The sequence below is a fragment of the Heterocephalus glaber genome, unplaced genomic scaffold (genome assembly GCF_053883595.1).
Source record: "Heterocephalus glaber isolate CG9 unplaced genomic scaffold, H.glaber_assembly_v1.0 deba00000071, whole genome shotgun sequence".
Taxonomy (NCBI): Eukaryota; Metazoa; Chordata; class Mammalia; order Rodentia; family Bathyergidae; genus Heterocephalus; species Heterocephalus glaber.
In genome coordinates, this window is record NW_028258137.1 from 33,779,858 (window position 1) to 33,851,946 (window position 72,089).

The 72,089-nt window shown below is 39.4% G+C and overlaps 2 long non-coding RNA genes across 4 annotated transcripts; one reads left to right on the forward strand and one right to left on the reverse strand.

Moving 5' to 3' along the window:
- Positions 1-10,078: 10,078 nt before the first annotated feature.
- On the reverse strand, positions 10,079-20,338 carry LOC106009680 (uncharacterized). 2 transcript variants are annotated; one of them, XR_002396109.2, is made up of 4 exons: positions 20,089-20,338; positions 13,354-13,438; positions 12,959-13,086; positions 10,079-12,365 (listed from the first exon to the last, which is right to left on the reverse strand). It is a non-coding gene; the product is annotated as an uncharacterized LOC106009680 (long non-coding RNA). The 2 variants fall into 2 exon arrangements; XR_001183705.3 differs by having other exon boundaries at positions 10,079-13,086.
- A 61-nt stretch (positions 20,339-20,399) lies between these two features.
- LOC110349914 (uncharacterized) lies at positions 20,400-35,868 on the forward strand. 2 transcript variants are annotated; one of them, XR_002396111.2, is made up of 3 exons: positions 20,400-20,524; positions 21,144-21,274; positions 34,912-35,868. It is a non-coding gene; the product is annotated as an uncharacterized LOC110349914 (long non-coding RNA). The 2 variants fall into 2 exon arrangements; XR_002396112.2 differs by lacking the exon at positions 34,912-35,868 and adding an exon at positions 26,436-28,017.
- Positions 35,869-72,089: the final 36,221 nt, after the last annotated feature.

Here is a 72,089-nt window from a genome sequence, read left to right on the forward strand (position 1 = left end):
GTCACAGTAGGCAAAGTAGGAATCCCTGTGCATATACAAGTCAATGAGTCTCAGCAAACCAGCAGCAGACCAAGTACAGTGGTCTGATGTGCCTTTATTGTAGAGATTCTCTTTACTTTTCTGCTGAGTTTCAGTTTTCATCAAGGAGCCTGAGAGGTCCTTTTTCTGTTACTAACTTCTGCTCTATCTTGTGGTGCTCAGGACAAGGGTCTTTATAATCTCCTGTGCCTCTGTAGTGTGGGACCAGGTAGCAGAAAAGCCAGAAGGTAGGCGGCGCAAGGCGGAGGGGGGGGAGGGGGAGAATGGGCGTTGGAGGAGCCCTTGTGGCTAAGCCTTGCCGTGGGAGTGGCCCTGGACTGCCCCGGAGCTTCAAGGTGCTTGTCTCTCCTGGCCGGTTGCAGCTTAGAGAGCTCCGTTGCTTGATCTTTGATGGAACTGCTCTGTCCTGTTGTTTCATGTGGGTTAAGGAAGTCACACAAGTGACAGTCATTTTGCCAGTGGTCAATTTTTGCACGTTGGGTAATGGTAGAATTTCCTTTTTTCCTCCCAGTGTCATGAGTACTACAGAAGGCTGTTTGCTCAACCTTTGAAAATAATTTCTTGATCTTCTACAGAAGGATTAGTGCCTTATTGGCTCTGTATCTGCACTGCTTTCTCAGCATATCTGTCTTTGTATGGAATGGATGAAGAAAACAGTTGAAAAACTTCTCCAAAGCCATATACATTCTCCTGAGGAACCAGATATAATGAGCCCAGAATCTTTATTAGGACTGATGGTGGGTGGGGGTTTGGTAGTACCTGCTGGGGCAACTGGGACATCAGGAGTACTTAGGAGGAAACATGGAACACAGCAAGTTTGAAGTAGAGACAGGGGCCCAGAAATAGTCTCAGGGTCTCAGGACTGTCAGCCTATGGGACACTTGGCTCCGAGTGAAAGTAGGAAAACATCAGAAACACAGTGTGTGTGTGTGTGTGTGTGTGTGTGTCTGTGTGTGTCTGTGTGTGTTACTGGACACTAAATCTAAGGTTTTGCATGAAACTACATCCTCAGCCCTTTTCTGTTGTTTTTTTTTTTTATTTTAAGGCAGGATCTTGCTAAATCATTAATTTGCCCAGGTTGGGCATGAACTGTGATTCTCTTACTTCAGCCTCCCAGAATGCTGGAATTAGAGGCATAAGCCATCCATCATTCCTGGGTCAGAAACATTTTTTAAAATTAATTTTATTGGTACATTTTAGGTATACAGTATAATGACATTCATCATTGGAAATTTGTACCTTTACGTAATCTATCTTGATTCTTATTTTTTCCCCATTCCCCTGCCCACCCTTCAACACCTCCACCCCTCCCTATTTGCAAAGACTTTGTTTCCATTTTTTCATTTTCTCATATTAAGTCCATTCCCTTCTTTCCTTTCCCCAATCCTTCCCACTTCCCCTTGCCCTTTCGACCTTTTCTTCCTATTTCACATTATCTATTATACCTTTTAGTCTTTATTTACACTTTCAGTTTCTCACACCAGAGAAACTATTCAGTATTTACATGTGTGTCCTATTTATTTTACTTCAGAGTATCACCTCAATGTGCATCCATTTAGCCATAAATATCTCTAATTTCTCATTCTTTATGGCTGAGCAGTGCTCCATTTTATTAAAAAAAAATTTCTTTATCCAGTCTCCAGTTGGTGGGCAATTGGGCTGTTTCCAAGTTTTAGCTATTACAAATTGTGCTGCTATGAACATGGGTGCACATATATCACTGTGGTATGATTCTTTTAATTCTTTTGGGAAGATACCCAGTAGGGAAATAGCTAGGTCAAATGGGACCTCTAATCCTAGTTCTTTGAGGTATCTCTGTACTGATTTCCACAATCCCCAACTTGAAACTATACTACAAAGCTACTGTGATAAAAACAGAATGGTACTGGTAAAGGAAGAGACCTGAGGATCAGTGGAACAGATTAGAAGATGCAGAAACAACTCCACACACACTCAGCCACCTCATCTTTGACAAAGGAGCCAAACACCCTCATTGGAGGAAAGATAGCCTCTTTAATAAATGGTGTGGGAAAAATTGGGTTTCAACTTGCCAAAGATTAAAACTAGACCTATATCTCTCAACATACACTAAACTAAAATTGAAATGGATTAAAAATCTAAATATTAAAACAGACACACTAAACCGGGTGGAAGAGAGGTTGGGTAGAACTCTTGAAGACATTGACATAGGAAAAGATTTTATGAACAATACCTAAGTTGCACATGAACTAGCACAAAGAATTGACAAGTGGGATCCCTTTTTATTAAAAAGCTTTTGCACAGTAAGAGAAATTACCAACAGTATGAAGAGACAACCTACAATGTAGGAAAAATTTTTACCAGCTGTTCCTAAGACAAAGGTCTCTATCTAGAATCTATAAAGAACTTAAAAAGATTAGACCTCCCAAATTTAAAGACCCAATCCAAAAATGGGCATCTGAAATGAACAGACATTTCTCAGACAAAGAAGAAAAAATAGCTAATAAACATATGAAAAAGTGTTCAACATCACTGGTCATTCGAGAGATGCAAATGAAAACAATGCTGAGATTCTACCTCACTCCAGAAAGAATGGCTGCTATCATGAAATCAACCAATAACAAATGCTGGCAGGGCTGTGGGGAAAGATGAACCCTGCTCCACTGCTGGTGGGAGTGTAGACTGATGGAACCACTGTGGAAATCAGTATGCAGAAACACTCTTGATGGAATACTTAAACTGAATTATCTCTTAAGGAAGACTGTCACTAGCAGATTATCCACTGCCATGGTCTGAATGTCTCCCCAAATTCATGTGTTGAAACCTAATTCTCATTGTGCCAGTGTTAATAGGTGGGGCCTTTAGGGGACATGATTAAGACTTGAGGACTCTGCACTTATGAGTGAATAAGTGCTTATAAAAGGGCTTGAGGGGGCCAGGGATTTGGCTCAGCGGCACCACGCCTGACTTGTAAGTACAAGGTCCTGAGTTCTAACCCCAATACCAAAAAAAGGGCTTGAGGGAAATACCTTAGGCCTTCTTGGTTCTTCTGCTCTTCCATCAGGTGAGGACACAGACATTGTCTCCCCAGAGCAAGACACTATTCTAGAAACAGAGACCAGGGCTTTACCAGACACCAATCCTGCCAAGACTTTTTGATCTTGGACTTCTCACGCTATAGAATCATGAGAAATTAGTTGGTATTGTTTATAAAGTACACAATCTGTGGAGTTTTCACATAGCAGCACCAAAAGACTAAGATATCCACCACCTCCAATCCATGGTTTTCTGGCTTTGTATATCTGAGTGCACTAGAAAGCTCAGGAAGCTTTACTTTCTACCTAAAGGGAACTGTTATAGAAAAGCTCTATAGCACCTTATGTGATCTATGCAGGCCTGCCTCTCCCTCATCTCATCCTAGGCATATAGGTCTTCTTTTATATTCTACCACAGGCAGTGGTAAAGCCCACTAGTACCTTTGCACACACACAGGCTGTTATCTTGGGAAAGATCTATCTAGATACTAGTGGTGTACCTCCTCTCACTTTGCCTTTGTGTTCTAACTCATATCTGACCCTCAGAACTACATTTGACATAAACTTCCTATGGAAACCCTTTTACCTATTCCCCATGTTACCATTAGGTCCCTGTGATATGCTAATTGCACAGTGATTTTCGTCAACATCAACTTTGTAGCTATTTGGACACTCAATTATATATTTGATTCATGCTTCCATTGGTTTCATATCTATATGGCCCATCCAACTGTAAGAACAACTCAAGGTCCTTCCTCATTGCTGTATGGTCAGCACCTGGCCCAGCATAGCTGTTCATTGTTATAGGCTTATAGTCAATTAAAGGAGCATCTCTTTCTTTGGGAAGAAGTAGCACAGAATAGTGGAAGAATTTTGATCAGGGAATCAAGATTCCAAGATTCTTGCCCAACCCATTAAGGTCATTTGAAGATGTTAGAAGAAGAAAAAGTATCTCAAATCCTTAATAATACCACAAAGGAAGATAGGAGAGAAGAGTCATATGGTTCAACCAGAGGACACTGCTGACATTCGACCTTATTTCCCCCTGCCCTTAGACCTACTAATACAGCAATTTCACATGGTTTAGCTAATTGAATGGAAGTTCCTTACAGCTTTGTTCTGGGTTCACTGAGTTTCATCTACAAAGCCTCGAAATCTGCACAAATTTCCTTCCAAGGGGCCTGAGTCAGGTCCCAGAGAGGGAAATCCATTCTGTGTGAATAACATAGAGAACTGGCTCTCACCGGTCCTGCTGGTCACAGAAGGTGGAATGTGGTCACCACTGTCCCCAAATCACATTTTCCTCACTCCCAATCATAAACTCTAAACCTTCACTTTTAACATGCTTTGAAAAGATTATCTTTTTCCATGTTCTCATGCCTGCCCCTCGGCCTTTGTGAAGCAATTTCCACTGAAACTATGGTCTGCCACCAAATAAGAGTTTACTAAGAATAAAAATTGAATTTCGTCTGCCTGTTGACAAGCTGATTGATCTGGGGGCTCTCATGACCGAATCCTCTCCTAAGCACATTCTCATTTATCATCGGCAAGATTGTTTCAAAATCAATAACAGCTCTGCACTGACAAGTGTCTACTGGGGTCCTGTCAGGGCCCACAGCCTTCTCTGTAACACTGCTAATTTTTTTGACAGAATTATTTCACCAGTTAAATCATTCTCTGTCTGTTGTCCCCATACTTTCTCTAGAATTATTTACTGAGGTCATAATTTTTAATATCCCTCTTGTAAGAGTTGGGCATAGAAGAGTTTATCTTTTTTATCATGAGGTTTATATTTTGTTTTTGTTTTCCTTTCACAAAAATCTGTATCTGTGAGTTAGGTTGTACTTTAGGATCTCTTTTGTGTGTACCAGGACAAAACTCCATAGACCACTTGCATCAAAGTTATACCCTAGAGGTGCAGGAGAAATGAAACCTGACTTCCCTCCATAGACTAGTTGTGTGGGTTTAGCAAATTTCTTTCCCTCCCTGAACCTTGTACTGAGAAATGGGTTAAATGAAGTCTTAAGTACAGTCTGTTTTAAACAGATGATTTGTCCATGTTAAAAGCTGCTAACTAAAAGCTGGTTGATAAGATTCAGGCTGGTCATATATGTTTTATAAAAAATTTTTCCTAATGTACAACTTGTCTTTTTATCCTCTTAATTGTATACTTCATAGGGCAAAGGTGTTTAATTTTGATGAAGTATACAATTTTCTTTTAACATTTTTTTTCTTTTTGTATACTGTGCTTTTGATGCTGTATCTAAGGAGTTTTGCCTCTACCGTAGTCATAAAGATTCAGTTCTTAGTTTCCTTCTAAGAGTTTTACAGTACAGATTGAGCATCTCAAAAGTTTTAAATGTTCCATAATCCCAAATCTCTGAACATTAACATAATGCCACAGGTGGATAATTCCAGAACTGGACTCATGCCAGAACAAAGGTACACTAAAAATACTCTAAAAAAAATTACCTCCACCCTATGTGTATAAACATAAATGCATTTTAAATTTTTTACTAGCATATGGTTTTGACACATAATAATTACATTCATCTTGGGGAATTGCTACATAGATATATTGCATTTTAATCATCATTACTTCGCCTTCTCTTCCTCACCCTATCTCCCACTCATCCTCAGGTGCCCTTCCCATATCTACAAAGTCTACCTTCCTATTTCCTATCATCTATCTTTTATTTTGCTCTTTAAATTATAGTATTTATATTTTGGATTTCTTATATAAGAGAAGCTATATGATATTTAACCTTTGTGTCTGATTTATTTCACTTAACAGTATGGTCTTAGGATGCATCCATGTTCCTACAAATGACTCAAATTTATCCTTCTTTACGGCTAAGATATATTTTCTTTATTAATTCATCTGTTGATGGGCCCATAAACTGCTTCCAATATTTAGCTCTTATAAGTTGTACTGCTATAAGCATGAGTATGCAAATATAACTGTAATATTATATCTTTAACTTTTTACAGGAAGATAACTAGAAGAAGTATAGCTAGGTCAAGTGGAATTTCTAGTTTTAATTTTTTTGAGGAATCTCCATACTGATTTACATAGTGATTGCACTAGTTTACATTCCTACCAACAATGTAGATCAGTTTTTGTGTTCAAATTTGAGTGTCATCCTCAAGAAATCTTATATGTGCAAATATTTTAAAATCTGTAAACATGTCAAATCTGAAGTACTTTTAGCCTCAAGCATTCCAGATAAACAATCACTTCAGTTTTTTAATATTTTCATATATATTCTAGGATCAGCTTGGGTGTCTATACAAGAAATTATGCTGGAGTTTTTATTGAGATTCCTTTAAAAATCTATGAATCAATTCATGGAGAATTAAAGTCTTAACTACATCTTAATTGTGTAAGATACACTCCATGCACACAGTATATGTGTTGATTTAGATCTTCTTGATCTCATTTAGCATTATGCAGTTTTTAGCATAAAGATTCTGTTTTATCCATAACTTCATTTTGGGAATCTGTCGTGAATGATACTGTTTGTTAAAATATTTCATTTAGAATTGTTTGTTCACTACTAGTAATAGGAATACAATTTATTTCTGTATATTGATCTTTTATTCTGCAACCTTGCTAAACTCACTTTTTTTTTAGTTCTAGTAGCTTTCTCACAGATTCCTAGTGATTTTCTGGGTAGAGAATTGCATTGTCTACGAATAGGGATAGTTTTATTTTTCTTTTCAACTTGAATGTCTTTTTTTCTTTTTCTAAACTTCCTGGATTTGTTGGTGCATCCAGTACAAAATTGGGTAGGAGTGATGAAGGTTGACGTCCTTGATTAGTTCTTGGACTTATGGAGAAAACATTCAATATCCTGTAGGCTGTAGGGTTTTTTGTAGATACCTTTTATTAAGTTCCCTTCTATTGCTAGTTTTCTGAGAGTTTTTACCATGAACGAGTGCTGAACTTTGTCAAATGCTTTTCCTGCATCTATTGATATGATCATATAACATGATGAATTACATGACTGATTTTTGAGGACTGAACCAGGCTCTCACTCCAGTAATAAATCTCATTTGGTTGTCAATATATTTCTTCAATATAGCAGTTGTTCAATGCTACTTTGAGTTTTAGTTTCTCTTAAAAGTTCAGAAGAGTTTGTAAAACTGAGTCAGAAATTCTGCCTAGTCACAATCTAGAGTTTACTAGAGGTTACCTGCTACTATTTGCCTTCTAAAAATCACAGTACAGACCAGAGTCATGATTGTTTTTTCATTATGGAAATGTATCCATAGCCTTTTTAAAGTAAATAAATGTTTCTCTATGACAATGTCTCCAAAATTTGGAAAGTAAAAGATAGACAAAGGGAAAAATGAAAGAAAGCATATACTTTGGGGGAACTGATCAATATTTCCAGGTACTTTTCCTATCCCTGCCCACCATGCCAGTTGCCCCCTGTGACCATTTGAATTTGAAACTCTACTCTAAATGAATATTCCCAGTGTCATTCTTTATATCTGTTCAATACATAACTTCATCTCACCTCTAAAGGGATTCAGAGAGATTGCAAAGGAAAAATGAACCATGGAATTCTTTTCAGGATTTGGGCAAACATGGAACAATGAAAGTACTTTTCAAATCCTCTGTCCAAAGCCCTGAGCAATATGCCCAGTTCTTTTGTTTACTCTGCTTTATTTATTTTTAATCCCATTACCTATTTATTTACCCCATATTTTATTCCAGAGCAACAACTTTTGGAGAAGGGAAAAGGTCAACACATTGCTCCTGTTGGGAGTTTTCTATGAAGGTTTTCTTAAGTCTATAATGGAAATGAATCCCCCCAAAATTTCTTTGTATTTCTTTGTACCTCTGCCTCACCCAAAGTTCATTCTAGCTGGAGTATGTTTCTATTTCTTATTTTATACCTGATTGCATCTACAAGTCCCCTGTCCTCACCATCACTTGACTCTCAAAGGAAGACTTCATCTTGCTCCCTGTAAGGTCTTTCTGCTGTGTTCTTCCTTTTTTTGAAGTTTCTCAAACTGGTAGCTTTAATTGTGCTTTCTAAAATTAAAAGGTAAAATGTTCCACATAATAAATTTTTTAAAAAACAGAGTTCCCTGAGGGATAGGCAGTGGCACCTAAGTCTTCCCCTACTCTTAACCCTATATGTCTTGGTACTTCTCCCCTGAGAACATATTTTCCATCTCTTGTATTTTCTTCTAGAGGCCCTCTATGAAGTATATCCACCTACAACACTATACATAAATTAAGATAACTAATACACACTTCCTCACTTTACTAGTTTTGTCATTTGAAGTATATCTGGAAAGATTATATCATAAAGATTATTCTACATCATTACAATTATCCATTCATTCAAACAGTATTTATTTACACTGACTACATACCAGCCTCTCTTTTAGATCCTAAGGATGTAGCATTAAACAGACACAATCACTGCTCTCTTTGATTTATTCTACTTGTTTTGACTGACAAATTGATAATTTTGATCGATAAATTTTGATTGAAAAATCAAAACATGACAAAATCATTTATGTATTGTGTATTATAATAACAATATGTATTATGTTAGGTGGTACTAAGTGCTAAGGAAGAAAATAAATGAGGATCAAAAGACAGGAAGTGTTGGGAGATAAAGCCAAATTTTAAATTGAATAGTAACTGGGGAGGGAGACCTGTACCTGGTGTATATATAAATAGGTTCCTGCCTTTTAAGTACAGCATGATATTCTAAGTGTATAACACATGTTATAAGGGAATATTTGGTTGTCTCCATTTTATCACCAATAAACAATGCCACAGAGATTATCTTTGTAAACATTTTCTGTATTTGTGTGTAATTTAAGCTGGGTGGAAAATTTTCTTGAAAATGCCATTGTAACAGAAGAAAGAATTACTTGAGTGTCTATCCATGTTACCTACCAGGCTGACCTTCTCAAAGATAAAGACTGCATCTTAGATATCTTTGAGTATCCTGAGGCCAGGGGATATTATTTATTTGAACATGCAGCATCAAGGAGCAGGATGCACCCCAGCCTCATAGCTCCTCAGATCACTATTCTAAAGCTTCAATATACAGTGGCTTCCTTGGACTGCACTGACAAAAAGTGAAAAGTCTTTTTTATTAAATGATAAATGTTAATTTTTTCTCCTCTTCATAGAATAAACAGTGTGCCCTCAGAATGTTCAGGCTTATGAAGGCTCACTTCAAACCAAAAGAAAAGAATTCACATCACACACTTAGGAACTTTTAAATACGTACATCTCTTTTTCCCAAAATCCTTTCTTTGAAGCATCCAAAGGAGTCTACACACCCTCAAGGTTAAGTAAAGTAAGAAAACTGGTATATCGCAAGGACTACTTAGTGTTGAAAGTTAAAATCAGTCCAGTTTAGAGGGGGAAAAACTCTCCTGGAAAGACATGATGGATATGTAGCAACTCAAAGCTCTGATAATATTTTCAGAGGATGTCAGAACATTTACAATTATTCATGCTTAGAACTCATTCACTCCCTGGCATTATCTTTGTTGGTCATAAAGGCAAGTATCCTTGAAGTGAGTAAGGAAAGGTCATCTCACAAATATAATAAGCAAGCTCTTTGCTCTTAGTTTGGCTAGAGGAGGTAAGAGGAAAATATATAAATAAGGAAGTCAACTATAAACAGCTAGACTGTGTGCCTGAATTTGTAGGGCAGGTGATTCTTGCTGATGCCAGAGCCTGCTGTTCTGAAGTAGAGCAACAAGAAGTGATTTCTATTAAACTCTCATATCTTATTATTTTATAACATAAATTGCCGTTAGGCTTTCCTGCAGAATAGACGATGATGATAATTTACACATGCTGGACAGATAAATGATTCAATTCTTAGTTACAAGAGACCGTTGACAGTGATTACTGACACTCATTTCTTTCATGAACATTATGTGGGGCAGGAAACTCCAGGTTTAGAGGCCTTTCATGTTTCCTCAAAGTAAATCAGTCACTTACATAATAATTATTTATTATTCCACATTGGCACACAGTTGAGTGCATTTATGACAGTTAAGCGCTTTAGACAAAATGCTGCAAAGTGGTACAACCGATAAAATATTTTACAGCGCAGGAGATAGCAACAATAATTAGAAGGCTTTGGTACATAATGAAAGGGAAAAACTGCAAGGTTTTTCTGTTGATTTGTGGCTAGTTTTCACCTGTAACTTTGCATGTTTAGGACTAAAATTCTGGGGTTCACTAAGATTTGATTGAGACCACCAGGAATTTTTCTAAAGCAATGGCTTCTCTAAATATAACTTCTCACCCCATCTATCCATATATTTCATTTTTCATTCATGCATTCAACATTCAACTTTGTTTAAGCATTTTCTAAGTGTATAGTACCCTTCTAAGTACTTTTAATCATGTCTGACTGCAATGACCTGTGACAGAAGCAGGTGAATTTTTGCTTCAATACAATCTGGTGTACCTCTTCCAATTCTCTGCCCTGTTTCATTCCAGAGTTTTATCAGAGTTCACTTTCCATGAAAATAGAGAATTAGCTGATGCGCAAAGGTGATAGTCACCTTCAGAAAGGCATACTTGTATGCCATGCCTGCTGGTGACCCGTGGCCCAGTCTGCTGGCCCTTTTCATCTGTGTTCTCTCTTTTGATATCTTTTCCCTCTTCATTTTGATATGTTTTATGGCTACCTCTGGTATATGCCCAGGCTGTTTCTTTAGAGAAAAGCATCTGAGGGGCTTGTTTTCTAAACTCTTCCCCGTTGGAGGATATCACTTTATTGTCTTCCTGCAAGCATAACAACTTAATTGCATGGGAAAATACCAGATTTTTGTCATCATCTCTGATATCTATAGATTTTGTAACATTTTATTTGGACTTGAAAAGTTTCAAAGAAATTCAAGAGCAGTCTGCTTTCATTCTTCTGAAGAAACAATGAATTTTCAGCTTGGACACACATGTTTTCTGTGTTGTTTTTTTTTTTTATTTTTGTACTTAGAATTTTAAAATATTGCCATGGTGCATTCTAGTATTGATCTTTATCATTGATTTTTGCTAGACTGTGATGAAGATTGGTCCCTGTAAATATTCCTTCAGCTCCAGCTATGTTAAGGTCTTCCTTTATGAAGTCTGTGTTTTTAATAATTTGAAACTTTTATAACTATAGCAACTTTGGGGGAAGAGTGGGGTGCTGAGGATCAAGCCCAAAGCTTCACACATGTAAGGCAAGTGCTCTACCACTGAGCTACAACCTCAGCCCTCTTTTACTTTGAGACAGGGTTTCATTTTTAATCTATGTTTTTTTCTTTTCTTTTTTTTGTTAGAGTAGGAAAAATTTATTGAGAGAAAGATAGCTTCTGTCTAAGAGAAACAGAAAGGGGACTGGAAAATGGGTTACTCCTTAATCTATGATTTTTCTTTTGCATTCTTACAAGATGTTCTCAACTTTATCTTCTGCTCACTGGCCTGACTTTATGACTCCCCTGTCCTGCCTGAACTACCTCTTGTGAGTACTTGTGGAATTTAGGTTTAAATTTTCCTTTCATTCTAACCCTCTCCAATCTTTATTTTACACTTTGGCTTCCAAGAAGCAATGTCTTGCAGTTACCTTTTAAATTGAAAGTAGTTTTGAAAGTTTATAGAGCTTTTAGGGTAAATAATTTTCAAAATTCTGTTTCCGTTTGGTCTTCAGAGTAACAAAGTTTTATTTTTCTCTTCATGACTACAACGAAGTTCTTAAAAGTAAAGATCCTCATCTTTGTCAGTCTGTACTCAAATCCTAGCCCTCCCAGTGATTCTTTTTGTGGTTGGGGGCTAGTTGATTATATCCTTTCAGTTTAAGTTTCAACATTTGTCAAACAGGAACCTTTATGCATATAATGGATTAATTCTTAGTACTCAATGAGATAATTCATGAATACTACTAAGCACAGTACCTGATGTATAGTGATGCAAAAAAAGACTTTTAGTTTTTAAATGAGAAGAAAATTATCTAGATCCAAAGTATGGCAACAAAGTGGGCTTTCTCCTTGGTTCAGCTTTCTTCCAACATGGGTGTTTGTTCAGTTCTGTTCAGAGTTTAGAGCTGATGATATGCTCACTACCTAGCAGACATTTATGTCTCCTCGCTTAGCCCATCTGGGATCTTTTCCTGCCTTCACTTAGAACTATGATGCTTTGGGTGGAAGAGATACACAAACTGTTGTTAGTACAGGTGATCTTGTCTTCTTTGGTGTGGTTAATGCCTGGTTCAGGATGTCATTTCCAGTTTTCAATTTCCTTTTATATTTAGACATTATCCCATAAGTTTTCATCTATGAGTAAAAGTAAAGTGAGAGTCATTCACAAGAGCTGATGAGAGATAATCACAGCTCTAGTCATTTCAAACTAGAAATACTGATGTAAGTACAGAAATAGCAGTTTTCTAATGATGCAGTGCCTGGAATCCTGGACCAATGAAACACAGTAAAGGTGGGATGAGAAATTATCCTATTCTTGGGTACTTCAATCATGCCACAGCGTCTTTGTGCTGTAAGAGTTTCTTCTGTATTCTGTTTATTTGTCAGAAAGCCTACTCTGTGGTGGTGGAAGGACTCATGTCTGCTCTTTATGATTTTGCTATTTGAAAATAGATGCCTTTTCTCTTGCTTTTAGTATATTTCTGTCTTAGCGTTTTGCTTGAATTCAGGCCCATTAAAAAGATAAATGGAAACCTGAGTACAAGTGTGATTGGTCCTTTGATACCGAGTGAGGCCTGGGAGTGCTTTAAGGGGCTGAATGCTTGACTCTTACAACAATCTCACAGAGGCCACGTTCAAACCAAACCAGAGAATCTCAAAATCGTGCAGGATATTAGAAGTTACAGAGCCAAAACTACTGCCTGGTACTCAAGTCTTCTTCACGATACCTCCTACACATGGTTTGTCCAGTCTCTTCTTAAATCATCTTCTGTGACAGCAAGCTATCATCACTGTGGTCCATTTCATTGCCAGACAACTTCTTGAGTCAAACTGAAATCCATTCTTTTTGAATGGTCTTAAAAATAGAGGAGAAAGTTATGAGGTCAATCAGGGATCTGTGCAGGAGACAGAAAGCACTTCAGGTATCTCAGTCAAAACGGTATTTTATACAGGGAACTAAGTACTTTCAAAATTATTTAAAATTTTGGGGTAGATAGGAAGTCAAGGAATAGATATTGGCTTCCCCCCAAATTTTAACTTTTATTGAACTATAATATATTCATAGAAAATGGTGTTGGTAGTATGGCTTCAAGATCACCCAACAGTGAACTGCCAGACTCACCTCTCTCTCTCTCTCTCTCCCTCCTTAGATAGAGTCTTGATATCTTCCAAACTAGCCTCACTGGACATGATCCTCCTTTCTCAACCTACAATATATTGGAATTGCAAGCATGTACCATCACACACACCCAGCACTTTGCTTAATTTCTATCTTTCAAATTTATTTTACTAGCCTCTGTGCTACAAGGTTACACAGAGTTCCATAACAAGGTAAGTGAATGCATACCAAAGGACTATAAACAATATAAGAAAAGTTATGTAAATTCTAGATGGACAGAAGTCTCATACCAAAAATATGCCTTCCAAATATCTTTACCCCTATAATCTATAGCCATAGGGTTCAAAAACCAAAACCTTTTACAGGTTATTGATGTCTTATTGGTAGGAGAAATGTCTAGTCATGATAAAACATTAACACTGGAGTTCAAAATATTTTTACAAATTAGCATTAATCAATTATTAGGATCTCATAAGCAAGGGATAACTGTCAATATTCTCATATTCAATTGGGAAATTAGGACAGAACAGAGAAAGAAGAATTAAATAGTAGTTAATAAAAATTAGATTTTGTTTCTCAAGAAATACTAGCTTCTAATCTTTATGAATCTGTATAAAAACAAGGACAAAGAACCTCAATGATGGGACCATCATGTAGAGTTTCAAAAGCATCCCATAGTATTGGACACACCGTTCAATTTTGTACAAAGACAATGAGAGGCCAACATGACCAATCCACCAGGACCACACTTGACAAGTTTAAAGTAGAATGATATGTATGGGATGCCATGGACCTTTGCCTGTTCCCTTCCCATCTCTCTGGAGAGTAGCAGAGCCATCAGGAAGTTTATTCACTTGTAAACACACCTTATTTTTAACATCTTAGTCATATTCAGCTGAGTTATCATTGCTTATGTTATTTCAATGACTCATTTCCTCTTGCAGCTTGCAAATATTAGACATTATCATATCCTATATCTGTCTCATTCCTTGTAACCCTGAGAACTCTCATTTAGTTTATCCCAAACAAGAGAGAATAAAATGCAAGAAAAGAAAAGGGGACTGCACATGCTGTCTTTTTATTTGAAGTCTCAGCACACTAGAAAGGTTCAGTTAGTGTTCATTGCAGAATGTAGATGGATGGGAGCAATAAAATGAGATATAGGATAAAAGCAATCAAATCACCGAGTGGGTCACATTCCAAATACATTATATCAGGATGGGGGCCCTGCCTTAGGGCATATGTTCCCTTCCACAAAATGCTTCCAAAATATGTCTGTATTCTTCCCTTCAACCCATATATACTTGATTAGATACTGTATTTTAAATGGTAACCTATGCTCAGACTGCTTTCTTATTTTTCCATGGAAATCTTATGTTTTGTTACATACTTTTGTCTTTGCTATTCATAGGAGATGATAGTGGGGTACTACCCAAGTCCTCCTTACTGATTACTTTGCCCATAGGTTATCCTCTTGATATAAAATCTAAACACCAGATTCCTGGTTCTGTTTTATAGGCTGTTGTTCTAAGATGTATACTTTCATTGAGCAAAAATACAAATAATCCTTTAAAAGTTTGTATATTCTTCTAAGCTATGAGGGTTAGCTGAGGTAACTTTTCTAGGGTAGAAGTTGGTGCAACATTGAATATTCTGTCTGTTGCAATTTGTACATTGGAGCAAATTCTTGAACTAGAGAACTGTGTCCCTGTTTAGGGGACATAATGATCGTTACAATATGTATTTATTTAGAATAATAATGTCAAACATGGTTGCTTGCGTGTGGCATGCTACACATTGTTTTAAAAAGGAAAGACTGATTATGTGTGATTCTTGTGACTCAATATAGGGCTTCTCAACCTGGGTACTATTGATGTTTGGGGCTGAAAACCTTTATTGTAAGGGGCTGCTCTGTGAATTATAGATATTTAGCAACATCCCTGTTGTAGTCAGGGTTTTGCGAGGGAAATAGATTTAATATTGGACACATAATTTATAGGATTATTTTATAATAGTCACTCAAAAGTCAAATGCAGAAGAATGTAAGAGATCTAGCCATACACTAGAGACCCCAAGAATCCAGCTGAGGGTCTGGATCCCACAGCAATGTCCTACACAAGTCCAGCTGAAGGCCGAAAGTCCAAGGCAATGTCCTCCATGAGTTCAGCCAGTGGGCTAGAGCCCATCACAATATCTCATGCTTGTCCATCCGTATTGAGGATCTGCACTGGGAAGGCCCAAAGGCCAGTGGCAGAAACCAGAAAACCTGCACCAGTGGGGGGAAGAACTTGTGCCACCAGGCTGGGGTATCTCTATGGGAGCCAGGAAGTAATGCTCACAGAGAAGAACACAGCTCCTCTGATGAGAATAGCAGCCATTCCCAGAGATAGCGAAGCCCCAAGCTCCTGCTCAGATGAGACCAATCAAGTTCCCATCAGGAAAACCATCCACAGCGAGCTTCTCCTAGAAAATCAACAGCCCATGATCTTCCCCTCCAGTTCTCTTTTTATGCCATTGACAACAATCCTCAGTTGGGTCTTCCACACCCAATCACACTGATTCAGTTCAGCTGGGCATTACAAGCTGACCATTAGTTAATCCACCACAATTGCTCCCCTTCCCCTTGGGTTGTCAGAAGCATGCCCAATCCTGTGACAACGAAACTGTCTTCAAACACTGCCAAATGTCCTGGAATAAAGGGCAAATTGTTCCCTGGGCTCTGAGACATGCTCAGTGTTCTATGCCCACTTCAATTCTGGGATGTGTAATCTAAGAAAGTAGAGAAGCCCATTGAGCAAACTATAATACATTGTAAAACAATTTGCTGAAGTTCAAGGCTACAGTTCACCACATGGTGAAGATTAGAATCTACATCTTCCAACTTGCTCCACAGTGACAATGGCTTCACATGAGCGATTTCTGCCAAATCTCATGCCCTTTGCAGCTGAAGGTGAGAGGACATGTTGGGTAAGATATCTTTAATTCTAAACAGAGTGGCTTACAGGAACCCATCCCTAAAGGTGAGGTGAGGAACTTGTACTGTGTGCTTTCTGATTTCATCTAGAATTGGGACTATCTGCATAGAAGCATATCTCCCATAGGCTACCCTAACCAGCTTTAGACTTGGGGGATAATGGACATTAGTTGTCCAACTAATGTCTAGAAAAATACCCCTTTTCCAGTTTCCAGATTAAAGATAGTCAAATGGACTCTCTTATAGGTGGCAGTGTGGCTATATTTTCCTCCCTTGCTCATATCTTTGTATATCAAGCCTTGACTTACAAAACGTTGGCTGGGCAGGGGTTGGGGTTGGTAGGGAGCCATGGGGCTGCAGCCTTTGTTTATGACACATGTCATATTTCATGGACCATGTCTGGACCCCACCTGCCTCCTTAATCTCCTTGGAATGCTGTGGTCCCCCCACGAGCTGCATGCTCCTCTGATGACTTCAGTGGGGACTGTAGTGTCCAATTTCCTAACCTTTCTATTAAAATTAATATTTAGATTTTATAACTTTAAAAGTGGAAGAATGATGGAGGGTGTATTTGATGTTTATGTCTTTCAGTCACGAAAATGCTCCCAATTTCACTCAATGCCGGGCCACACACATGTAGTCACAATAAATAGCATTTAACGTGTTTACAGTATGCTGAGGATGAGGAGGACTTCTGTTTTTATATTGATGGACTCAGCTGGACTGGGGATACTATTGTTTACAATGAGCTACATTTTTTGTTGTTCTGATTTACCCTCAAATTAAATCTTTATTTCAGAAACCAACCCCAGGGAGCCTCTGTAACGAGGGAATGTAATAAACAGCATTAGGAAAGGGCCCGTAGCTGCTGCTCTCTGGTAATTAGTCCAAATGTCTCAATCAGAGTGGTTTTCAAAGTTTTATGGCTGCAGTTTGCTCACAGGTTTATTTGTAAAAAGCTGGTTTGCCATTTTGTTCCGCCTGGCCTTTGCCCTTCGGGGAGGGGAGTTGGGGGTTCAGCGATGTGGAATAGGACAGGAAAAGCAGACTTGCAGTTTCCTGGAGGCCCTGCCCATGTTGCTTGTTACCATCTGTTTCTAAATTAAAAATTATCTGAATTTAAAGGAACCAGGAGGGAAAAATACATATCTGGCCTTTTATTTTGCAGACATGCAAAGGAAGGGTAGGGACTGAGCCCAGAACTGAATATATGTGAGTGTTGTTCCCAGCAAGAGGTGGAGTTGGGGGGGTCCCCCTATAACCCTCAGTGACGGAGGAGAGAGAGGTCATTAGAGAGCTGTGCATGGCTGGGCAGCACTGGAGTCCCCCGGGGCACCGATCCCCAGCTTGTTGGGAAGAGGGAAGCCTGGGCTTTAGTGACACCCCCAGCACGACATTCCCTGGGGATCTATAAGGGCTAAGACCTCTGTGTACCTAGAGAAGGCTGTGCCTTTGAGAGACCAGAAGGCACAGCGGGGCAGGGCCAGCTCTGGCTACACTCCCATGTCACCTTCAACAGCAAAACAGGGAAGGTAGCTAGGCAAAGGCAGCTCCTTGATTTTCAGATATCCCTGTCCTAACTCTGTCTGAGTCGTTCAGTGTTAACTGAGCACTGTAATAAGTATGAAGATATTCTGCCATCTTTTTTTTCTATTTTTATTATTATTATTATTATTATTACTACTACTACTACTAGTAGTAGTAGTATGGGGATTGATCTCAGAACCTTCATACTGAAGTGTATCCCAGCCTGGCTTTTTAATTTTGAGATAGGTTCTCACTAAGTTGCTAAGTTCCCCAGACTGGGCTAGAAATTGCAACCCTCCTTCCTCAGCCTCCCAGAGTGCTGGGATTATAAGCATGTGCCAACACACCCAGCTCGACTGTCTTATTTTTAAGTCAAATGGCCAGAAGGGCTCTGGACAGGTAGGAAGCTCCTTAGGTACAATGGATCAACAGTTTACTTCAGAAATCCCAGAATGCCTGCCATGTGGATCCCAGACTTTTCTGCTAGGTGAGGAAGTGCCACTCCTTCCACAACAAAGGAGTGACAGAAGGAGTGGGTAGGGACAGGGGTTATGCTGGTGTGGCCATCCTCACCCATGTAACTATTTTGTTTATTTTTTATTTTATCTATGTTTTCAGCCCTGGTGATCAAACTCTGGGCCTTGCACATGCTGGTCAAATCCTCTACCAATGAGCTACATCTTCAGCCCTTATTTATTTTTAAATAACATTTGTGTGAGACTTCTCTGCTATGAAACTCAAGGAATCACCCATCACTGAGCCCAAGGGATTGCAAGCATTTTCTGTAAAGACCCAGATAGGAAATGTTGTAGTCTCTGTGGGCCACCTAGTCCCTGTCACAAATCTGGCCATAGTGCGAAAGTGGCCATAGACCTGTGATACAATGGGCTTGGCTGTGTTGCAATAAAGCTTTATTTAAATACCAGTTGGTAAGCAGGTATTATGGTTTTTGTCTAGATGTCTCTGCAAAACCTCTCATGGTCTTAGGTGGGGCTTTTTCACAGGTGGCTGGATCTAGAGTGTGTGATGCTGAGATTAAGGATGTATGAACACTAAATTAGTCCACTGATTGGCTTGGCATAGTTTGGGTAGGATTAAGGGTGCCCCACTCTGGGTGTGAGCCTGCCCTAAGGATAGGTAGCCTAGATAAAAATATAAGGTTCAGAAAAAGAGCTAGTATGGTTTGTCACTTGCTTGCTACTTGCTTCTACCTGTCATAAACTGTTTCTCCTCAGTGATGCCCCTCTGCCATGCCACCCTACCTTGGAGCCAGCTGATTATGGACTGAAACCTCTACAAACTGTGAGATAAATAAACCTCTCCTCCATTTACTTTGAGTGTCTGATATTTTGTCTCAGCAATGAAAAAAATAACTGAGACAGCGGGATTTGGTCTGTAGTTTGATCACCCCTGATTCAATCATGTGTTCCATGTTTTGTGTTAATTTTTGTTTTATCTTTAATTCTCTTCCCCTTCCTCCATGCCCTTCATTATTCTTTCTTTGGAGTTATGACATACATAGTGAAAGGTAAGGGAACAGAATAATGAACAAATCAGGCATGGTCTTATCCTTCATGAATCTCCAAATCAGGACAAAGTCTAAAAATTGAAGTCAGTGCAACTACTATAGGATTGTCAAGGTATGGTCTGACCCTGTGTATCTCAATCAGTGGCAATGCTCTCTGAGACCACAGGACAAAAATGTAGCACTTACCTGGTAGTCTTAGCACTGTTCAAAGAATTAATTATGGTAACTGAATTGTTTAGTAAGTCTGGGAAAAGTAAATTTAGTAAAAAAGTAAATACTATAAATTTAGATGGTAAGTTAAAGTGAAAACAGGTCTTGACTTACTTCTAGAAACTTCTTTTTGCAAAAAGTTTCATTCTTCTTATAAGCAGAGAAACCCAGACCATTGAATCATAAATTGTTAGTGTAAATTGTTGACAGGGTTACTGCCTTCACTGTGTCTTCTGAAAGTCAGACAAGTGACTTTGTGTGTGTGTGTGTGTGTATGCACATTTATGCACACTTCAGGAAATAAAGGTTATCAAGGGACCACAATGGGAGGTTTAACATTTCCAAATAAAGACCTCAATCATCATTAAAACCTTTGGCTGGAGCCTCCTTTAGGGATGAGTGAGGGAAAATCTACAAGCAGTCTGATTGCCTATAGACATTGCCTGGCTGAAGAGCTGTTGACATGATACTGTTTTTAGAACTTGAGCACACAACTTACCTATCACAAGAGCGGAGAGCTATCTTGGTTCATTTGGGCATTATAAAATCTCATAAATTGAGTGGTTTATAACCAACATAAACTTATTTCTCACAGTTCTGGGGGCTGGAAGTCCAAGATCAAGGTACCAGTAGGTTTGTTGTCAGTGAGGACCTACTTGCTGGTTTATAGACATCTTTTTTTCTGGTGTGTCTTCAGATGGCAGAAGGCAGGAGAGTTCTCTGGAGTCTCTTCTACCAGGGCACTGATCCCAAGCATGGAAACAGAGTAGTAATGACCTCATAAAGGCCCCTCCCTCTTATACCATCACACTGAGGATTAGGATGACAACACAGGAATTTGGAGGCCACACAGTCATTGAGGCCATAGCAAATGTAACTGGATATAGAGGCTAGCAAATGAGAAAAATTGATTAAAAGATCCCCAAAGAGTTTAGGTAAAAGGAGAATTCTTTAGGAAAGAAGGAGAGTGTCACCATGTCTCCTTTAGATAGATTCTAAGCCACACTGATGACATTCTGGAAACCCTCTCGCTGTGGCTCCCTTTTGGACACTGAATTATATCGGCATTTAGAAATCAGAACCATGGCTCCAATGCTTAAGATTTATCTGCTCTTTTCCCCAGAACCCATACCTTTGTGGTTAGTAACCCCTAGGGATCTCAGCTGTCTTCTGTCCCCTTGATCTCTTCTACCTTCTTTCATACTTTAAGGACATACAGAATGCACCGTGGCTACTGAGCATTGCCAGGAAGCTTTTTATTTGCTGCAAGGAATTGTTGCATGGTGTAGCACCTATACTGCATTCCCAGGCTTTCTAGGAAATTTCTCTGCACTTTGCTTTTTGGTCAGCATTTTGGAGGGAAAGACAATTGATTCTTTCAGCCTTGCTGATGCAATTCTTTTTGATGTGTATCAAGTGTATTTTGACATGATCCCTTGAGTCACTGTGGTTTTCAATATTCTTGGCCCTATAATGAAAGGCAAAGGGAGGGTAATCTTTGCACTTAATGTTGATTTCTAATATTGATGGTGCATTATCCCGTTTGTGTTTCAGAAGCTACAAAGGAGAAAATTAACCCCTTGGGTCTTAGATTAGGTACCTCGCTTATGGGACTGTGGCTGACAAAAGCTGATACTGACACTGGAGACAAAAGAACTTGAGGACCACATGTCATTTTTATGCAGGTAACAGTTTTTTATCATAATCAATTTTATGGGAAATGCAACAGCTGTAGCAGAATTTGTAGTTTTTTTTAATTTTGTCTGTAAGGCATCTTAGAGAGTGTTTGCCAATTTTCTGTCTCAAAAAAGGTGTCTTCGCATCTTGATTTAGCCCTGAATAATTCAACAGAATCTCTAATAACAGACTTGCATTTTGCAAGGCCCCGAAACATGTTGTAAGCTTAAAGAGGCAGCAAGAATTTAGCATCACAAACGTTAAGTCAAAGAATCAAAGCCAGGAGGTCTTGAAAGGGTAGGAGTCAGTGCTTCACACTTGTGCTGGGTGCTTAATTTTGCTAACAGTTTCCTTGTTTGCTGTAGAGCAATGGCTCCTAAAAGGGACAAAGAGCACTCCTGGGGGTTAGCTACTGTTCTTAAATCCCTTTTTATGAGAATTCCCTTTTTATTTGCCCCTCTCTCCCTCCCTCCCTCTCTATCTCCCTTTCTCCTACTTCCAAAACATAATTATTGAGTGCCTACAAATTTTCACCAATTGTGTTAGGTCTTAAGGTTTTGATGATCATTAAAAACAAACTTAGACCCTTATTTAAATTAGAGTTTAATCTTACTTTCTCTCACAAAAGCCAGATAGTTCTGCTATTTCCTTGGTTTCTGAACTACAACAATATTTCTCCAAAAGTGTTCCTCTTCTCTCTCTCTCTCTCTCTCTCTGCGTGTGTGTGTGTGTGTGTGTGTTGGAGATTGAATCCATGGCCTCACCCATGCTAGGAAAATATTTTACCATTTAGTTACATTTCCAAACGCCATGTTTCCTTAATCTTCTTGAAGCAGTTATTGTTATTTTGTGATTTTTTCCACCAAAATCATAATGAATTTCTTGAAAACTCTCTACAGGGGTACATAGAAAGGAACTGGAGAGGCTTGGTTTGTAGTGATTATAACTTTGGAAGATATCTTCATATATTTGCTTCATATATTTAAACTGTTGTTATTAGCAGAAAAATTAAGCTAAACTTATATCTTCCCAAGGGGCAAATCTAAGAGGAAATGGAAAACATATTTTAGTTCAAGAGAACCATAACTTTTCCATCAATTAGGGAATGAGAATTTTTCCTAACACTGAGGTGCTTGAACATGTTTGGGTTTGTATATTTTTCTGTATATAGAGATCATAGTTTTTCAATTTCATCAAGACTGACATGGAGGGATTTTTTTTTGTTGCAGAGAGCCATTCTGTACATAGCAGCATGCTTAGCCTCAGCTCTGGCCTTTACCCAATAGTTACCAATACCAATGTTGCACCAACCCCACTGTGACAGTCAAAAACATCTCCAGTCTTTGTCAAATGTCTCTTGGTGGGGCAATATTGCCCTCTCATGAGTACCACCAGATATATAGTTACATATTAATCCACCTGCACATTGGTTCATCAGGAGTAGAAGTAGGATTCTAAATTAAAATCCACAGATTCCTTGGCAAACCACATAGCTTCTTTGGGATGTAGGGGATTCTCAACACTAAAGTCATTGGTTATAATGGACACAGTTGTGGGTGGGAAAGGAGGAAAACCTACCTCAGGTAAAGGGTGGGATTCCATGGTCTATAAGCTACCTACTTCCAACTCACATATTTTATACTTCAATAGACCAGATTTAGGTTAATAAAATCAGTGTCAGTTTCTTAGGGAATACAACAAATGTCAGTTATGACAGTGGGCCCCACAGTACTCTTCAAGATATTATGCAAAGTTATGGGATGGGGTGAGTGGGAGAGGTTGAGCTTGTTTGGGGTTTAATTGGCAATCAAAAATCTGCTTCCTAGATGCAAGACATGTCAGCATAAAAACACACTTAGGACCTTACTTTCTCTGGCTGAAGTTATTAATATGTGTTGATTGATGTCAAAATGGGAATTAAATCATAAATGTGCTTTGGCGCCTAGGGCCAGTGGCTTCACAGCTTCTTTAGCCCTGTCACTTTGGAGAGACAGCTCACATGGCTCTGCCTCATTTTTTTGATGATTTCTTAAAGATTTCACTTTATCATCATTTGTCTGTGAGTAGGGTTTGCTTCCCATACTATTAGTAGCACCTCTGCATTGGCAGACTCTGAACAGGGTTGTTATCTGAAAAGGAGGCCCAAGATAGATTTCATATTTGAGCAAAACAATGGGGTCATACACTTTATTAACAAAACAAAATAAAATGTTCCCAATTAGTGTTATTTACAGACATATAACACCGTAGCTGCTGATTGGGGGTGTGTTTTCCTTTCCCATGGGAGTCCCAAAATTCCTAGCATCTGCTCACAGGCATTAAAAAAACATGGTCTTTCTCATTTCCAAGTTAATCCAATTTGAGTGTAGACTGAGAGGGACCAGAGCTTCCCAAATAGCCTGGCAGAACCGTGCGCCTAGACTCAGTATCATTACCAGACCACACATGGTAGGTTTAATAGCCAGATTTCATGCAGTGGGCCAGAGAAGAGAAAAATCCATGGATGTAAAATTCTTCAAAAGCAGCCACCCTCTTCCTGGACATGCAGGAACCTTCACCCCAAGTCCGTCATCTCTCACCTGAAGGAGGCGCTGATTCTGGCCTCCAGTAGCTTATTCCAGCCCCCTTTCTGCAGCACTGGTGAAATCCCCTCCACAAACCTCAATAGGACCACATCATTCCCTCATTTAAAAATGTATCTGGGTTCTTCTGTGTTTAAAAGATAAAATTCCAGCTAACCTATTGGAATAAATGACCCTTCACTAAATCATCATATCCCTCCTTCAAGCTCACCTGTGCCATTTGAACCATCTGGTCCTCAAGAAATAGTCTGTGGGTGGATCTTGTCATGTGCCATAGTTTCTAAAGATGATGACATTATTTCTTGTGTGGCCCATCTCAAATGTCCCCTTTCCACTGAGGGCTTATTCCTGCTCCTGGTTAGAACATGTTTTTCATTTTCCAGAGGTCCCTCGACACATACACCCAACTCATGAGATATTGCTGTTTTATCTATTTATCTATTTATTTATCTGTAGAGCATAGCCCCATCAATACCTAGAACATCATAGCTGCTTATTAAAGTATTTTGGGGTTAATCAATGAATGAATACATAATTGAATGGAAGTGTGAATAAACAACCAAGCTTTCCTTGCTTACAAATTATTTCTTAGAATACATTTCCAAGAGTCATTACAGCACAGTGTGGTAAGAGCCCAGACTCTGAACCAAAGCTTAGCCTCTCTACTTACTAGCTTACTAGCTTGCCCTCCCTCTGCTTCTCCTACATTAACCATATGTGGGAGTAATGATGACACTGTTTCTGAGGGTTATTATGAGGATGAACTACATCAATATATTTAAAAGTACTAGAACCTGGCCCATAATGTTAGCATTACCAAGTCTTTCCAGACTTGCTGTAATGTTGAGGTTCTTTACCCTACACAATGGAGTGACCAGGAAGGACAGGAACAATGGAACAGAATACAGATCTTGGGGCCCCAATTCAGGTCAGCTGAATAAGAATCTCTGGGAGTGGGGCCCAAGCATGAATTCACTATTAGAAATTCCAAATGAAGACACTTGAATAAAGTGTTTGTTTAGAGAGGAGAGAATTGGGCAAAAGATTGACACAGAAAGGTGGTGCTGCATGCAAAAGGTAGAGGCAACAAGGACCCATCAGCACTGTGGGGCAGAGGTACAAATAGTGTCACTGGAGCCTATAGTGGACAGGCAGCTCAAAGGAACCATGGTCACAAGTGAGGGACTCAGGCTCTAGCAGAGGCATGGCACTGAGGCAGGAACCACCAAGCTCTTTCTTTTCCTGCCTTTCAACTTCTGCTCCTCTGGATGAATCCAGCCAAAATCCACTGGCAAGATGACTGAGAGACCCAAACTCACAGGAGCAGCCTCTGAGAAGTCCCAGATGAGGAGGAGAAGGGGATGGAATGGCTTAAAGGGGACAAAGAGAAAAGGCTAGCACTTCAGCATTAGCAGAAATATTCTAGGTGCCTCTGATGCAGTGTGAGGAGTAAGACTGCCTTGGTAGAACCCCCAGATCAGATCTTTCTTCAATCCCTCCTGCACCCAGGCAAGACAGCCAACCCAGCCAGGAGGCATACAGCTAGCTTTCCCCATCTGAGTTTCTCTGGAGATGCTTCCCAGGACAGCCACATCAGTACCTCTGAGAGGACTCCAGGCTCTGGGGGAATGATGTCCAGGAAATACCCTGGCCATCCTAGGTGCCTGGTTAGACGGTTTGATGCCCAACAGATCTGGCAAGCTGAGTGCTGGGAAACCAGGAGTCTCCATCAATAGGAGCTGTAATGCACCCCCCTCGGTTTGGGAAGAATGCTCACAACTCTTGCTTTTTTGTTTGGATCCTAGCAAACATGCCAGAAGAGACTCCGGAAACCTCACCATATGTCAGATCATGTGACTCTGCCTCATTTGCATAACACCATGGTGGAATCTGAGAGTGGAAGGGTGTACTGTGCCCCCCATAAAGCCTTCAGCTTGCCCTGAACCCACCAGGCTTTCTCATCCACTGTGTCCGCACATTTAAGAGGACTTCATTTCTGCCGCTTCCTTTCCAAAAGGAGGAAGATATAAATCACAGGCGCAGAAGTAACTAGCAGTTGTGACATTTTGTTAGAGTTTAATTACATGAATCATAAAATATTGCTACAATTTTCCAAACTGTTAAACCTTAATTAATACGAACCCACAGGGACCACCTTGATCGGTCTAAATATTCTGAATCACAACTCCTACAGTAGTGCTTCCATCCGCCTGAAGTGCTTTGTAATTTGCAAAAAGTGATTAATTATTAGAAATGAAACCAGACAAATTAATTTAATATAAATGAGGCTGTACATGGTTTGATTAATTCTTTTTAATTACGTATATGTTATTTTTTCAATAGTCAAACAAAGGACCCTATTCTTCTCCTGTGTGTTCATATTCATTAATCTCATTAGTGGAGTATTAATATAATTTTATCGCACATTCCAGAAGTACGGCACATTGACAAACCATAATGAATCGCGGCATTCATGTCCTATCACTACATTAATTTCAAGACATGCCTGCTCATCTGTAATTTACTTTGAGACTTAGTTGAAAATGAGCTGAATAAGCGTGTAATTATGACATCTGCTTCTTTTCAGGTACCTCTTTGTAAATCAGTGACAAAGGAATAGCAGCTTTAAATATGTGTTAACACTTGGATAGCATGTATAATTGCAATATGGCCATGTGTAATGAAGATTAAATTAGACTGTACTATACCTGACATACACAAGAACGTAATTGAACTACAGTCATTGTTACAATAGAAGCAGCTGCAAAATATCAATATTTAAATTGAGGGAAACAAAACTAAGAAAAGAAGATGATATGGATAGTCATCAACAAGTCACCAAGAAAAGTACCCTATCAAGACAGAATGCCCAGATACTAGGTTTTCAGCCTCTTCTTTCCTTGTGTCTGATGACAGTTGGTCATGAATTTCATGACATTTTCCAAAAGGGTCCAGTTCGGATGTCATGGGGGCACAACCTCACACTGCATATCTTGTGTGCTCAGCACTTCTGTTCAGGGCACTGAGGTGGGCTCCATGCCCAAAGTTCCCATCAGGAGCCTCAGGCAGGGAATTGGAATTTTGGGGTTGAAATCAAGAGATGCCACATGGTTAACCCCAGATTTTCCTGAGCAAGACTCCTAGGAACACAAATGATTTGAAATTGCCTGGGAAGCAAGGCAGCTATGGAATTAGCTCCCAGGGAAAAATTAGAAGGAAAAGATTTTATAAGTTGAAGTTAGTCTGAGTCCCATGTAGAACTGAGATAAAGAAGAAAAAATGTGTGCCTTCTGTCACCATTCTTCCCCTATCTTCCTGAAAATGAACTCTTCTGTCATCCTTTAGGATTTATCCAATTTTTGACTAGGATTTATCACGTGCCAAATCTGCCAAACATCCTGGGTATTCCAAGGCAAAGTGGGGGCTCCACTTAGCTGTGCAGATGGTCTCTCTCTCCTTGAAGCCCCTAAGTATTTGCCTGCAGAGCTTGACAAGAGCCAAAGAATATTGCTTTTGAGTTTAACAAATTCACCAAAGGAATTTGGGGCTGTATCTCAAAACAATTTAAGGAGTTGGCTTACTTAATGAAATCCCCATGCCAGCCTTTTTAAGTTGATGGTAAGGACATGTGAAAAGGATCTAAAAGGATGAAAAGAACCCTACCTCACTGGAAGATGCTCCTGGTGAAATTCTGACAGAGGGACATGGTGCGGAGCTGACAGAGGAGGTGGGGAGTGCTATTTATATGGGTTAGGGTGTTCAGCTTTTCTAAAGTAATCTTTGCCCAGCAGGGATTAACTTCTTTATATATAACACCTAAAGATACCTTCTTGGAGATAATCAGCTATCTAAACATTATTTTTCTGGAGCCATTGAAAGATAGACTTTGAAAGGAATTTAAAGAGCTTCTCTTTGTGTGTTGCTCAAAGTGTGGTTTAAAAAATCAGCATTGTTTGATCGCCTGAGAATCTGATGAAAAATAAGTTCCCAGATTCCACTCTGGAGCTCAGAAATCATAAACTCTGGGAGTGCTATTGGGGAATCTGCATGATTGACCTAAATAAATAAATAATAAATAAAATAAAAAACCTCCTAGTGGTTCTTAGTATAAAATTCCTGACCTAATCTAATCTCCATATTTTACAGACGAGCAAAGAGAGTTTTAGAAAGGAGAGGTACAGGGCAGAGTGAGGACTAGAATTCCAGGAGCCCCTTACCTGGACTTCTGGTCCTCATTCCCCTGATACTGGGAGTGTTCAAGGGGGGCCAAAGGCAAGGGCTGGACCTTTGTGACTGGCAGGCTCCCAAGAGCATCATTTGGTCCCCTGAGTTGGTGTTTCGCCATCTTTGGCAAATGGATGACATAAGGTTAAATTTCCCTGTGCACTGAGGGATATAAGCATCTCCTAAGCTCAGCCTTTCTGAGGAGTGGCGCTGTCCCTAGATCAGTAGAAAGAATGGTCATGATGTTACCGGCCACTTAAGCTTATATACTCAGGTTTGTCTGTTTGCCACTGACCAAATCAAAGGAGGCCATATATTTGAGTAAAAAGGACAAAGGATGTATTCAAAGCTAGCTCAGAGGAGATGGAGGGGTCAATTGTCCCAAATCACCATCTCCCTGTTTACAGGTGGGCAAGGGTCTTTTCTAGTAGGAAACAGAGGAGAGGGGAGGGCATAGAGACAATGTAGATCTCTACACTTCTTTTATCACTTCCACTCATTTTCAGCTCTTCTTCTTTCTTGTCGAAAAAAAAAAATCCTGGGGCTGGCATCTGCATGTTCTGTCACTTTATTTAGGCTGAGGGGTAGGGGAAACTGTTCATTTCTTAGGCCTCGGGAAGCCACTTGTCTCTAAAGGAAAAAGTAAGTTTCACTTTTCAGTGCCAGTTACCATGGGAGATCTTTCTGCAAAGTTTTGGAACAATAAAGAAAAACACGACCTCCACTTGCATTGAGTGATATTTCAATGTCAGTCTTTGTTCATTTGTTTGTTTTTCTCCCACCTGTCCATTCATTTTACAACCCTTTGCAAGTCCTCCTCTATGCCAAGCACCATATTGCATTAAGATCACAACAATGAGCATGATAGAAATAGATTTGGTCCTCAACATGAGTCACTTACATATGACTTATTTGGCTCTCAGGGGTGATGTGAAATAAAACAAGCCTACTGGATGGACTGTTTCTCCCCTTCTCTTAGATGCTTACGAGTAGGTGAGCATCTAGACTCAGGAGTGTATGAAGGATTATTTCAGGATGCTCATTTTTTCTCTGCCCTTCTATTCTCCTTTTTCCCCCTAAACGGCAGTTTGCTTGTGCGTGAGTGAGAAGTCTGTATAAGACCATTTTGAATAATTGATCTTGTGCTTTCTAAATGCTGGCCACTTCTGCCTGTCAATTCTGCATGAAGTCCCCATGTCAGCATTTCACTGCTTGCTTCCTGAGATGGAGCAGGTTCCTTTCATCTCCTCTTAGTTTCTCCCACCATTTTCTTACCACTTACTGTTGTGATTGCAGGTTTAACAGATGCTTGCTGCTTACTGTTTAAATACGCAGTAATTGATGGCAAACTTGGTACAACATTCAATGACTAGATTTCATTCCTCATTAAAACTTCTTGTTGAAAGAAACCCTGTCTTGGGGCTCTAGCTCCTTAGCGATTGAAATGAAGCAAGCCAGCTGATATCTGAATGAGGAGGGGGTGAGCTAAGTGAGACAGACTATCTCAACTAGGATTGGCTCAGCTATGATACTGTAACATATAATACAAGAATCCCAGTGACAGACTACAGTAAAGACTCCACTCCAGATGGCCAGAGAAGGTCCCCTTATGTTAGCTTCTGTTGTTATACAGAGAGTCTGAGTAAGTTCTTCTTCTTTTTTTTTTTTTTTGTACCAGGCATCAAACTCGGGACCTTGCACTTTCAAGGTAGGCAGCAGAATCACTGAGCTAAATCCCCACCCCTAGTCTGAGTAAGTTCTTAAGGATTTGGAAGCATAAATTAAAGCCTTTGGGGGTGCGGCAACAGTTGCAGAGCATGTTCTTAGATTGTACAATGCCCTGGATTCAATCGGGTTAAAAACTAACCAACCAAAAACAACAACAACAAACCCAGCTCCTGTCCAGATATGGCCCATGTCAATCCTACTCACAACTCATTGTCCAGAGCTAGTCCTGTGGCTTCACTCCTCTGAGGGGCCAGAAAGCACAGCCTTCCCACAAATCTGGGATGAAGAAGATATGGAAGATTAAGCAAGTGACACTATTGACATGCACAGAGGGTCATTAGAGATTAATCATCCATGTTGAATTTTCAAATCTGCTTACCAGCATCAATTCCAAGCTGAGTAAAACATGCAGTTCCAATCTGAATTTCTTTGCTGAAAATTGAACATCTCATCTCCCCAAAGAAACTTTCTCTGAGGACTTATTCTCTGTCCATAGGTGAACATGGAGTTTCTTGAAAAGTATGGATTAGAGTTGGGGGCAGAGAGGTGAGATCCCACCTGGCCTGCAATTGTCTCCTCTTGTGTATGGTAAACAAAGAAAGGAGGAGACTGGACTTTGGTTTAGGATACTTCCTCTAGGACTAGCTGACAAATCAGCAGGGGAAATAATATGAAAGTGGCTCTAAGGTGCAGATGTAGGGGGTTTGGGCTCTTTGGAAAGTTCTTTGAAACCATGAGGTTCTTTAAACAAGTCACCTCCTGACAGAGGGAGCTATTTCTGCCCAGAAGAGGGAAGGTTAATGTTTTTCATAATAATGGGTTTCACCCTCATGCCACAGATGAAGCTTTCTGCAATTGTTTTCTCTCTCCTCCGGGCTTGCCTAGCTATCTAAAAGTCACAGCAGTGGGAGGGAGCCAGTGAGAAGTCACCATTACACTCCAAGCCAGAGCTGCTGGCCTGGGCTTTTGTGCACAGAAAGGTCTATGATATGGCTTAGAAGATGTCTTTCTGAACATAGCTACTGTTCATCTTTAAAACCCCTGACAAGCCTGCGTGATCGGAATGCAAAAGCAAATGCTGGCATCTCATACACCGCTGGCCAGGACTATAATTTTATATAAAGACTTTGGAAAAGCATAATAATATGTACTATGGCCAAGCATATGCTTTATTTGCAATTCCATTTCTAGATATATGTACAGTAATATTGAATATATATGCTGTACCAAAAAAATTAAAGGTTAAAACGTTCATAGGAATGCTAGTAGATATAGATGACCCAACTAGAAACAAGGCATATGAAATCAACAATTGAATGAATAAAATATAGTACATTTATATAATATAATGCTGTGTTGTAATGAAAGTACTGAACAAGTATAGGGTAAGTTTTCAGATATAATATAAAATGAAATAAGCCAAACAAACAAGCAAGAGTACCTCTAGTATTGGTGCACTGACATAAAATACAAACAAGGCAACACTGATCTATAGTGATGGAGGTTGGAATAGTAGCATCTCTGGGGAGAAATAGGGGCAGGCAGGAGACTTTGGGGGTGCCAAGGTGTTCTCTGACTCTACCTGGATAGTAATGATGGGGATGTAAAATGCACACAGACGGAAGAATTTACTGGTTATATGTTATAATTCAATTAAAAAGTACAAGAAAATTAAAATTAACTATGCTGCTTTACCTAAATAAGCCACTAGCTTAATCCATGCAAAACAGGCAAACACACAATGATGTGTGTGTATTTGTGTGTTTAAGTGTGTGTGTGCACATATTAACAATCAGCTATGTGATCTGGAAGTTTAGTAACTTAACCAGTAAGCTATTTGCTCAATTTCCTTAGCTGTAAAATGATAATAAGAATATTTGCTTATATAGTGGTCAGAATAAGATAGATAGATGATAGATAGATAGATAGATAGATAGATAGATAGATAGATAGAAAACATATGTGAAGGAATACAATGTGTATGGATGTGTTGAGGGGTACATGTATACACATACACATGAAAAGAGGAAATGAACATTTACATGTAATTCATTCAATCACTAGTGCAATGAATACATGTAGTGTCGTCCTGCTAGGAATTGTTTTATGGGGTGAGTGTAAGATAGAAGGGGCCCTGCCTTTAAAAGGTTTACATTCTAGTTGGAGGGAAAAAAGGTGGTAATGTAAGGGAACAAACAGATAAAGAATATATGTTCAATTCAGGAAGTGTGTGTTAGAGCTGGCTTATGTCTAGATGTCCCCCAAAGCCTCATGCACTCATAGGTGGGGCTTTTTCAGGGGTGGCTGGATCTAGAGTGTGTGATGCTGGGATTGATTCATGGTGCAATGCTAGGATCAAGGGCACTAGGATTAAGGGTGTGAGTGCTGCCTACCCTAAGTACCCTGGATAAGACATAAGGGACAGAAAGAGCTGTGGTCATCCCTTGTTGCTTTGCTACCTTCTGCCCAACCCAAGATGAACTGTTTCTCCTCTGTGATGCCACCCTGCCTTGGTGCCAGCCGATTATGGACTAAGACCTCTATAAACTGTGAGCTAAATAAACCTTTCCTCCTTTAATTTTGGGTGTTGTGTATTTTGTATCAGCAATGAGAAAAGTAACTAAATGATAGGACAAAACAGTTGCAGGCGAGAGAGGGCAGACCTAGTTTAGGTGACAGATGGAGTCAGAGATAATCTGTCTGGGGAGGCAGCATGGGGCTGATACTTAAAGGCTGTCTCCTCCCCTGAGGACAGCCTATAACAGAGTGTTATTGAGAGAGGGGACAGCAAGTGCAGAATCCTGAGATGTAGAGAGCACAGGGTACATGAAGATTATTTAATAAAGGGGCTGAGGTTGGGAAGAAGCAACTGGGATCCTTTGAGGTTGAAGGAGTAGCAGGGGATACACAGGTACAGCCTGGTAGGCTAAGAGAAGAAGCTTACTTTTATTCTGAGTCCATCCAGAGACAGCTGAAGGTTTTTAAGGTCTAAACTAGTGTTTTTAAAATATTACTCTACCTTGGTGAGTTACTTTAAATATATCAACTCTGTTATAGCTTAGGCTCCTGTGCCCTTAAATTGGTGGAATAAGAACTTTGTTGGTGGAGAGAACTGAGTTTATTTGTTAAAAATAATCTTCAATAAAAGTTAAATGCATGTATTACCCAGCCAACTGGGGTGCACTTAGGGAGAAGGTTTTCCTTAGGCTTTTGAAAAGGGAGCAGAGAGACCTAGAAGTTGGTAAGATGCTATGAAGTGACCAGTGAAAAAGATGTGGTAGTTTGGGGCAATTTGCAACTTCATGAATGAAAATGCTTAACATCCCATACAAAGTGGTTTATTGTGATATACATACCTCCTCTCCCATCCTCAGAAATTCAGTAAAGGCTGTTCTCATAAATATTTTGGTGACTTGGATGTTTGTGGATTTAAGAGGCTCCAATTTGTATTGGAATGCAGTGGTCCAGACTAGAGTAAAGAGCATGGAAAAGAAGAAGAGCCGGTAGGCAGCATGACCCCAGTGCTTTCTATGAGTCTGTGACATAATCTGTGATATAAGCTTCAGCCTGGGATAGAGCATGGGATAGAAGACATAGGCATCTGATTTCAACTTCAAGAGTCAAAAAGCCCATGTAACATCCAATCTTATCTCACACCAGTCAAAGGGAGGGCAGGGGAAGGGGTAAAAAAATAAAAACCAAGAGAGTATGTAAAGGTGCATATCTCCAATGATGAAAGTCATTATATTGTTCACCTAAAATGTACCAATTAATGGATATACAAAAAACATTAATAAGAAATGAATTGCTGGGCCAGGGATTTAGCTCAGTTGTTTCGCCGCCTGCTATGTAAGTGCAAGGCCCTGAGTTTGATCCCCAGTACAAAAAAAAGAAATGCATTGCTCTTAATTTAGCAGGCAACTTCTTGGTGTACAGTGGAGGCCAGGCCAGCTGATCCTAGGCACAGAGGACAGAAGAGGATATTTCTAGCACTCTCTGTCTAGTGAAAGAATTCCAGGGCAGTCAATCTTTGCTCAGTGAGAACTATGTCACTCAAGCCACGTTGAGGTTGAATGTCTGTGTGCCTCTGAATCAGTGTCTCCTCCCCAGGCCTCAGGACAAACAGGCAGCTTGTGGCTTTCAGAGCTTTCTTCTTCTGCTTCCAAAACTGTTACCTCCTTCTGTTTACTAGTGTTTTATTTCTGCAGGTGGCATATGGTGCACTCAAGAGTATATTCATATTTTACATTTACAAAATACACATAAAGATATAATTATATCATACTTTTACAAAAGCTTAATCACATTTTGCTGCCCAGAGATTATGTCTAGTTGACAGAGTGGAATTCCTGTTGTCTGACACTTCCTATTCCATTTGGAGATGCTAGACAGTGGTGGTGAGAAGCCCAGACTCTGCAGCCAGTCTGCCTGAGCTCAGAGCCCACTGCTTATGTCAGCTGAGTGGCTTGGCCAGTTAGCACTATGCTCTGCCTCAGTGTTCACATCTGAGACAGGGGAACCACTGTGATAGCTATGTGAGAAGGTTTCTGCAAAGATTAAATCACAATGTGTTTGTTTATTGACATATAAATATTCTAAGTGATTTCATATGTGCTATCTGTATATATTATATATTGTAACATTTATATAATAAAGTACAATAGATATAAAATGAAGTCACCCCATAAGATTGTTGTAAAGATTAAATGTATACACTGTATACATACCATATATACTGCATATGTATTTATACACATATACTGTATATATACTATATATTCTGAATATTATATATATTCATTTACATATCTTTTGCCTAAGTGGTTATACATGATGTATGTCTACATGTTACAGCATATGTAATTACTCAGTGTATATGTGAATCACACATATATGTTATCCGCATATGCACACATACATATCACTTAGATGGTTGCCTGGGTAAAAATGCTTTGTAAGCTTATAAAATCAATTAGTATAATTTATAGCTCATGCTTTCTTGACCCAAGCAAAGAAGGGATAATATCTGTTTTCTTGTTTGTTTTCTTATTTTTGTTTTAGTGGCTAGAAACTAGAGAACAACCTCATTTCCCTCTCTCTCTCACTTCCAGGGTTGAGGTAGAATCATATAAAAAGGAGTCACAGGGCACCTCAGTCTTGTCTCTCATGCTCAGCAAAGACACATTCCAGAGGAAGGAAAGGACAGATACCCGAGGAAGCTTGCCTTTTATCCACTGCTAAAGAGAAATATCGAACACTTCAAATCATTGGAAAGGTGAAGAAAAATAAAGAAGAAATCTAAGCACCTCTCCAACACTCCATGGCTGGAAATCAAGACAGGAAGGAGTGCAGGCAACAGACAGGGCTCTGAGCTGGAATAGAGGGCCTGTGTGAGCATGAGGGCCAAACACTGCATCTTATTGAGAAACTTTAATAGGCTCTGGGGGGCCTCACGTTGAAGTTGGAACACATTTTAAAAAGGGAGAGAAAATGAAACTCTGATCCACTGTGTAGAGGGGATTATTCTTTCCTTCAAGTTTTATTTGAAAGAAGTGAAAGACAGGGTCCAGAAACCCTGGACTCTGACTTGGTGGAAAAAATAATCAAACAAAGCATTTATTTTCAGTCAGTTCAAAGGACTTCCATGATGCTGAGGTGAGAAAGAAGCCAGAAAGCAAGGGAGGAGGCAGCCTTGCCTGGGTAGGCTAGATGAGGGGCTGAGGAAGAGCTAGGAGTTGATGGAGAGCAAAGTCCTCTGTTCCTTCAGAAGGGAAGTCTGATGCCTGTGCTGGGAGAAGGGTGTTACTCAGTCGCCTCCACTGGACAAGACCACACCCCATGGGGAGGCAAGGTTTCTCCATAAAGGGTTGGGCGTTTCCACTGTCCATCATGCACATAAGAGGAAGATCATGAGGCTGAGAGTCAAAACCCAGAATGCCTTTGGCCTAAGTGTCTCCCTCAAGGAGTCTATGGGGTCCTGAGGATGCCACAAGATAAGACTTTGCTACAAGAGCTATGGTGAAAGCATCATGTAAATGGCCTCAAGCTACAAAGAAAAGTACTTTAAAAGCCAGTTAGCCTGCTTGTAGTTCTTCTGTGTTTACTTCCTCTTCACAACACCCAAGTGGACCCTGCAATATACGACTCAGATCTGTCACTCATATCAGCGTTGTGGGTGTACAACCTGTGGAGATGCACAGAGCCAGGTGCTTAGCAAGTCTAGTACACTACTGTCTCTACCCTGAAGTCTCAGTAATTTTTTAAGAAGATGCCCTGCAATTTATAGCATGTTCTTCGATCCACTTAGGGACTAAGGGGCTCATTCCACAGCTATGGGGAGTGTGGTCTAGTGATAGATCAGGACTGAGCCCATGATCTTGTCCATAGACCCTTGTCTTATCCAAGATGAAGGCTTCTCCCCCAAGGTAATGCAAAGCAGGGTGGATTTGAAGGTGCAAAGACCCAGCCTCCTTGCCTCTGACTGGGAGATCTGGAAAAACCTCTCCTCACTCTGGACCTCCCCATAGGTGAGGCTGAGACCTCTGGTGCAATTGCGCCATAGGAGGACATCTTCCTCTGTGCAGCTCTGTGTAGGAGGACCTCATTCCCTTACAGGTCTTATTCATGTTCACTCCAGGGCTTATGTATTAGTTGGCTTCCCATCACTCCAGCCAAATACCTGACATACACAACTAATAAGAAGGAAAAACTTATTTTGGTTCATAGTTTCAGAGCTTTTAGTCCGTAGTCACATAGCCCAATGACCAATTCCTCCTATTAGGCTCCACCTCCTAAAGTTTCCACTACTTCCCAATAGTTGGGGACCAAGCTTTCAACACATTAGCTTTTGGGGGAGATTTGAGATCCAAATCAAAGTGACTCTCCAAGAAACCTCCTGCATGAAAATCTCCATGTCAAACTCTGTCTCCAGGGAACAGGGATACAGACACCAAGTCTTTTCTCACATATGCTACTGGGAATCATGGAGAGAGTCTGGGGCCCAAATGTGACTTGGAAGCTAGCATGGTGGTAGTAGTCATAATCGGTGAAAAGTCCCCTAGGGCAAGGCAAAGAAATGGGGTCAGAGAAGTTAATAAATTGGCCCTCACTGCCACACAGATGGTAAGATTTTGAGCCAAGATTCAAACTTCAGTTTCCTGACTCTTAATTGGATTGTTTTACAACAATTTAGGAGAAGTTGTCACACTTACAACCCTATGGGAACGCTGGCAGTATCTAGCTTGATGTGTAAAGGAGTTATAGGGTATTCCCTCCTTTTTTGGAATTATCAAATACTTTGTTATAATTTGCTGTTACTCCATGTACAACGAAGAGCTCAGACTTTCTTTGGAGGTTCAGACAAAACTGAATGAACTTCCTCACCCACAGTTAATAAGACACTCAGCACCCTTCCAAATATCTCCAGATTGTTCAAGGAAGAATCTGCACCATCACCTTTACCCCAGCACTTGACCAAAAGTGACTGAGTCAGACTCTGGAACTGGAGTCCAGCTGATCCTGTCTTCTTCAGGTCTGCCTGGGGGTTCTCATGCTTTAAAACTCCCTGGCCCAAGAATGGATCTTGGGGACTTGTCTTGGCAGGTCCCAGTCTGAGCTCTTGCATCCTTTTTGTTGCTATGGCCATTCCTGAAGTCTTTATTTCTTGCAAACTAAAACAAGCGATTCAGCCCATTTTCTTTATGTCCCCCAATGCCATTTGCACAATGCAACTTGTAGTACATCTTATTAAATGACAGCAAGAGAAAAAAAAAACAAAAACAGAAAACTGGTAGGGAAGATTATCTCACACAATGACCCACTAAAAACCTTAGTTAACCATTAGGCATCCTGGTTCCTCAGGGTTATTAACCATCCCCCCCCCCCCAAATACTGCTAAGTTGCCTCTTTTATTCCCATCTTCCAGCCCGGTGACTCCTTCTTCATTATCTTGGGCCTCTTCCCTTCTCATTTAACAACTTTCTTCCTCCTCTACTCATTTTATAGTCACTCATTTTCTTCTTTGTTTATGTGGAGGCCCATCTTCATCTCACTCAAGGGTTAATGTTTCGAATCAAAATGGCCCATCAGGAGTAGACTGGTGTCAGTCATTCCAGCAGCTGTGATCTCTGGCACAATTTCTACTCCTCTTCCAGCATTACCTACCCAAGTAGGTACTGCTGTCACTTCACTGCCCAGTGGATTCCCATCGACTTGGTCTGACTTGGACCTGTGCTCCTAGAGGTAGCTTTGACTTTGATATTCTCTGAGGCCAAGGTGTTAATTAAACCATGCCGTGAGCTCTCTGGATCCCACAGAACCACAGACCATGAGAATATTATATTCAAATCAAGGATGTCCAGGTAGCCTTCTCTACACAGAAAAAGTTAAGAACAAATCTTTTGACTTAGCAACTTAAGCCCTGGACAAACTGTGTGCACTTGAACACCTTAGTTTTTTGTTGCCCTTCTCTACTTTCTTATTCTATGATACCTCTCCAAGCACCGTTATCTTGGTTCTCTGTGCTTTCACCCACTCTCCACAAACATAAGGACACCCCACCCCTTTCCAGGGCCTCTTTCTTGCAAGAGAAAAACAACAAAGTCCCTTTCCACTCACTTGTACTAATTCCTCCTCTCTAAGTAAGAAGCTGATTCAAAATTGTTGGTGCATGCCTGCTATCCTACACTGGGGACCGTGAGACAGGAGGATTACAAGTTTCAGCCCAGTCTAGGGAACTTGAGGACCTAGAAAGACTATCTTTAAAAGGGAAGTGGGGACATAGCTCAATGGGAAAAGCCTGGGTTCAATCCCAAGTACTGCAGAACAAAACAAAACAAAACAGAACACAAATTCAACGAACTCAATACCTGCTGTATAAGTAAGACTGACAGGAGGAAATCTCTACTTTTACCTAAGACTTCAGAGTCTTTCTCTGAAGCCTTTAGCTGCCTCAGGAGGTCCTTTGAGGATCACATTGAAGCCCTCCTTATTCTTTGAGTGTTTGAATGGAAGGCACATCATAAAGAGAGTCTTCAGGCTCAGCATGCCCACTGCAGGGACTTGAAATCTGGCTCCACCTCCTGCTAGCTGCTTAAACTTAGATAGATTCCTTCTCTCTATATCTCAGTTTTCACATGTGTGAATTGGGCAGAATAACAGTATTTGATGAAAGCAGTAATTCCTACAAGAAATTTAGAACTCAATAAAAAGAGATTTTCATCACCATTATGTTCATGGATGGCCCTCTAGTGACTACAGGAATGGAGGTTGGCTCTCTAGTGACTACAAGAATGCAGAAGTTGCTTTAGAATACAGCTTCATTTGAGATTATACAAAGGAGCTGAAGCAATTTTGTGCTGGGTCTGGAGAGAAAGGGAGAAATTTAAGTTTTGCACATTTGGCGCCTGGCTTCAATAGGACCTGTTTTTTTCCACGTTCTGGAGCCCTCATCCCAGCCAAGCTGCTCTCTCGGTCCCTCTATGGCAGCAAGCCTCCCTGCCTCTTACTGCTCTATAGATGTCTTTCCCATAGCCCTGCTGGTTGTGCAGTAACACAAGGCATCGGATGAGAAATGAGTGTTGCTGTGATGACAACTCAAACCACAGTGCTGTCAAGATGCCCTCCCCAAGGGGCCCATGGGAGCAGGATGAAGCACAACAGCCACCCTCTAATTTGTATCATACCAGCCAAAGGCAGAATGGCTTCCACATGAGTGAGAAGACTTGTTCACACACCCACAGCCCATTGACAGAATTCACTTGTGTGGCCAACTCCAGAAATACTTTCAAGGGCAATGATTAATAGTAACTGGTGGCAATAGTGAAAAACCTAACTTTGCACCTTACAGATGAAAATTCAGTACCTAGAATGGGGAATTATTATATTCCACAGCAATGTCAAGTGTCCTTCTTGCTCTGGCTAAAGTAGTGTGGCTGAGAAGCTATTTAATAGTGGTAAAGCTACTGTTCATTTAGCTTATTTAGCTGGAATCTTGTCAGATTCTGTGTTAAAACTTGCATGGGTAACTTCTCTTGGAATCTGTCTTAGTTAATTTCTCATTGCTGGTACAAAATACCTGACACCCACAAGTTAAAGGAGGAAAGGTTTCTTTCAGCCTACAGTGCGTACAGGTTTCAACCCATAGTCAGATGGCTCCAAGGTAGGGTGACATGGCAGTAAGACATCACAAAGGAGAAACAGTCCGTGGTAGGGTAGACAAGAGACAGAAACCAGGATAAAGAGCCTTCCTTTCCCTTTTATCCCATCCAGGCTACAAATCTTTTGTGTGGTGTCACTCACAACCAGAGTGGGCCTTTCATTATCCATACCCAGAACTATGCTAACCCAATTAGTTATCATATACTCTTTTTTTAAATTTTTGAAGTGTATTTTATTTCCCAAATGGTTCATATACTCTCAATCTCAGTACCACATGCCCTAGATCCAAGCACCTCTGAGAAGCCCCACCTGTGAGTGCATGAGGGTTTAGGGGAATATCTAGATATGAGCCATAACAGAAAACCAATCCTTGTCTTATGAGATATCTAATATTCTGTTCTCTCTTTACAACTGAAGAAGCCTGTAAAGGTTAAATAACTTTTCCAGAGTCACATGCTTCCTGTTGGATCTGGGACTTGAGCCAGCCACCAAATTCATGTTCTTAAACAGTACACATTTTTCTTCTAATAACAACCACTGTGTGGCTCAGTTATTTTAGGGATGCCTCGGTTTTTTTATTTTATGAAAAAATAAAACAAAATTTCATAACAAAGCAATAAGAGATAACAGTATTTAATACATTGTATATCATCTTCAAAGTAGTTACTCAGAGTACAAGACTTAGACCAAAAAGATTCTTCCAAAGAAGTGGCAAACAGATAATAACACAAAACTTTCTTTTCAATGAACTAAAATAAACTAGTAGTAAAAAATGAAAAAAATAGAATATATATTAAAATATTTTTGAAACAATACCATATGTAATTTTGGGAAATATCTGAACTTCTCCCTACTTCCTATTTATCTTTCTTCTATTTTGCTTTTTACTCATTTATATGTATATATATTTTGTGTTTTTCATATAAAAGAAACCATTCTATGCTTAAGTTTGTGTGTCTGACTTATTTCACTTAAGATTATGTTCTCAAGTTGCATCCATTTACCTATGAATGCTTCAAGTTTATCTTTCTCTGTGGAGGATGTGGGAAAAAAGGAACACCTCTATATTGTTGGTGGGAATGAAAACTAGTACAACCATTATGGAAATTAGTGTGGAGATTCCTCAAAAAAACTAAAACTTATAATTTCATTTGATCATTCTCTCCTTTTTCCAGTTATCTTCCCAAAAAGAGTTAAAGTAATCATATTACAAGGATACACGCATATCCGTGTTTGCAGTAACACAATTTATAATAGCTAGATCTTGGAAACAGTGTCCATCAAGAAGTACCTCTGTTTTATAGCCAAACCAATGGTCTCAAAGAGAATCAGAAACATTTTCCTTTATATCCTATAATAAACTTTAAAAAAAATCATTATTCTTTATAAACCGGGCCTCATAGCAGTATGGGGTTATTTTATATGTTCACATTTTCAGGCCAAACACAATGTGCAATGTGTTGCACACAGTAGGCATGAATGAATGAATGAGTGAGTGAATGACTACAAGACCTCCTGAATCCTACTCCAGTGTTTTGTCCATCACTTTCTGTAGCCCACCCTCATTTGGTTGCCCAGAAATGTTTTTTTCTCTTGGGGTTTTCAACAAATTGAACTTGATTTAACCTTTCCTCATGACACTTAGCATTAATAAAAATCATTTCTCCTGAGATATTACAAGACACTGACCAAGTTTACAAATCACACACAAAGCATCTCATTATTTTTCTTACATCTCAAGACATATGCAACTCTCTATTGCAGTGCAATTGGTAGAAAGAAAATGATGGTGATGTTCTTGGGTTATTTGAAAATACTAGCCAAAGCATTGTCCTCTTAAATGATTTTTAAACTATACATGTAACTTGAGGACTATTGTTCCCCAGTGATTCATACAATTAGGGGTGATTTTCCCAGAGTGCCTAATGAATATTCCTACAATAATTTGAGACTATGAGTTTTGGAGGTTTCTATACATCACTGTAAGATGCTTTAGTCTCCTGAGTGTGTTTCTTTATATTTTGTCTGTTTCTGATAATTTTCATATCCTTATACTCATAATTTAATTAACTTTGTGTACTGTGCTTTCAATTAACATTGTAATGTAGGTTTTTCCAGGGTATTGTAAGGGGTCAGATACTTCATTTTAGTGGCTTCTAATGTTCCCAAATGAGTGTACCCTAACTTATTTAGCTCTTCCCCTATTGGAACATTTATGTTGTAGTCAATATTATAGTCTTAAAAAACACCAATATGATAAATAACCCCAAGGGTGGAGCTTTCTCTGATCTCTCTCCTTGGTCTGTTTCCTTAGGGTCAGTTCCAAGCAGCCTGCCATTTATTCTTAGTAACTGGATTTGTGAGCAGGAGATGAGCTCACTAGGGAACATGGAGCAAGAGAAGAAAATTAACTCACTGGTCACTGAAGACATTGAAAATTATCATCTAGTTGGATTATGTGCCCTATTCCAAGGAAAATCTTTGTGTTTTGTTTTAATCTTTATTTTATAATATATTTTTATTTAAAAACAATACTCTTCTTATAAAAAAAAAAAGAACCAATGTAATTACGTATAATGGAAAAGTTAATGGCCACCTTCTACCACAACATTTCTATTCTCACTCCACCATAAACGACAGATTTTAACAGCCTAGTGTGTATCCTTCCATGTATTTTTCCATGCTCACACAAATCAATGCATGCTTGTAAACACATTTGTTTTTATACCTGACAGGCTTATATATAACACACTATTGGTAACATTTCTTTGTTTGCATTCAACAATACTCCATAGAAACTCTTAGGTTAAAGAGCTAGCTCATTCTTTATAAGAGCAACATGTGGTAGGAATATGCCACAATATTACTCAGCCATTTTGAATTAATAGAAATTTGGGTTGTTTCCAAAGGTATGAAATTTCTACCCAAAAAAGTTGAGATAAAGTGTTTTTAACTACAGTGGAATCATTTCCTCTTTCTTCTCAATTCTTAGCAATTCATAGTTATTTTCTTGGGATATATATATAACTCTGAACCAGGCACAATGATGTCTATGTCTGAAGACTGTGCTGGAATGCAAAACTTGTTGTATTTCCAAAATTTCTTTTTTCCCCATTTGTACAGAGGGACAAGTCTTATTATGATTTTAATAAACACACATTGAGCATTCACTATGACCACCCAGCTGATGCATATGTAGTACAGAGAATGATAAAGAAACAGAAAAAAGAAGTTGAGGGAAACAGAAAAACAGTCTCTTGGATGAAAGAGGCTATAGCAGTAGAGTGTTTAATCTTACTAACCAAAGGCTAATGGATACTTACTAGGTACAAAACACTGTGCTAGGAGGCAATGTTCTTAAAGAAATTTATAATCCATTAAGGGAGATAAACATTTACGCAAATGACACAGAAGAGGAAACCAAACTGGAACTGACACGTTATGTGTAAGGCCTGAGCATGGAAGTGGTCTGGCCTCAAGCTTCCCTCCAGAACATTCACTGCAATGATCAGAATTATTTACAATCTAAAGATAGAGAGGGCCATACATTAAAAACAAAAAATGCACGTTGAGGTGAAAGGAAAAGGCCAGAGTTAGAAAGCCCTCTTTGAAGCCAGGTATGGTTCCTGCTCACATAACAGGCGTCAGTGTCCCGCTTAACAGTAATCACTGTTCTACAGCAAACTAATATCAGCTTCAAACCCACCAAAAATTGAACTTAACTCTGCGACCATTCGTTCATTTATTTTTTCATTCAGTAAGCACTGACTTCTGGCAAGGCAGGATACCAGCTCTGTGGACATAGAAGAGAACAAAGTCTCCACCCAAAAAGATTGTATTGCCTAGGGCAGTGATGGCAAGTCTTTTAGAGCTTTCAATGTTAACAAACAGCCAACTGAGGCACATCTGCCTTAGGTTTACCATCCCTGGTCTAGGGGAAGAAAATGGACAATAAGCAAGGCATTTTAGAGAGCACTGAGAAGCACAAAAACCACAAAGATGGGGAGGTGAGGGGGAGTCAGAGGGCAGTCAGACCAGAAGATCAGGGAGGGACAGGCTGCTGCTGTAATGGTACTTCAGTTGCACTTGAGTGAGTAGAAGATGCAGCTCTCTCTCTCTCTCTCTCTCTCTCTCTCTCTCTCACACACACACACACACACACACACACACACACACACATCCTTGAACAGAGGGACTGAGTGTGGGTGCCAGGCCCAGAGAGAAAGTAGCATTGTTGGCCAGAATGTGGGGAGGGAAGAAAAGAAATAGAGGGGGTCAGAAGGAAGATCGATATAGAAGAGTCTGGGCTTTATTTTAGCTATAATGAGAATCTATGGGAGCTTCTAAATAGAGAGTCCCATAATCCAATCTAAAGTCATCAAAATCATGGTCTGATTGTCCGTGAGAGGTGGGTTACATACATACAGGGGGCTTAGCACAAAAGCAGAGTGAGCAGTTGGGAAGAGAATGCTGTGAACCAGGTAAGAGATGGTGGTGACCGTGACTCAGGAAATGGCAAGGAAATGGCGGTTTCTGAGCCTTCCACTTAGAGGAGATGAGGACAGTGACTTCACCTCTCAAAGCCTAACTGTCTCCATCTATTGAAGTGGAGATGGTAGAAGCATTATCTGAGATTGTTGGAGTTGCTATCATCTCACAGATTGCCCAACCTCCAGGCCATATTTGTAAATGCCGCTCTCCTTGCCCTCCCTTTGGCAAAACTGGAAACAACAAGCAATTAAGGGCAATTGCAATATGCTGGTTGAGTGCTGAACATTGTGAAGTATTAAAATGAGATAAAACCACAGGGGAAGGAAAGGAAAAATATAAGGAAATTCTTACATTGCTATCAACATATTAGAGATACTTTAGGGAGGTGAATACAAATGAGCATTTGGATTCCTATGTATCCAATCGTAACACATCTGTAGAAACTGTACACGTGATCACCAAACTAGGGGAAGCCTATTACCAGAGACAGAAAGATAGCTGACAAAATGAGATTTCTGTACTTTGTTTTAATCCTCCAATGGTCTGTGAGTGGGAGAGGCCCTTTATGTCCCTGGTAAATCTGAGCCTTACTGCAGGTGTCTGAGTTTATCACAGAGAGGAAATGACTTTTTTTACACCTAATTTAATCTGAAGCTATTCACAGTTTAAAATGTTTAGTAACGGTGACCTTTTTAATGACTAACACATTGCAGGTGGTCCTGTTGTAGCCAGCAGTTAATGTTTGCCCTCAGAAAAAGAGAAAGAGAATTAAATGACCACTCCATGGCAATTGTCTTCTTGTTCCAGGGTTCAAAGGACAGCTAGTTCTGAATGCAGCCACAGTGAAGGATGGGGGGAAAATCATGGGATCCTTTCTCCTCAATAGGTGAGCTGCTTTCCTGCTCCTTGTTTTTCTCGGAATTGAAGTGTGGGTAGAACATTTCGGAAAGAATTATAAACCAGGCACCATGTGAAGCTGTCTTTCTGAATGAGTTGAAAAAGCCCAGAGAGAAAGGAAGTGATCAACCCCTGTGGATTTTATCACATCCCATACATATCCCTGGCTCTTAATGATGCCCATCCAGGGCATTCCGTACACCAATAAGGGCATTTTCTTTTGATTGTATCCCAAGCTACAGAACCTATGGGGCTGCTTCATTACCGAGGTGATTTGGCTATAGACTTCTATCTGGCCCCAGGTCATGTTTCAGGCCTTCTCCATCTGCACCTGCTCTAAATTCTCTTTTAAGGAGATACCAGTGGCTTGGACATCAGCAGTAAAACTAAACTGACTGTGCACTTGGTTTTCAGGACAGCATGGCAGCATGGTGCATCAGCAAATACCATTTTAGGCCTGCAAATAAAGAAGCAGATACATAATTCAGTTCTCTAATTCTCCCAGCAACCCTGTTCTCAGGAAAGCAGGGAGCTGGCCTTTGTGCATGGAGCTTACTTTATAGCTTAAAGGAGCACATTTCATTTTTTCAGCTTTTTCCCTGCCTCTTACTCCTACCAATACATCCTGGAGGCTGTGCTCCCCCTTTTTGGTGGGGAGCAGCAGCAAAAGAACCCAGGAAAGGATGCAAGAGTTCAAAAAAGCCACCACTTCTTCAGTGACAACTGCTTTTCTGTTGTGCAGCCTGGTACCTTGCTTCTCTCCCTCCATGCATGTTTTCAGCATCCTGGTGATTCACAGGGCACCTGCTTTGTTCAGTACCCCGCCTTGCTGATCTCACTTTGAGGTAATGAACACCCCCTTGGTCACTGCCTTGGGAATCAGATTTCTGAGGCCTGTGCCAGGCAGTTTTGATCTGGAGACTGGAATTAGTGTTTACCCAGGTTGCTGGGGTCATGGAAGCCTTGGATTATTTACACCAAAGGAATATTGTGGAGACCACAGAGTGGCAGAGGTCGGCTTCTATGGGACAGATTTTCAGGGCTTCTACTGAGGTAGCAGTTGGGTCTAGGAAAACTGCGTAGCTTCAATTCTTCCATGAAAGTGGAAAAACTGAACTATTCAAGGTCACAAAGCAGGGTTAGCCCCCCAAGCTGATTCTGTTTCAGAAGTTTTCTTGCATCTCTCTTCTACTCTGTTCCTCTAAGTCATTATTATTAAGAAATCGTTAGTGGGCCAGGGACTTAGCTCAGTAGTGCTGCCACCTGCCTCAAAAGCACAAGGTCCTGAGTTTGATACCCAGTACCAAAAAAAAAAAAAAACAATCATTAGATTCTAAAACTGGATTGTGATGATAATTGCCAACCAGGGAATTCCATTAAATGTCATTGAATTGCATTCTTAAAATGATCGAGGAAAAGTTAACTTCAAGACATTCATTAAGCTATACACAGTTATAACTTACGCACTTTTGTGTTTGTTGCACTTTATTAAAAGACTTTATTAAAGAAAAACGTGACTTAAAAAGTTGGAAAACTCAAATTTATATTTTATATCTTATTAAAATTACATACCTCCAAAATAATGGCAGAAAAATAAAAGGTTTATTTATAATTTTTTTATCTTAATCAGACTTTATGGACACAATAGTAGATAAAGCAAAAGTAGATTTATGGAGCAAATTTCTGGGGGCTCACTGGTTACTCTAGAATCTTTAAGCTATTAGGGGAATCCAGTCATTTAATATAAAATAATGCAAGATAACCACTTATTTCAAAATGAAAGGAATGAAGTGTTTTAGTTTATGACACAGAAGATGTACTAATGGCTATTTTTAGACTCTGTATGTCTGGTGTCACTTATGCGTATTTAAAATGGTATGTGGAAAAAAATCTAGAAATATTTAAATCTGTCCTCCTTCATCTTAGTATAGTCGTACCCTGAAACTTTTTATTGACCTTAAGAACAGTCAAAGTAGCTACCTATATTAATGTGAGTACTTTATTGTCCTGAAATTACGGCTTTTGAAGTTTCTTCCTTTCTGAAACAAAAAAGAAAAGGCACGGTTGACATCAAAGAGGAGGCAAATTCTCCTTACTAGCAATTATGGTGGCTTAATGTTACTCAATATCCACCCAATTGCAAACTCCCTTGGCTTTTTGTAACATGTATTTATTTTGATCAACACCTTTAGAAGAAGTACCTAAAAGTACCCAACTACCTATAAAATTCCCACTGGATTCTTCCTGGTTGTGGTTGTTGTGAATCAAAATATTCTTTTAATAATGCATTCTGCCATATATGATTGCAGGTGTTTTTTTTCTTTTAAAGAAAACATTTAATTACTATCGGGGAGTTGTGACTGTTAGCTGTGAGTTACCAGATGTGAAACCAGACACAAGGGTGAGATTTTACAATTTCAGCACAGCTGCTTACGACCAAATCTGGTTTAGGACACTGTTGATGGATTTAAAAACATTACATTTATATTAAAAGTAGCAGGGCCTCATATGCAGCCCAGCTGAAGGCCTTCTTGGCAAACTTGTTAAAATCAGAAAAGTCCCCTCCATCAAAGTCCAAAAACAGCCTGAACTCCCCCGCCAGTGACATGTGCTGTCATGCAGCTCTCCCCACCTCCCACCCAAACATTCTCATAGAGACACATGTGTCTGGGCCTTTGTCCGAAGTCTAAATTAAACCTCCAAATCTTTTCATTTGTATATTATGTGTTGTACGCCAGAACGTAATGGCTTAAAAAGCATCAACAGTGCGCGCCCTCTGGAAAACCTTACCGTGCTGCACTGATGATTTGAGACAAAGGTGTTGTTTTGTCTCTGCCCACCCCCAACCTCCTGGCATTTGAGTTTTTACAGTGTAGGAAGAAAATAGCTCTCTGAAGCTTGCTTTTTCTTCCTCTCCTCTCCCCACCCCCATGAATTCTTGAATCTGCAGCTATTATTCCCTGCCAAATTGTCGCCATGCTTAGTGGAGCATGCGGGACCAGGCAGGACAGCTGAAACAACTGGAGACTGAGGGTGCCTTGGCTCCCAAGTCCTGCATAGGCCAGAACCTGGCCACCACCTCTCCTGCACTGCTGCTGCTTGAGTGTTAAGAGTTTCCAATACTGTATCCAGGGTAACTTCTCTCCTTTCTGAAGCCTGGCGAGGGAAAGAGTGGAGGACCACTAAGTCGATAATTCCAAGGCACATTTGAAGTGCTACTGGTGTTGAAAACCTGGCCTCTCTAACAAGTGATGCATGGATATGTTTAAAACGTATGCAGAGCCATGCTTGGTGGCACACGCCTGCAATCCCAGCACTCTGGGAGGCTGAGGCAGGAGGATCACAAATTTGAGCCCAGCCTAGGCAACTTAGTGACTTACTGAGTCTCGAGATAACAGATATGAAAGACTGAAAGGGCTGGGGAGGTATCTCAGTACAAAGGCCTGGCGTTCAATCCCCAATACAGAAAATAAATAAATAGAATTCACATTGTACAATGGGGCATCTGATTAAGACCATATCATTCTCCTCCAAGCCCTTTATCTGCCACCACTATATTCCAGTCCCTGTATCATATCATATTTTCCATCCTTTCATAGCCTTCCAATTTTTCCCTGTAGGTATATAAGTGTATGTATGTGCTTATATATCTATATATGCACACACACATGCCATACACTCTACACTTTCCTTGTCACTTTACAGTTAATCTTGGAGATCTTCCCATACCAGATCAAGCAGCTTCCTCATGCTTCTTATGATAATAAAGTATGTAATCCATTGAACTTTTAGGCTATTTCAGTTGTTTTTATTTCCTATAATGCTAATAATGAACATCCTCATTCACACTTCTTTGTCAATATATACACTCCTAGAAGTAGAATTGTTGGCTTAAGTGGCTTATGCATCTTTAAAAAAAATACATTTAATAGGTCATGTGAAATAGGAAGAAAAGGGGCAAAGCGGAAGGAAGTGGGAGGGCTAGGGGAAAGGATAGAAGGGAATGGGATTAATATGAGAAAATGGAAAAATAGGAACAAAATCTTTGTAAATAGGGAGGAATGGAGGGGTTGAAGGGAGGGCTGGGCAAGGGTGAAAAATAAGAACCAAGAGAGACTATGTAAAGGTGCAAATTTCCAATGATGAATGTCATTATATTGTATACCTAAAATGTACCAATGATTAGAATGAATAATCGATAATGCAAAATAGGAAGAAAAGGTCCAAAGGGGTAAGGGTAGTGGGAGGGGCAGGGGAAAGGAAAGAAGGGAAAGGAAAAATGCTGAGAAATGGAAAAAATGGAAATAAAGTCTTTGTAAATAGGGAAGGGTGGAGGGTGTGAAGGGAGGGCTAGGAATGAGGAAAAAATAAGAACCAAGATGCATTATGTAAAGGTACAATTCCCAATGAGAAAAGTAATTGTGTTGTATACCTACAATGTACCAATAAAAGAATTTAATAAAAAAAAATACATAGACCTGTTTTCTTACCAATATTTGGTGGGTACGGTTTTGAAGTGAGAGCTACACAGAGAAATCCCCACTACAAACCAAGTGTGCTCCCCTCACATCTGAAGAACTTTTCCTCCATCAGGTGAATATGTCACGTGCCACACTCAATTGGTTATTCCTGTTTTATCCTCATCTGTTAGTATTTTAGAATTTCTTTTCCTTTTTTGGCAGTGCTGAGTATTGTACCCCAGGGCCTTCACACTGAGCTACATCACCTTTTAAAATTTTTTATTTTGAAACATGGTCATGCTGAATCATTAAGTTGCCCAAGCTCAGCTCAAACTTGTGATTCTCCTGCCTCAGCCTCTCAAAGGTATTTTTGGAAATTTTTTTTTTTGAGACAGGGTTTCCTATTTAGTTCAGGCTAGCCTCAAACTGAATCGATCTTCCTGCCTTTCTTGCCCAGGTGCTGGAATTACAGGTTTGTGCCTCGACTCCCAGCATGGGAATTCTTAATGTAGTATACGTAGACCATGCGCCTTGCAGAAACAGTGATTATACTCATGTTATGATAGTATTACACACAGCTTACAAATATTTCTTATCCTGGGATTAGCTTTGAAGAACCTGGCATTTCTTCCTGGCTCCTGTATTTTACATGCTCTCCCTCATACCTCTGCTTTCTCCTGCTGTTCCAGCTCATGCGTAGAGTGGATACAGGAGGCTGGAAAGTGCACCACTCAAGGGCTCCCCAACATTGTATCATACACTCAAAATACCCACTTCCGAGTAGGGCTGAAAGTTAGATCAACCTGAAATGTGAAAAGATGATATCAAATCCTTGGTGACAAATAAGGACGGAATAGGCTGTTAAACTGTCCCTGCTTTCCTATATCTGTTACTCCATTGGTTTCACTACTAACACTGGAAGGGACTTCATCTACAAGAGAGCTGACAGGAGTAGCAGCAGGAGAGGCTGGTGGAGGAGCTTGGGAGAGGGCGAAAGAGCAAAATGTCATTTAGTCCAGAGGAGAAACCTAGAATGATGTCCTGTAAGCAGATGGTAGCTCCTTCTTCTGATGTGGAAACTGAGGCTGAAAAAAGCTAAGCTACCTTTCCAATGCACAAGAACTCACCTCAGCCTGAGTTTAAATCCCCCCACATCACCAGCAAGCTACAGCCCCTCTCTGAAATGCCCAAAGGGTGCATACTGCATCCTCAAGCTCCAAGGGACACTTATGCTGGAGGAAAAGGAGGCCCACCCATCTCAGGAGGAGACTGTAATCCCTGTGCCCTGGCCAGTGCTATTCTTCTATGCATGCCTGGGTGGGAGGTGACAGCAGGACAGGGCTTCTTGCTGTCCGATTTTCACCCCCCTGCCTGGGAGTGTGAAGAAGCCAGTGTGGGGATTGTTCCAAGCCACCACCTCTAACCATCCACATCCTGCAGGGGATGTGAATCAACATTGAGCTCTCATTTCCATTTTCTGAGCAAGCCTTTTCCATAATCAGGGTTCCACACTTTCTCCATCTGTGGAAATGCCTCTTTCCTTCCCCAACCCCCCTCACCTGGTCTCTTTCTCCTGGAGCCTAGAGCTTTAGTGGTCAGGACCCTGGGAGGAAAAGCCTCCCAGGGGAGAAAGCCTATTTAGCTAGCAGAAGCCTCCTGATTACAGACTATTATTTTTAAAGATTGTCCTAGATCAAAATGCTCAAAGATCTTAGGTGTTCTTGTAATGATCATGAGCGGTCAACATGATTCTCCCACTGTTGCCCAGATGGAATTAAAGCTGAAGGGGGCCCTCTGAGCCACTTCATCACTCACCCCATTTCATCCCTTGTCTCCTGGACTTCTCTGGTCCCCAGACATTAGGAGGTGTGGGCATCAGTCCACATGTTCCTGTCCTTTTGTAGCCAAATGTCTGCTTAGAGAAAGAGGGCAGGGACTAGCTTAAAGAAGCTCAGAAAGGCTAACTGATGTACCAAAGAAAAACCAGAGCTCAAAAAGGTGGGGAAAATCCAGAAAGAGGCCAACAGTTAGAAAACAAAGGTCACATGGAGGAGACAGAGAAAAGAGACCAGTTCTCTTTGGTTCTCTTTGGCTTCTTAGGATTTGGGAAGATGGGAAATGAAGAGGGATTGAGGGTGGTATGCAATATGGGAAGTCCTGTGCAATTCCCTCTATCTTCTTTTCCTGAGACTTTGTGATGGTTTAAATTGCTTTAAAAAAAAAAAGTCTGCTTTTTAAAAATGTCGTCAATATAAAAACAACACAACCTAGTTTCCTTTATTACAGATTCAATATGCAAAGTTACCTGATTTGCTTGGAAATTTCCTTCCCAACTCCACCTTAGCTGTGTTACTCCCAAAGTGTCTCCATTCCTCCACTACTCTAGCATTTGTACAATGACCTGTGGATAAGGAGGGGGGTAGGTACAGAAGGATGTACAGATGCTACTTAACTTTTAAGGAGGCTACATCCTGGTATACACATTGTAAGTGGAAAAGGTGTGAATTTAAGACACGAAGAACACAAAGCTTAGCAACACAAAGCTTAGCAACACAGTCCACTGTAGAGTTTACCCTCTGTATTTTATTTTTCTGCGTTTTTTTTTTTTTTTTTTTTGTCTGTCTTTCTGTCTGTTCGTTTTTGTACTGGGGATGGAACCAAGGGCCTTTTCACCAGAGCTACATCCCCAGGCCTTTTTAACTTTGAGTCAGAAATTTGCTGAGTCACTGAGCTGCCCAGGCTGGCCTCAAAAAGTGGCAATTATCCTGCTCAGCCTCTTAGATTGCTGGGACTGGGATTCTAGGTGTCCACTCCTGCATCTGGCAATGATCGCTTGGCCGACTGGGAGCTGCTGCTTGTTGACACTGTCCAGCATCAAGAGAGCAAGATTCAAAGTACGTATGATTTCTACTGAATGTGTATAGGTAATTTTTAAGCCATCATAAAGACAAAATTGTGAAGTCTAGATGGGCTGTCTTGAGCTCTCTTACTTTTCTTCACTCATACTCTCTTACTATGACCTTCTCTGTGCCCATCTCTAATCCCCCGACTTGTTCTACAAAGTCTTGCTTCCTGTTTTAATCACATTTACACTGTCCTCTTTTCCCTTCCCGTTTCTCTTTTCTTTCTCCTCCTCTGCCTTTTCTCCCATAATCTCCCCTATTTTGTCACCTTCCTTCTCCTCTTGGTCTCCTTTCTTCTCCCTGTACTCTCCTCTGCTTTTCCCCTTCCCTCATAGCTCTTCTGTAGCTCTTTAGCTCAGTGGCCCCATGTGGGCAACACCCCTGCTCACTGCTGACATCAAGGCCAAAGTGTCTGCAAAACAAAAACTGAGCTAGTCATTAAGCAAGCATTTACCTTATGAGATCCCCCAATGAAGTCTAGCGGTTCAGAGACTTAATCACCTCTGTGTATGACCAAGTCACATTCCTCCCATAACATTCCTGCCAGGAGAAAAATGATGGATGGGTGAGGAAGTCAATATGAAGTGGAACAGAGTCTCCATTTTATAAAACAAACACTTGAGAAATCGCCAGTCACTCAGGATGTGCAAAACCCCACTTGAATCTTACTTGAGCATTTGAGCAGGAGCTCCTGAAAAAGCCATACTCCTGGGAAACCAGCAGATGGAAAGAGCATGTGTCAAAAACTCAGGAGTGGTTAAAAAGCTGAAAGTATGAAGTGCGGAAAGCCTGGCTACATGGCTATGGGTTTTTTAACTGCATAGTGTGCGTGGGAGGGCTTTACATGTGAAGGGAGAGACACCCATATAAATCCCATTTCTGCTTGTATCTAATTCCCTTCTAAACTTCAAATCTTCTATTTTAAATTGAGGAATAGGATTATATTACCTCTTTTCATGTACTGTGATTGTATAAATCATCCACACAGTCAGTTTCTACCTAATGCAATGAGTGGGCAAGTGAACTGGTCATCTCCCATTTACTCAGCACTGCCCTGGGCTCTGCCTTCCATACCACCATCTACGCTCGTAGAAATCTATCTTGGGGGGGCGTGGAGATTTAGCTCAGTGTTGCCACCGCCTGCCTTGCAAGCACAAGGTCTCAAGTTCCATATCCGGTACCAAAAAAAGAAAAAGAAAAAGAAAAAGAAATCTATCTTGGGGGGTGGGGGTGGTAAGAAGCCTAAAAGAGTTTCAAATAAAATTTTAAAGAAATAAATTTTTAAAGGAAGAAGAGAAGGAAGAAGAGGAGGATAAAGAAGGATAAAGGGAGGGATGGAGAGAGGAAGGGAGAGGAAGGAAGGAAGGAAGGCAAATAATAGTAAACTTCCACCCAGCTGGAGTAGAACACAGATGACCCTTCCCAATGAAGGTGAGACATAAGACAAGAAGAGAGAACCTTTCTGTCTAGTTGGGGAGGAAGAAGAGAATTTTCAAAGGTAATGAAGTTGTCAGGAACAAAGGTAAAAAGAAAACAAAACAAAAACTGTTCTAGTAAAAACAGAATCGGGAACAACAAGAAAACCATGAGGCCTTGGAGGTGTCTGGGAATTTGAAGGGACTTGGAGGAATTCTGTTGCACGCTCCCAGGAGTTGTAAGAGCCAAGACAGCTACACCCAGAAACAATACTGCAGGTCTTGGGAACCACACTCTAAGCACCATTCACAACTGTGCCCTCTCTTTAAGGTGAGAATCTCTCCAAAGTGTCCCGTGAAGTGAGGTGGCCAACGATAACTGGAGGAGTTCCACTACAGCTGCTGTAGGTCTCATGAAAAAGACCAAGGGAAAATGAGCTCGTCAATAGCTCCAGGAAAAATCAATAGGTTATTTTCATGCGAGTAAAAATAGTACCGAAGAAACTTCATGATTCAGTTGATGTAAAATTTTAATTTATTGTAACTACGGAGTTAGTGAGTATTGAATGATAGAAAAGAGAAGGCAACTCTCTCTGGCAATACAGGATAAAAATGGCAGATTTGGGAGTTGAATCCTAGCTCTGACTTTGGCTGTGAGATCTTGGGCAAGTTATGTGATCTTTCTAAAGTTTATTTTTCTATGGTTTTCATCTTAGAGACTTTTAGTGAGGATTGCATGAGATAATAGGCCTAATTCAAGATGTTTAAATTGTCTTCTCCTGCTGAACAATCACAAACTGAGTGGCTTAAAGCACACAAAAAAATTATGATGCTATAACTCTATAGGTTAGAAATCTGCTACTGGAAAAACTTAAGGTATTGGCAGAGCTGTGTTCCTTTCTTTTCTTTCTTTTTTTTTTTTGTCTCCAGGGAAAAATGTGTGTCCTTGCCTTTCCTAATTTCTATTGCTTAATCATATTGTTTGGCCAATAGCCTCTTTCCTCAATCTTTAAAGTAGCAATGTTGCATTATTCCAACCATTACACCGTGGTCCTCTTCTCCCATGATCTCATTTCCCACTGACCAGAGCTGGGAAAGGATATCTTATTTTTTAAATCCATTGAATTAAGTTGGGCCTACTTGAATAATTCAGGCTAATCTTCCCATGTTAAGCTCTTTAACATGATCACATCTGCCAAGACTCTTTTGGCAACAAAGTAACATATTCCCAGTTTCCAATAAGTTACAAATAGACATCTTTGGTGTTCCATTATTCTGCTAGGCATAAACCACATGTCATATCTGCTTAATCCATTTATTATTACAATGAAGTACCTTTTCAGGTACACAAAGAGATGTAGTCTTTTTCAGGGATACAAAATGACAGATAAGAGTGTGTGTTTTATAACACCTAATAATTTAAAGATAGAATACTGATTTTTATTATAAAACTATCTTGCCAATCAATATACTCACTAGTTTAATTAAATAATAAATTAACACTTATAGGGTCTCCATCATGTGCTAGACATTATTTTAGGAGATATATTTAATTTTATATTCACTACCCTAATCTTCAACCAACTTCCAAAATATATAAAATTATCTATGGAGAGACAACAACAGAATAAGCTTAAAGAAGAGAAGTAACATTCCTAAGACCCCACAAAGAGGAGATATAGTAGCTGGGGTGTTTCTAAGCATTAAGGCTTATTCTCAATCTTGAGTACAATGCTATAATGGAGAGAATGCCTTTTGTAGTTAACTGACCAATCTTAGAGGCGAGACTTGGGCAGCTGGAACCCAAACCTGAAGACTAGATTACTAGCGATGTCATTCTAATTCACTCTAGTTACCACTGGTGTTCAGAGAGAAAACAAGACCCCAGTGTCCAGTAATTCTCCAAATGAATAAAGCACTACACCCTAGCCTGGAAGGGTCGAGGTCTTCTGTGCCATAATTGGGTCCCATCAAAGGCCAGTACAATCGTACCTCAGAAGCATGACCACCCAAGTTAGAGTTCGGTTTACATTCCTGCCTTCCTCCATGAGCAGAATGTAGAATTGCATGTGACTTGCTGGTTTTCTACAAGGCTATATAAAATTTCACGCTTATGATGATTGCCTAGGACTCAAGTTTCATAAAACCATTGAGTGTATTAGAGTCTATTAACCAGGCTGAAATCATGACCCTCATTTAACAGTTATAGACTGTGGCAGCACTTAATCCATATGGGTTGATTTGTATAACATTTATGATCTGAACCAGGTCCCTTAACACCTAAACTCATAACTATTGGCTAGAAATATGAGCATCTGGAAAGCACAACTGGCAAAGACCCCTGTGATGCTGCAGGAGGGAGCTTGTGCTCACAAATCTCCTAAGAACAGGTCAATTTGGATATAGTGGCCCACATCAAATGGGAAGCTCAGGCATAACTTCTATAGGCATAGGCAACCCCTTGGTTGCCTAGCCAACATTCATCACTCCTTTCTTCTAATCCTAACAGAACTCATATGTTCAGGGACCCTCCTAGTTCTTACATACTTGATGAGACTTGGAAGAAGCTATCAGTGATCAGTTCAGGAATCTAAGCCTAAGCAGTGAGCACTTGCATTTTTCCCAGCAAGTCCCAAAGCATGACCTATATTGATCCAATCAGAATGAAGGCTAGGGCTGATATTTATAATTAAAGGAGAGATTTTTTTTTCTCTTGTCTATAGACCTTTAAAAGGAAGGCTGATAGTCCTAATGTTAATGGTAACCATATTGTTTCCATGCTAATATTTACCTAGAATAAAAGTGGTTACATATATATATATATATATATATATATATATATAGAGAGAGAGAGAGAGAGAGAGAGAGAGAGAGAGAGAGAGAGAGAGAGAGAGAGAAAAGTCCAGGGCTGGGGATTTAGCTCAGTGGTGCTGCTGTCTGCCTCGCAAGCACAAGGTCCTGAGTTCAATCCCTGGTACAAAAAAAAAAAAGCCTGATTTTACTCTATTTGTAAATTAAAAATTACAGCACCACAGTTTCATGGATGTTGCCAGAAGATACAAAATCCCTGGGTCAGAGAAAAAGGACTTTATTACCCATAGCAAGCAACATGATCACAGGCATATTTGTATCTGGTGCCCAAGTCCAATTTTCACACATCAGCATAAAGCAGGCCAATTAATACCTGCACACACATCAGGAATTCTGAACCCAGGGAAACCAAATCTTTTATAATGGCCTTCCCTGGGCTCCAGAGGGAGACATTATGTGTTCCAGGCTCTTTATGTGCAACCATCTATGGAAAAAATAGCCAGTGCTTATGCTTTGCAAAATGTACAGAAATGTGGCTCATAGGAGAGAATGAAGCTGAGGAATAGAGCCAGAACCTTAATTATGCTATTATAGTGGTTCGTTTTACCTCTTGACTTCCTAATAAATGAGATAACAAATTTCCGTTTTTACTTAAGGTAGTTTGAGAAAAGACTCCTTTCACTCATCCCTGAACTATGGTAATCAATACAATAACCAATGTTTTTCTATAAGAGAATCCAGAATTCTTAGATCCTCAATGCAAACAGATCTCAGACCCTAAATATAGCATTTTATTAACTTGTATCTTTCTTTGAATGGGAAAATTGTCTCTGATTTCTACTTGGGTTATTTAATGCCTCAATCAACAATAGAGAATTTAGATTCAAAAGACACTATTACAAGAAGATGAAGGTTAAGAGTTAACATTTGGTTGAGTGATTTCTCAATTTATAACCCCATGACCATATTATATGAAATGCTATACAAAGGCCTGGGTGTTAGAATCTCTAAAAACAACATTTAACATTAGATAACAGGACTTTCCATTGCATCATGGCTATCATTCCATCATTTATAGATGATGGAATAGAAGAACGTATTTCTCTCTATCCAAGCATGAGGCTGTATGTTTAAGAATATTAGATCATGAGGATGGTCCTGCAATGTTAGACCATGAGGATATCCTGAGAAGTTTAGCAGAGCAAGAAGTTTCTCCTAGAGCATTGAAGGGGGGCTACTTTGGAATTGGTTTATCACTATGGGCTCAGTGGACATCTTTATCATGGATGGCTTCACATTCTACAAAATTCTCACATTTACATCCATAGCTCCAGAGATATGATATGCTAAAAGACTAGAAAGAAAAAACCCATCAGCTTACAGCAATGCATTTATGGCACATAATTATACCATACTCTCTATAATGTCATGTAAATTATTTTTTAATAATTTATAATTATCACAAAAAATAATTTATAATTATCTTCTAAACACACAATCTTTCTAGGATTGTATTTGTGGGCCATATGTGTCGTGTGTGTGTGTGTGTGTGTGTGTTAGAGGCATAAATTTGTTCACTGTAAGCAGTAAAAATATAATCATAAGATCTACTTTAGAATTTATGCATCTTTCAATACAGTTGGAGTCTTACAAATCAGAAGGGGACTAGTTTATCTTTCTGTTGAATAGGACCTGCCATGTGATAACAATGTAAAAGTACTTTGCAAATTGTAGAAACTCTTACATCTGTTGCCTATTACTTAGCTCATCTGTTATTCAGGCTGTCTAAGTGGTGTGAACACTCTAGTGCCTTTAGTGTCCCATAAGAGGAAGACCAGCTCACTGTACCAGAAGCACTTTTCCCTCATAGGCTGCCTAGGACTCTTTCGGGGGTACTTCATTTCTCCTCCAGCCCCAGGAAAGCTGCTTAACTGGAGCCTCTGGGTCCATGGTCTTCTCTGGGGGAGGCTGGGCATTGTGCAGGGAAGCGGGGAGGGCGTTTAATCTTCACAAAGTGTCAGAGTAAATAAGGGGCACCTACTTCTCGTCCCTCTGCTTTTCATCACCATAATATGCTACATTTTTCTAAAGGTATTAATAATGTGCAGCAGCCCGAGGAGATTCAGGAAGTAAATGAGATGCATTGGCATAAAAGCTTTGTTAAAGGACATTCTTTCTACACACTGCTAGTCTGGTAATTTTTAAAATCAGTTTTAAAGAATCAAAGTGGCTAAGTCAGACTGCTCTGACTTCCTGTGCAACTGGCCATGTCATCGCTATTAGAACTGAGCTGCACCTCAAAGGATCTCTCTCTACTTTTCTCAACTAAAGACCATTCTTTTTGCTGAGCTTTCCCAAAGAGGACAGTTTACTCTGCCATTAAATACACTTCTAAAATAGTAGGCAACATGAAATGTCGATAGGATCTAACTCTACAGTGAAGTTGCTTAGAAGCCCCATCACACTGATGGAATTACCTCATTTGTAAAATATGCTTTATTTCACAAAGCTCCTTTGTCATGTAAGAAAGGAGGCAGAGGGAGAATGGCTGGGGCACATCAAAAATTAAGTGGTAGACAGGGTTTAGCAAGATATTTTCAATTAGATTTGAAGTGAAAAAAGTGTATAAGTGCTTTTATGTAGGACCTCATGTCAATAAGGATCTGAGGATGCAGTTATGGGGAAGGTTTGATCTGGGGATACTACAATACTGAACTGAAACTAACAGGACTGGCAATTAGCATAATGAAGAATGTCTAATAGTACAGTGGAAAGGAAAATAGCCAAAGTACTTTACTGAGTCTCTTCTACTTATATATGACTGTATGAACCTGGTGTAGCAACATAATTTCTCCAAACCTCAGCATTCTCATCTAGATCATTAGATTCCTCTGTTGGGATTACTAGAAGAGAATGAAACAAAATGAATGTATAATACCTTCCAAAGAAATAATGTGCCATACAAATGTCAGTTTTCATTTGTTGATCATAATGCATGGGAGGAATAAGAGATGGGGAGGTCTCTCTTCCCATGCAAGACATCTAATAAGGTATTATTAGCACTGCTTGGAAAGCAAGGACATAAATTACCCAGTGATGGCAAAGAGGCATCTCACTTTTGAACATGCTGCTATTTACTGTAGATTCCAAAGGGTCACACTGCTTAATGTGCACTTCTTTGTGAAGAGGGAAATGTGTAGTTAGGTATTCAAACCAACAAAAACTTCAAACTGTCCATAAAAGCTGGATCTCAGGGTAAATTGACATCTTCCACACCCCACACCTCCTTTCTCTTGATCTGCAATGACAGATATCCTTGTGTCTTCTGAAAACTGGTGGAATGGCAGAGACTTGTAACTCTGGAGAAGCAGGTGTGAACAGTGTTGTGCAGAAGTGTTTTGTCTCACAATGGCAAAGAACCAGACTTAATCTGGCTGCCAGTTGCTCTGTGCCTCTCTCATCAACATGCTTGAGGATACCCTGCCTAGTGATGAGAGTCTACAAATCCACACGAGGGTACATATGATGAAGCTAAAAAACCCCATAAGATTAGCACTTCCCCTCTTATTGGCTTTAAATTAGGGTTTGGAAGGAGGTACTTTTAAAAATTATATTTTAAAAAGACTGGCATTTACATTCAAGTAGTTATATGACTGTTATTGGAATCACAGTACATAGGGAATCAAAGACAAAAATGTAACCATGCATTAATAAGCATAGTAGAATTCTTCCATAATATTGTTATTAATAAAAAAAACATGTACATGGTACTTTACAAGTTATAAAATTCTTTCATTATTATTTCATTAAATTCACTCACCTTGCCTTCAAATTAATGATTGATTATCACTTGCTGAAGAGGAAGACAAGACTCCAAGATGACATCCAATGGTTAGGACACACAGCAAAGGATGAAGCAGGTATTCATACACATACCTTTTAATGCCCAGTTTGAAACCTTTTTCACCATATTATAGTTGAAAATTTAACAGGAGGGCAAGATCTAGAATGGACATGTGCTTCATGGAAACATTTTCAGGTATTTTAATTTTAGAATCATTTATTTGGTACAAGGGAGCCTTTAAAAAATTATCAATAAAGGCAAAAATTCCAGAAAGCTTTCTCAGAGCCAATATTACAAGGAAATTTAAACCTGTTAGGAAATTGGTTATGATATGGAATGTGCATAGTAAAATGCCATTTCATTAAAAACTCTAAATATGTAACTGGAGTTTTACTAAGTTCATAAAATATAATATTGGACACAACATCTTTTGTAAAACCTTATAGTTCATGTGTCAATTACCTGGTTACTTAGTAACCAAGTAATCCAATAAGCAAGGAGTCAACTCATAGATTAAATAGTCCCCAACAAAGCAATAAAAAGATCCCTGCATACAAATTTGCAGAATTATAGTTTATTGTGTTAATAATCTCCCCATGTCTGCTGGCTGGCCTTCCAATGATGGGCTAGTGAGTGTGCTAGTCTAGAGTCCAGCAGTGGCTCTTGCTATTTTGTCATAGTAACTCTTTTTAGAAGAGGAAATTAAACCACAAATCATGATCTGGCTTAAAGTTGCTAAAGGAATTGAGAGACTGAGCAAACACCAGCTGATCTGGGGCTCTGAGGGAGTCCCTACATGCGTTATGAGAGCTGCTGACTCGGGGTTCAATTCTACCACTTCCCTGCTAAGGCTTTAGGATGGTTTTCTCCAGTTGGTTCTCAAAGGATCTCTCTCATAACTGAAAATCCTCTATGGTATTTCAAATCTTCATTCAACAAGTATTTGTTGTGTACTACCGTGTGCCAGGTACCATGGTAGGCCTATGCAATGCAATTTTAAGCAAGACACACTCAAACCATGCAGTTGAGGAGTCCACTGTGCAGGGAGAAAAGAGACACTCATCAAATAACCTCAGAAATAAATATAAAACTACAATAAGTGCTCTGTATTAAAATAGATAATTCTGTCAAAGTATTTACCATCAAGATGGAATCTGATGTAGAAGAGGAGGGGGATAGTGTGAGTGAGGTTTCCTAACAAACTATGTGACAGGTGAGCAGAGCTGGTAATGTGATGGATAAGGAGAAGTTGACCAGGTGGAAGAAAGTGAGGAGAGAGAACAGGCTAAGAGGAGGATTCTATGAAGAGGAAGCACATACAAAGGCCCTGAGCCAGGAGGAAGAATAGTATTTCCAAGCAACTGAAAGTCAGCGTGGTTGAGTGGCTTCACAGCTGGACAGGAAGGCATGGGAATCATAACACGCCTGTTTCATGGGAAACACAGAGGTTTGGGAAAATTGAGTGTTGTTTATCATGGGAAGGCTGGCTTCTGACAGAGAAACAACTCATTATTTTCTGTTTGACATTTATTGTCCAAGGCATAATAATGTTAGCTATGATTCCATCCTGCCCACTGCTTTAGTATCCTCAAAAATCTCCTACTGAAATAAGAGTAAAATACCTATGATTGAAGAGCTCAAAGCATCAAATTTTTCATAGGAATCAGCATTCAATGAAACCCAGCTATTTCATTGGCTAATAAGAGAAGCAACTGTTATAACAAAATCAGATTTCCTTTCATGTGAGGATTTGTTCCAACCTGGGGGTGTCTTCATTCTGGTTTGGAAGGTGGGGTTACTTTATCTCATTAACAGTGACTAGCCTGACATTGGGGCATCCTGACTGGCATCACTGGTATATGGTGTTAGCAGCATGGCTCTGCCACAGACTCAATGGTGAGTACAGAAGAAGCCAGGTCAGTCACTGTGGTCAAAACGCTGCTTTCCTAGTTTCAGTGACAGCCTGAAATTTAAGAATAATAGATTGTACAAAGAAGATGCTGACCAAACAGTGAGCTGGCCCCAGGAGGACCTTGGCAAAGATCAAAGTAGAGGAGGAATAATCAGGGAACCTTGAAGAAATGTCTTTTTCCCAGATCTATTTCTAAGCACACTCATTAAGGTTTAGTTATCTTTTTGATACCTCATTTTTAGCAACTGCATGAATCTTGGACTAGCGATTCGAGTAACTTGAATGAAATACTTTTCAAAAATGCCCTTTTGCTGTCCTATCATTTGTCATGAATTCTGTCTTCAAATCTGGTTGTGAGAGTTGGGAAGATCTAGTGAGTCAGGCAAGGTGGTATGTATCTGCAATCCTGGCTACTCAGAAGGCTGAGGCAGAGCTTTGTGAGTTTGAGGCCAACCTGGGCGTATAATGAGCCCCTGTTTCAGAATAAAAATTTTAAAAAGTAACTACAAAGGCTGTAGCTCAGTGGTAGAGCACATGCCTATCATGTGCAAGGCCCTAAGTTCAATCTTTAGCATGGAAAATGATGGTTTCCTAAAGGAAGAAAGAAAATGAGTGAGCAAATACACAAACAGAGACCATGGGCCATCTCATGAGAGTAGTGAGAGGGACATGGATGTGCTTCCCTGAAATAGACTATTGTGTACAAGTCTCCCCATCTTCACCCCTTCTCTATCACCTGCCATTCCAGATTCTTCCTTTCATTCAAGGACAAATAACACCCCCCCCTCCACACACACACATACACACTCACACACTTTTCATCTTAGCTCTGAGCAGCCTTGCTGGTCACCAACTAAGATGGTATAAAATAAGCCTCCAACGACTTGCTTTTAGTTTCCCTGTTGTTATATACAGCTGGGAAAACTTTGCAAAGTTGTTCCCTTTCTGAACCAGGAAATTGGGCATTTGGATCTTGTTCACCTTAAACCATCATGATTCTTAAAAAGAGATAGAAACAAAAGCAAACTACTGTTTTTCTGGTGGAATGAGGATAAGAAAATGTTAATCTCTTGTCCACTGCCTGAAAAACATAAATGAAATAATAAGTACAGGAAAACAGGGTATATAAACACACATATTTATGATTAAGAAGAAAGTTGAGGAGGAGCCAGATCACATCCTAAAAGAGGGTACGACAATTCCTTGAGGCACCACACTATAGCTAAAGAGACTTTTAGACTAAGCTGGTTTCCAATTCTATCTCTGACATTGATCAATTAGATACTTTTACAGTGATTTAACCTTGCTGAGCCTTCGTTTTGTTTTAATGTATAAATTGTGGATGGGCATTATACTTACCTTATTCAATTAACAAACATTAAGCCCATAACAAGTAATCAGCATGGAAATAAAATTAGGGATAAGTGATTATCTTATAAACAATAATTTAGTAGCACAGATATGGTTTAAAGACAGGGGCAAACACTCATGGGAAAGCAAATTGAAGCAGGGACAGGAAAGTATTGTGATGAGGAACTTATTAGCAGTTGCGGACAAATATAGTGTAAGGGTCACCTTAGTCCAAAGCCAAGGAAGGCTTCCCAAGGGAGTGTGAGCTGAGGGATGGGCAGCAGGAGGTATGGCCAGGATGCAGAATGTTCTGGGTAAAGGAAATAGGCTCATTTGAAGGAAACAAATGTATAGATTTGGTGTGGAAACGACCTAGCAGAATTCCTAATATATAAAGCAACTCAATAAACAGTATCTGGCAGAGATATTATTACTGTCAAGGGTTAGGGCTTTCTTTCACCTTGACAACTTCTTGTGACCAGTTTGCTCCTGAGTTCCTGTCAGCCTATTTTACTTGCCCATGGTGGTAAATGAAAGAGGAAGGTTTCCTGTGCTTGTGCGGATGGCACAGAACCAAACAGAAGTTGGATCGAGTTTGGTGGAAATGAATGCAAGAGGGCCTGTATCCCTCCCTTGGCTTAAGGAGGGAGCTCCTGAGCGCTGGTGCCACAGAGCCCACAAAGTTAGGAAAATGCTCTCTATTGAAATGGCATACAGCAAAATTCAAATCCTGGCCTCGTAAATGTGAGTAAACAGTTTAATGACCTGATTTAACTAGAAAGTAATCAAATATAAATGCAGGTGTGCTACTTATTTGCGTATTTTTCCATGTGGGTGAATAAAAATAAAAATTCTCTAGGTATGATATTGGATAAATGAACTTGTCATGGGGATTTCTGTTGTAAAATCTAAGGCCATGGTGATTTTCCATGCTGTATTCATTAGCACTCATTTCCAACAAGGCAGTGGGAACGTTGCACAGTTCTAGCTGCCACAGGGTCTGTCACTGACTAGAACCTTCTGTTAGTGATCTATCTGAGCCCATTTCCTCATCCGCTAAAAATGGAGTACTGATGCCTACCTAGTATTAATTTAAGCACACAGTTGTTAAAAAATCAAGATGCTAAATAAGTATTAATTTCTTTTCCTTTGCTAAGGTTTACCTCTTCATTTTCATCTTTCTCTAAAAATATGGATTGGTTCAGATTCAACTTTACTATTATCTGAAATGACATATGTTTGTATCTTAAGGTATATGGTAGTATATGTTATATATATACAAATTAATCTAAGGATATGAATATTAATATGCTATTATTACAATATATAATCATCACAGGTTATGTATATTTACATGTATATTAGTATACATATTCACATTTGTACATATATATATCCATCTAAGGGTATATATAAATATTCATATTAGTAATTTATACATATACCTAAAAATATACATACTAAGGTCTGTATGAGTATATATAATCTTGGGTAGAGTTTTTTTGTTTAAATTAGGGCTTCTATTTCTCAGATGGAAATTGAAGAGTGTGGCCTGCAAGGGTTCCACTCTAAAATCTTTGGTTCAAGTATACACACGCTCTGGACAAGTTGCATCATCAGTAGTTACTAAGCGTGGAAGGACAACCATTTGTATAGAAAATTTATTTGAGGAAGAGACATTTCAGAAGCCACTTGTTTGGAGCACTGAGGACCATTTCTATCACAGTTGAATTTAGAAGTCAGAAACATTCAGTGTGTTTAACTTTGCCTTTCACATGGGGATCCCCCAGTTTTATACTCTGTCAATTCTTTGTCCCCCTAGGGGCTCCAAGGTGGCACTCCTACATGCCACCATCTTCCAGAAATAGTCTTCATAGAGGCCACTGTTCATTGTTACTGGATGTCCACTTAATTTACTCCTTTAGACAGACATCTCAGCTGGATTATTGCTACATCCTCTTAACTTGTTTTTGTTGTGGTCTTTCTCTAATTCATTCCATTGGCCCCTGGTTAGACAGCTCAAAAGTTGTCCATGATATAACATACTTAAAAGTAAGTCTAACAGAAATTGTCCAAGACCTCTACTTTAAAAATTATCAAATATCATCCAATAGAAAGATATACTATGTTCATAGATTAGAAGATTCAGTATTTCTAAAATGACAATTTTATCTGCATTTGATCTATAAATTCAATACAACACTAATCTGAATTTCAGTAGACTTTTTAAAGATATAAATGGACCAGCCAATTTTAAAATGTATATGAAAATCTAAGTCTGTACAACAATTAAAGACAATTTAGATTACTTAATCTGATTTCAGGACTTATTATCATAATCAATAATTTTATTATTAGCAAATCTATAGACACAGAAAGTAATGACACAGAATAGAGAACTCACAAATAGACATACATATATATATATATATATATATATATATCCAATTGATTTTCTTCAAGAAATTTAAAGCAATTAAATGAAGAAAGAAAATTTTCAGCAAATAATGTTGGATTGGTTGGATTTTATTTTGAAAAAAAGAATACCAACACTTACTTCATGTGATATATAAAAATGAAGTACAAATTGATCATAAATGTAAAACCCCAAACTATAAAGATTCTTGGAGAGAATCTTTGAAATTTTAAGGTGCATGTACATTTTTAGAACCCAAAAGGCAAAAACAAGAAAAGGAAAAATTTGATAAATTGGACTTCATAAAAGCAAAAAGCTTTATTCTTCAAGAGATATTGTTAAAAGGGTAAAAAGACAAGTCATCTATTGTGGGAAATATTTGCAGCACATACTTTACACAAAAGGCTTATATGAAGAAACTGTTAAGAATTTATGCAGTTCAGTGATAAGACAAAGGATGGACTTTTTAAAATATAAGCAACATGTTCAGACACTTCATAAAGGAAGATGAAAAATAGTAAATAAGCATATCAAAAGATGTTCATATCACTACTTTCAGGGAAAGTTAAAACTTTCAGGGAAAATTCAGGGAAGTTAAAACCACAATGAGAAGCTACTACTCACCCATTAAAATGGCTAATGTTGAAAAGAGTGACCATCCTGAGTGTTGAGAGGATTTGGAGCTACCGAAATGCTCATACACTGCCAGTGGGAATGTTAAGTGGTGCAACAACATTAACATTTGGTAATTTCTTAAAAACTCAGACTTATCATATGATTCAGTAATTCTAGTTCCAGAAATTCATCCAAGAGAAATGACGGAACATGTCTATTTGAACACTTGCACATCAACGTTCACAGCAATTTATTTGTAACAGAAATTGGAATCAACTCATGAACAAGTGACAATACCACTTAGCAATAAAAATAAACAAACTGTTAATTTATGCAACAATATGGATGAATTTCAAGACTTCTAGAAAATTCAAATAAATCTATAGTGGCAGAAAGCAGATCAGTGATTGCCCTGAGGTAGGACTTGAAGGAGAATAGATTAGAAAAAGTATGCAGAAAACATATAGGTAGCAGAAATGGTCATAATTTTGATTGTGGTGATGGTTTTGTGGGTGTATATACATATATATATATATATCAATACTCAACAAGTTATGCATTATAGATAGTGCAATTTGTTGTACTTGAGTTTTACCTCAATAAATTTGTAAAAACAGAAAACCCAAATTGTCGATGTTCTTTTGTTAATTATAGAATATAATGAAGTGTGCAAGTAACTATCAGAGGTAAAGCTGTCTGTAATTTTACCCTGACAGAATTTTCCAGTTTCAACTCCCACTTCATGGGTTTAATACATTCTAAACTAGACTCCTAGATTTTGTTCACACATTCATCTGCTTTTCTGCCACATGTAGCTCTTTATTCCCTAAACATACTTCCTTGTCTGCTCATTCTAATCCTACTTTGTCCTAGTGGCTGTGGCAGACACTGCTCCTTGCTCATCCAATATGCTGTCTATCTTCTTATCAGTGGAACTTCAGTTTTGTTCAAGATATCCAGCAAAACATGCAGAGCAACTGAAACCCTGCTACACTGCTGGTGGTGACTTAAAATGTTTCAGCCACTTTTAGAAAATTTGTTGATTTCTTCCCTGTATGTCCCAGCACATGACACAGTATTGGCCAGTGAGTATGGATTGGTCAAAGTTTTGCTTTTCTGAGACAAATGCTACCTATTCTTGCTTCATTCGACTTCCTGTATGAAATGGGACTATAATACCTAGAGATGCAGCAGATACCCTGCAACCAATAACACAAAAGTTTCATGCCAGGGAAAGTAGAAGGTAGTCAGGGGTTGCTGATGGTGGAGTTCAGCAATGATGGCATCCCAGAAATTTTGGTATGAAGAAGATAGAAAGTGCAAACATCCTCAATAAGATACTGGCAAACAGAATGCAGCAAGTCTTCAAGAAGGTTATATACTGTGACCAAGTTGGATTCATCCCAGGGACGCAGGGTTTGTTCAGCATGTTCGAATCAATAAATGTAATACACTATATTAACAGAGCCAAGAACAAAAACCATATGATCATCTCAAAGGATGCAGAAAAAGTATTTGACAAGGTCCAACACCCATTCATGATAAAAACCCTACAGAAAATTTATATAGCTGGTCTTTATCTCAATCTAATAAAAGTCGTCTATGGTAAACCAACAGCCAACACCATACTAAATGGACAAAAACTGAAAACTTTCACTCTAAAATCAGGAAAAAGACAAGAATGTCCACTGTTACCACTCTTATTCAATATAGTTCTGGAAACATTAGCCAGAGCAATTAGACAAGAGAAAGAAATAAAAGGGAATAAGGCCAGGAAAGGAAGAAGTTAAATTATCATTATTAGCAAATGGCATGATACTATACATAGAAAACCCCCAAAATTTCACCAAAAGACTTCTAGATTTGATAATCAAATTCAGTAGCATAGCTGGATACAAAGTCAATACTCAAAAATCAACAGCCTTCCTGTACATGAGTAATAAACTCACTGAGAGAAAAATTAGGGAAACAACACCTTTCACAATAACATCCAAAAAAATGAAATACCTAGGAATTAATATAATGAAGGAAGTAAAAGATCTTTACCTTGAAAACTATGGTACTCTGAAAAAGAAGATTGAAGAAGATATCAGAAAATGGTAAGATAGCCCTTGTTCTTGCATAGGAAGAACCAATATAGTAAAAATGGCCATACTTCCAAAATTGTTATACAGATTTAATGCAATCCTGATCAAAATTTCAACAGCATATCTCACAGAATTAAAGAGAAAAAAATCTTAAGTGAGTTAAATTTAACAAAGTTTACTGGGACAAGAGAAAGATTCTAAAACAGAGAATTCCAGACCAAAGTTGGTTCAGAATGCTTGACCCCACCATACCACTGGTCATATTTATATTTATCTCCAGGGAAAGGAAGTGACACACTGAAACAACCTAACTGGCTACAATCTGAACTTGTCTTATATGGACAGGGTCTGAGTAGTTGGCACCCTGTGATTGGCTGAAGTTCACCTGCTGTCATAGGCTGAAACTCAAGTTGTTTGGTTACAGGGTACAGTCTTAGCTATGTTACAATTTGTTTATACATCAAGCTAAGGTACAGTTCACCATGCATGGAGGTTGCTTTGAGCCATACTTCATCACCCAAATACAGAGACAAGTTTAGGTCAAATGTCACTCAATTTAATAGCACTATCAGTTGGAGTTTGTGTGATTTTCATCCAAACACTTTCCAGATACCTGACTATAAATCCATAACCTACTAGGACCTTCTTCTCTTTATCAGTAGCCCATGCTTTATAATACTTCCTTACCATCCATCCTGTGCTGTACCCATTTAGGCAAACATTTGACTCCTCTAGCTAGACTGCTGGCTCCTAAGACCTATGGCCTCTGCTGCTCTTTGTGATTGTTCTGCAACCCAGCTCAGGCTCCACTGGCTGAGCCAAAGAAGAACATCGAAGGCTGCCTGGCATGGTACGAAGAAAGAAGAACTACAGTCAGCCTTCCAGTCTGTCTTTTACCTAGCTTTGTAATCAGTGGCAGAAACTCAACTTTTCCTCAATTTTGTCACCCATTTATGGGTTCAATATCAGTTCTTACCACTGAGCACTGTTTTGTTGTTAAATAAAATGATCCACGGAATATATCCACCCCACAGTAACTGCTCCATACTGTTGATGAAGACAATGTCTAAGACGAGCACCTGCTGTCCCTCCCTTCCTCCCTCCCACCTACAGCTGTAGATTTCACATTCAGAAAAGTTTCAGTGAATGTGATTCAGATGATCCTCATCTTTTCTCTGAGTAATAAGGTAAATATAGTGGAAATAGTGGGCAATGACTATAAAATGTATTTAGAAGGGACTTTCTCTCCTCTTCATGGTGTCCACGCCCTAAATGACTTCTTTCCCAGTTGGGATGATTAGAGAACTTTTTAGCAGAACTGTTATTTATATTTCCCAAGTACATATGAATTTCCTAGTCATTTCAAAGGTAGGGCTCAATGACCAGCTGATCATTTTAGAGACTGGTCTTCATCCACAAGGTGAAATCCTATGCATTTGGTGCTCAGTTATATGATCTTTTTGCCAAATTGTTGTTTCAATAGCCAGCTCTCAAAAGCTTAGATTCAGTATTGTTTTTGCCACCCAACTGCATGTTTTATACAAACTATTTCATGATATCATGCCTTAGATTTCTCATTTGTAAAATATGAATAAAAATAATACTATCCATGCTGTCTCACTGGCTTCAAGTCTCACCTGAAATGTTATTTCACCTTCACTGGTGACTGTTTCTTGGGGTAGTATTATTATGCATGGCAGGTCAGACCGTGATTTCCTTGCTTATGCCAGGACCCAGCCTCTGGTGTTTCCACTGCAGGCAAATGACTGGCACCTAGGGCATGTTCAGTAAGTATTCACTATATCACTAGACGAATCTTGTTGAATCTGATTTGAAAGGCAAATACACTTTTGGTTCAGTTACTTTTCAATTATTTATTCAATTAGCTAATATCTGTTAGGCACCTACTCTTTTACAGGCACAGTTTAACTTCTTGATTTGTATTAGGACTAAAATTTCTAATCCACTAAAGCCTTAATCCTGTACGTACCTTTAAAAAGCGAAATCTTTGACTTTTCTTGAGTTGGACAGGTAAAGAGAAATGTTTCCATTTTATAGCATCAGGAAGAAGCCTTTTCAGCCAGGTTCGGCCCAAATTTGCTTACACATGTTACCCACTCAACCAAATGTGTAAAGCATGTTGTTCTCGGAGCTTTTCTATGTGATCCAGCCCCATATATTATATTACACTTATAAAATACCACGAAGCCCTTATGAATTAAAAGATAATTAGCAGTTCAACACGCACAAGACATTAGGCCCAAAGTGTCAAAAATGTCATGAAAGACCATAAATCATGGTCTGCTTGCATTGATCCCTTATAGAGTTAGTTTTTAAATCATCTCTTTAACACCTTGTAAATGTACAAACAAGTATGGACCCAAGGGAAACTTTAATATGTTTTTCATACATATTTTAATTTCATCTCAAAGTGCTAGCTGCATAAAAATTAAGTCAAACTCACAAAAACTCATTGATTTCCTTGGGATAAAACCCATCTGTCCAAACTAATTTAGAGCCTTTTTGAAGCCGTAAAGTTAGTCCTGCAACACTGAGGTCATTATGGGCATCCTGAGCTGGAGGAACTCTTGTGTAATTTTAAGAAGGCAATTTTGTTATATTTACTGTATTTAAATACAGTGCTACTTTTCAGGAACAAAAGCCTCACTGTGTAACTGTATTGAAAGTAAACCAGAAGCTGTGAAAAGAGAGATCTGTTCTTTTCCTTGTGATTAATGCACCTTTCTGCCAAAATTGAGACTTCTTAACTGAGCTCATTTAATACAAAGTAAACGAATTCTGCTCTTTGGATTTGATCCTTTGGTTAAACTCTATAGATAAGGCTCTAACAGTGAAAAGCTTTTCATTCCCAACAAAGGATGTTTTGATAGAAAGGTCAATGCTAAAGTCCTTTATATTGTGATAACAGG